The sequence below is a fragment of the Arachis hypogaea genome, chromosome 19 (assembly GCF_003086295.3).
Source record: "Arachis hypogaea cultivar Tifrunner chromosome 19, arahy.Tifrunner.gnm2.J5K5, whole genome shotgun sequence".
NCBI classification, from domain to species: Eukaryota; Viridiplantae; Streptophyta; class Magnoliopsida; order Fabales; family Fabaceae; genus Arachis; species Arachis hypogaea.
Window position 1 is genome coordinate 22,050,895 of NC_092054.1, and position 72,089 is coordinate 22,122,983.

Here is a 72,089-nt window from a genome sequence, read left to right on the forward strand (position 1 = left end):
ACCTAACCTATCTTGGACCGACAAAAGAGGCCGGACCTAACTTAGCTGGGACCAACAAAAGAAGTCGGACCTAACTTTGCTTGGACCGACAAAAGAAGTCGGACCAACGAAAGGATCACTACAAAAAAAGAGCGACAAGGACATCTCACAAAATGCTTTGCTGAAAGGTACAAAGTCTTGAAAAAAGACACTACTTAAAAAGCAAACGCATGAAGCCAAAAGAAAAGCTAAAAAGTCGTCCAACTACCTAAAAAGTTGGAACACGACTGAAAAGCTTAGACAAAGAGGTCGCGCAATCCAAAAAACAAACTGAGGCTCAAAAGACGTGTGCTAGAAGGGACATAACTTTGTCCAAGAAGACACGACTTCACGACAAGGCTATCAAAATTGTTCGGACTAACTAAAAAGGTTCCACGAGAACACTAAAAAGTTGTCGGACAAGATGGCCCCAAGGATCACATCGCCCAAACAGAAGATAAACAAAACAAATGATCAAAAAGAGGTCAGACAGCAAAGTACCAAAACTCTATAGATATCCACCAAAAGCTGCAAAAGGCATGAACAACATATCGGAGAATTATATCCGTCAAAATAAAACATTAAAAGACTCAAAAGGCCGCCTAAGTGGCAGTTTCAGAGTTTAAAAGTGTTTTATTTTTCCAAAATAAAGTTGCACACAAGCAACTAAAGTTAAGAGAAGTCTACCATATCAAAAGTTACAAAAAGCAGAGTTTAAAAATCCACAAGTCGAGCTATACAAATAAACAAGATATCATAAGGGGTTCAAAGTCTCCCCAGTAGTAGCATCTGTGGCTGAAGGAGGAGGAATGGTCTTCAAAGGAACGGCATCCGCAATCCCATCCTCCTGATTGAGAATTTGAACATCAGGGTCAGATTCGGGATGGTCGACCTCAGCCGCAGAAGTTGAAGAAGTTGTGGCGGCAGAAGCTTTGGCTGGTGGCGCAGGGGGAGGACCTTCTTCTTCATCATCCGGGGTAGGAACTATCTTGTCGTCCTCCACCACATTATCCAAGCTGAAGAGAGTCAGGTCGAGCTCAGGGGCAAGAACTCAGACCTGTGCCTTTAAATTTTCATAAGCACCCGTCACAGTATCTACCAGATGACCCTGGAGATCGGCGTAATCCGATTGGACAAAATCAAGCCTCTCCCTCAACTCCAACAGCTCGGCATAAGTGTGGGTATAACTCTCCTTGTGCTTTTTCGCCATCTCCTCTGCCAAGTTTGCAGCTGCTTCAGCCCTGGTAGCTCGGGACTTTTCCTTCTCCAGATCTAACTCCAGCTTAATTTGTAAGACCCACAATTTTAAAAAGTTATTAATAAATTATTTACGATCTATTATATTTATTTAATATTATATTTTTAGAAATTTTTATATATAAGTTAAATATATTCTTATTTATTATTTAGAATTTTTATATTTGAAAAATAGTGAATATTTTCTATGCCTTAATTTTAAATATTTAGATTTTTTATCTTGTTTTACAAATGAAGGAAAACTAATGTAATTATCATTAATTTTTGTTGAATTAGTATTTCAAAGATGATTAATATATATTTAATTTGAATTTAGATATTTACTCTATACTTATATTTTTATTTTAAATTACTACCTTATCTTAATCCCTAAAATTTTCTATTTCACTACATAACACAAATCCTAATTTATCTTCACTAACCTAACCCTACCCACACTAAACACACACACACGGTACCCTACCCTGCCCCCCCAACTTACAGTTACACACTCACACTCAACAAGCACATACACGCTGAAACAAAATGGAAGAAGAAAAAGAAAGAGGAAAAGGAAAGGCGGAAGAGGGAAGAGGGAGGTCCGAGAGGGGGAGAGCGCCGGGGATGAGTGGGCTGCGACAGGGGAGAAGGGAAGAGAAAAGAGAGGGGATCTGAGAAAGAGGAGAGAAGGATGCGCTGCTGCCGTCGACCAGAACCGCGATGAGGGGGAGTCGTGCCGCCCAGTCACGTCGCCGCCCGAGGAGCCACCACTGTCAGCCGCGTCATTGCTGTCATCGCCGGTTTCCATCACCGTCGAAGCTGGTTGCGGGCAGAAGAAGGAGAAGAGGCCTCCGTCGCTACTGAGCCAAATGCAGGAGAGAGAAGGAGCCCGCGGGAGGGGAGCTTGTTGCCGCCGCTGCCATGGCTTCCTCGCCGTCGCCGGGATTGGGTAGTCACCGGAGGGAGCCATCATTGTCAGCGCCGCCGTCGGGGTTACCGCCGCTTCTGCCGCCAGGGAACGCCACCGCCGTCTTCGACAATGCTGCCGGTAAGGGTTTGAGTTTGGTTTACATCCTTTTGAGATTCCAGGAGCTTTATTGTCATTGCATGTTGTTACAGCCACCGTCACCGGAGTTCTGATCGCTGTTGGAACTTGTCGGAGCCACTGCGGTTTCGTTCCCCCACTTAGCCTCAATTTCAGTAAGTTGCTTTACTCCGAAAACTAGTGTAGTCGCTGTTCTGTTATTTTATGCTGAAGTGTTGTGACGTTGTCTATGATAGGGTTGAGTATTGGTGCTTGCATGTCGTGCTCGGAGTTTTTGGCTACTTTGTTTTGCTATTTCAATTCGAGTTCTGAATATTGCATGTTGCATAAATGTTGTTGTGGTTGCTGAAAGAATGGTTTGAGCCGAGATTTGCGGCTTCTGTTGACCGCGGGCCGAGAGAAAAGACTTTTCTGTGATGCGTTGGGTATGGGATTCGACTTATCAAGGTAGGGGTGATTTTCTAAAACAGCTTATTTTATAATTTAGAATTGTTATAAATAGATATGGGTGTGACAAATACAATTTCTGGTGATTATATACGTCTTATGAATTGTCTGAATTGTCTTAGGTGGATATGGTTGACTGTTTGACTGAAATATTGTTTGATTTTGTTAAATTAGGGATTTTTGGTTGGTTGGATATTGAAATGATTTCCATATCTGAAAATCTGAATTCTGTTTATTGGAAATTGATTTGGGTTTGAACCCGTTGAAAAGGATTGATGAATGGTTCGGTTGGGACTCGAAGAGGGTGGCAAAGTCCAAGTTTTAGGGGAGATGCTGCCAAATTTTATAGAAAATATGAAACCATGTTGAAATGTTATTTGGAAAAGTTTAATTTTGAGGAATCGTATTGTTTGATTTATTAAGGAAATAGTTATGTTTTGAATTCATTTTATTTGACAAAAACATGTCTTAAGTTCGATTTATTCAGAATAGAATTACCTTACGATTTTAAAGATTTTAAAGCACTTAAGGAAAGTATTATATTTTAAAGTCGATTTTATATATATAAAAAGGGACTTTGATTGAGTGATGTCACTTTGTGATGTTTTTGGAAAAGGTTGAAAGAATTGGTTTCAAGAATAAAACTAAGATTGATTTTGGATTCGAATTTGATTCGGAACTTCTGATTTCTATGATTTGGTTTTAAATGGGTTTAGAAACTTCCTTTGTATAAATCAAATTAAGAAAACAATGATTTGTTTTAGAGTCCTTACGGAACATAGGAAAATGAGGCCGGTTGTTTTTCCCTAAAGTCTTGAGACCTTGCTGTAAAGTTCAATTAATAACTTTTGATTTTAAGGCAATTGAGCAAATGATTTGAAAATGAGTGATTTTGAGTCTTTCAAGAAGAGATTTTGAATTTGGCTTGGTTATGAAGTTGTTTGAAAGTTTTGAAAAGAAAATTACTTAAGAAAAGTGGTTCTTGGCAAGATGTGAACTAAATACGTTTGTGATTTGAAAGTGGGCCAATAATGATTTTTGAAATAAGATTTTGAGTCTGATTGACGGTGAATGAAATGATGTTTGATGATTGAAATGAGATGGAATGAATAATGATATCTGAGATACAAGTTTTCCTGGGTTAAAACTGTGGCTCGCCACCACGTGTTCCAGGTTGATTCTCGATACTATGTTGACCCTACGTCGTAAGGGTGATCGGGCACGTATAAATTTCCGGGTATGGATAACCCCCATTGAGTGATTATATGATGAATGTATGTGAACTCTATGCATAGACTCTTAGGGATGCGCGACGGAGGACAGTCTAAGGTTTTCGGACTTGTTGGGTTGGCTGGATAACCGACAGATGAGCTCCATCAGCCATAGTACAGGCATGCATCATATGCACTTGTATGCTTTGCTTGTGTTTGAATTTGTTTGGATTTTCCTAGTTGCTGAACTGTTATTAACTGTTATTTGAGCTATTTGCTGTAACTGCTATCTATACCTGTGTTTTCCTTGTATGTTTTGCCTGTGGTTGTTTCTGTTGTGGAATTTTTTGAGTCGCTGAGTTGAAGGCTGTGGTTGATCATTCTTAGGAAACTTTTAATTTTCTTTTATAGTAAAGACTAAGTTTGGAATTTCTGGATACTTAATCTCTGAGTTTGAAAAACAATTTACCTACGATATATCTTCTTATAACAATTTCTGAAAATTCGTGGTGAGACTATGCGGTTAGGTTCTCACCCCCTACAGGCTTCTCTTTTCAGGAAATAGACGAAGAAGCTTATGAAGAGTAGTTGAGTTTAGTTTATTATTCTTCCCTCGCCATTAATATTATTATTTTTGCAAGAGGGATAGGAGTTTTGATATGTGAAGTTTATATATTGGAATGATGTGTGTATATATATATATATATATATATATATATATATATATATATATATATATATATATATATATATATATATATATATATATATATATATATATATATTATTTGTAAGTATTATAGATTGTATTGAAAGGTATGGATGTATGTTTGAAAATTTGGTTTAGGATTTAAACAGGCTCATATTTTAGTATTAAATATAATTAAAAGCCATCGTAATACCCGAACTATCAGAGTGGCGCAGCCGAAAGCGTGACATTTGATAGTTAGGGTGTTACATAATTACCTTAGCGTCAAGCTCATCCTTCAGTCCCTTGATTCTATCAAATTCCGATTTAGCATCCTCTATAAAAGCCTTAGTCGCATGGACCGGGGAACCCTGGACGGTACGGAATAAGGCTGCACCCATATGGGCCATCCGAATACTATTACTGGTAATAAAATCCAAGTGGCGAAGGATGGAAACATCATCCATGGGAAGCTGGCCGTAGGGAGCAATCTGTTCATCAACAAATCCCACAGCATCAAAATCCTGGGCATCCAGGTTATAAGGACCAATAGTTTTTTGCCATTTTGGAGGAGGACCAGCAGTAGTGGGGGAGGAGGCAGCACCAAAAGATGGTCGAATTGGGTCAAGGGGAACAGTCCGAACCTGAGGAGCTGGAATAATCTTCCTCGGCCCAGAAGCACCTGATGTTGGTTTCTTTGGAGGCACCTGAGAAGACTCTCCTTCTACAGTCTTGGCCGAGATGTTTTGAGCAGCTGTTGCTTTCTTAGCCCTACGGAAGTGTTTCATGGAGTCCGTAGACTTCACCATCTTTGTAAAACAGAAACCAAGAAAAGAAGTCACAAACAGAAAAAGGAAAAATTCAACCACAAAGAAAAACTATAATAAAAGATGTCGGTCACTACCTAATTCGGTACGAAGAAGGGAAGGATCTCCTAGAAACTTCTTCGTGTCAAGATGAGGGGGCTCGCCCCAGTTCTCCTCTAATACATTCACAAAGGCCTGTCCGACCTCATCCAGACTCTCCCAAGAGTACTTAGTCACTACTACATTTTTTTGCCAACATAAGGGGAAGGCGGGCTCATTGTTTTCATCCAAGAAAAAAGGGTGAACATCCACAACAGCTCGGTCTCGAAAGCAGTGAAAGGGATGGTGATATTCAACTGACTAAAAAAGTAGTCATAAGCATAGAAAAAAGGCCGTTCCCCTTGAGTCAAAGAAGGAAAACAAACCCTCTCCTCAAGGTCAGGGGACACTAACTCATACTTCTTCTCCTCGTCCCTATCACTACAAATCCTATGGAATCTCCTAAGTTTTGCTCAATATGCGGGGTCAGCTACAGTCACACACATGAGAACTATCGAATCCAACCAATCAGCCATACCAGCAGGAACTCTTGAAGACATCTCGACAATATTCTTTCGTGAATACATAGGCCAACTATCCCTACAGTAAGAAAAATAAAAAAGAGGGGTCACTACCAAGCAACTCGGGCAATTAGGAAAATAACTCGGACAACAACAAAAGCAAGAAAACAAGTGTCAGAGGTGGCAGCAAAAAGGGAAACCCAAGGACTTACACTAAAATCCAGGGGCACCCTTTAGAGGCAACAACAGGACTAAGAACTCAGAAAAAGGGACAAACGCAAAGCCCTAAAACCACTAAAAAATGCAACCTAAGCACCAGCATCTCTTCATCCAAACAGTAAAAACCATCATCATCGAAGACCATGCCAAAAACATCAAAAAGCTACAACTGTTTCGAGCCAACAGTTCATCATCAAAGCTACAACCTTTTCTACCAAACAGTTCAAACAAAAACGATGTATAAAAAGAGATAGGAACAGCGGCAAAAGAAAAAACCCTTCAGAAAGCAAGATCCCCAAGAAGAATACATTTTCCTCAAACAAAAGCAGGTAAAGGGAATCACAGCATTGATCAAAAATAAAAAGATGCAATCTTTGGCAGAAAGGATCAAGCTTTTCAAAACAGACTTGGTAAAAACCAAATATTTCGTAGAACATGCAGTATAAAGGCTACCATCGAAATGAAAAATGAAGGAAGAAATACCAACCTGCAGAGGAGAAAGACGACAACTGCTTGAAGACGAAAAAACGATGCGCCAAACAATCACTCTCAAGCAAAGGAGTAAGAGAACGAAGCACCATGATGAGCAGAGAAGACGAAGAGAAAATTAGAGAAAGAAACTGTAAAATGAGTCCTTGAAAAATTCAAAATGAGGTACCAAAGAGGGAAAAAGGAAACGGCGAAGGGATATTAATAAGCTTTTAAACCCTCGCACGTTTTCAAGAAAAAGCGAAATGCAACTAAAGGGAGAAAGAAACGCTTCGCATTCAAAGAGCCCCAAGTCGAGTTATACGGGAGATCGACAACAAACAAAATGCTCGAGCACGGCTTCCCCAAAAGGGGACGAAGTATAAAAAAACACGACCTCAAAGGAAAGACCGAGCTCGAGCAGGGGCACTGTTCATATCCTGTGTCGAGTTATCCGACCCGGGCAGCGACCGACCTCTTCAGGATAGGTCACCTCGACCTCTTCTCAAAAGAGTTCGGCCAAATCGCCATGAGAGGCCCAAGCCGGCCCAAACGAAGGGACACAGCCCAATCTAAAGGCAGCCAAAGCCTATAAAGATAAAGGCGGTTCCCCTTAAAGATAAGATGACTTCACTCAAAGATAAGATAAGATAACTAACTTATCTCAAAGAGAGGTCACTCCACACTACTATAAATACACTGGAGCACCCAGGTATAACTCATACTCTGATTCTACTAAAAAACCTGCTTAAAACCCATGCTAACTTAAGCATCGGAGTCTCTTACAGGTACCACCACCCTCCGGTGATCAAGGATCAACAGCACCACCAGATCCAACAAGTCGGACACGACAGCTCCGGCTACCATAGCAGATCTCATCCGAGATCGACTTTCAGTTTTAGGTAACCCTCGGGACAAACAGCATTCTGCAGAATGAACCGAACACAGTACTCATGGTGAACCGAACACCGTACTCATGGTGAAACAATTGTATAGTACTGAGTGAACAAAACATAATCCATTATATAAAATCAAATTCAAATAACTCTGCCTATAATTTACATATTATCAATTCAATTCAGTACACCTCCGTCCATTTAATTCAATTTAAATTAGCAATTGCGTTCCATTCAATTCGATTCAAAATTGAATAATCCAAACTTTGTCATTTTGATTCGTTTCAGAAGAGTAATTCAAATCGCTCTCCTGATTTGAAGTTGAGTCATTTATTGTTTCGATTCAGAAGTGCATATCGAAGAAGAAAAGGAAGAAGAATAGGAAGAAGATAAATGCAACTAGATCGAAATAAGAAAACGAGAAGATGAACGCGACCAGAGGAGAACGACGAAGGCAATGTAGATCAATAAGGAAGAATGCGAGCAGAGAAGAAGAAGGAGGAGGAGGAGGAGAAGAAGAAGAAGAAGAAGGAGGTTTACGTTGCAGCAGAAGGTTTACGTTGAGCAAAACTTTAGGTTGCAACACGTTATATGTAGTGCGTGTATGACAAACGAGTGAGGGGTGAGGGACGTACGTGTGGAGGAAATTACTTAGTTACCAACCATGTAAAAAATACATGGATGCAGAGCTTTTCCGTTTTATAAAATATATGTTTTATTATTTTAATTTAAAAATATTTAATTTTTTATTTTATTATTTTACCAATTTTTTTGCTTTACATGATCTTCCATGTGTGGGCGCATTCTGTTGCTTGGATTCAGATAGTCAACATGTAACTATGAAAGTATATAAAAATAAATGATAATATAACGATTAAAATTGCAAGAATTTACAAATTTGCAACAAAGAGAGAAAAATCAGAGTTCAGCGTCCTTCAAATTGTCCTTATTGAGCATGTTAATAATCGAAAGCGATATAGCAGAAAGCAGAAAAGTGTCCTTGTTTCGTTTAGTTAACGGCGAAACGACACCGTTTCTTTGATTGAATCCATCTTCGCACGTCGTAGAGGCATCAATAACAGAGCTTAGCTTCACATTAGAATCAGCATAACGCTTAGCCTTGTAATCTTTAATGGCTTCTTTAATAGTTGCGATGGCATCAGAATAAACTTGAAGACAATCATCTAAGCACTCTTTGGCAAATGGATCCAACTTGTTCTTGTTCTTCTTGAGAATCTCTTTGATTTGAGCTCTAGTATCTGTCACGTTGTGCCTCACTAGCTTGATCGATGCGAGGCCGAGTTTTTCGAGGCTTTTGGCGCCGTGGCTTCGAGGATCTGATTCGAGAGAATTTATGCAGAATTTGTAGCTAACATTGGAATCAGTTTCTGAGATGTTCTTGCAGGTTTGTTGGATCAGATTATGGTTTGGCTTTGCTACAATGGAGTAGAAAGACAAGAGGATTATTATGAGAACGAGAATGGAAGTTTGAGGTCCCATTTTTTCACTTGCATCTTTTAACTTTGTAATTTATTCATATATTTATGGTGTAGAATGCTTACACGAGACTGAACGTTAATTGCTACCTGAAGCAACAAGGAATTACAAGCTAAGTTAATGATGAATCATTAGAAGGAAGAATTATGCAAAGCAAAAGGAAAAGGGGTCGACTATGATTTTTGGTATGTACGTGGAGGCAAGGCCACAATTTCTATGCATACCTTTCCTTTTAAACTATAGTTGAAGAAGGTGTGATTTTGGCTAATTGACGAGTACGGAGATTTACGAATTACGGACACTTTTTGTAGGGTTAACCACAAAAAATACTCCTGAATTATTTAAATGCGGACAAAAATAAATCATAATTTTACTATCGACAAAAATACCTTTAAATCGTTTAAAAATGCGACAAAAATGTTTAACAGTAAATATATATTTTCAAAAATGGTCTTACAGATTGAATTTTGATGTGATTTTTTGCAAGTATAATTAAAAAAAAATAAGATATTATTATTCTTAAAATTTGGTATTTTTTTTTAAGTATATACGTTGTTATGATTTTTTTAAAATATTATTAGTTGTTAGCAAAAAATTACAAAAAATATATACTTAATGAAAAATTACCAAATTTTAAGGATAATAATATCTCATTTTTTAAATTATTTTTGTAAAAAATTGTATCAAAATTCAATTTCTAATATATTTTTTGAGAAATACATATTTAATGTTAGATAATCTTGTAAAAAAAGCTAACATTAAATATGTATTTCTCAAAAAATACATTAGAGATTGAATTTTGATGCGATTTTTTGCAAGCATGATTACAAAAATGAGATATTATTATTCTTAAAATTTGGTGATTTTCTGTTAATTATATATTATTTTGTAATTTTTTAAAAGTATTATTGGTTGTTAACAAAAAAAATTATAAAAAAACATATACTTAACGAAAAATCACCAAATTTTAAGTATAATAATATCTTATTTTTATAATCATGATTGTAAAAAATTGCATCAAAATTCAATCTCTAAGATATTTTTTGAAAATATATATTTACTGTTGGGTATTTTTGTTGTGTTTTTAAATTATTTAAAGGCATTTTTGTCGATAATAAAATTCGAGTGTATTTTTGTTAGCGTTTAAATAATTTGAAAGCATTTTTGGTGGTTAACCCCTTTTTTTAATTTGTCGAGTTTACATGTTAAGACATATTTTGGATATGACACTTATTGATATGTATATTTTTTGTATTTAACGGTATCTTAATAAAAAAACAAAAAAAAATTTCAGACATGTTTGAACACACCTAAATATCATCACGTGTCTATATGTCTAATCTTATTCTTAATTTTTATTCTTGAAATGAGTTTAGAAATAGTATATATTATTAATTATTAAAATAAAAAATATTTTATATAATTAAAAATAACTAAAAATTTAATTTATATTTAATATCAATAAAATACTAAAATATTATTATAATTTATCTAAAAAATATTTTATATTTTATATATATGTCATCTCTTCGTGTCTTATAAAAATTTTAAATTTGTATATTTATATATCTCATATTGTATCGTATTTTGTGACTATATCACAGTATCTAGTATCTGTGCATAATAAATAGAAAATATATCCAATACACTAATTTTGTGAAAAATATCTTGTGTGTATGTGAGTTGAATCTTTTTTTTTTATCAACTTAATTTTGATGTTTTTTGACAACTTTTATTGAGAAAAAGTTAATTGCAGTAAATTTGTGTTAACAATTTTTGGGTGAGAAAAATAAATTTAAAACCATCTCAAAGTTAATGAATCTCATAAAGCAACGAAAGTCCAAATATCTAATATGAAAATAAAAAAAATTCTCACAGCCTAAAATCTTCCTTTTCACTAATCTTCGTTAATTAAGTGAGTTGTATTGTTGTTTTGTGCAAAAATAAAATAATTAGAGAAGGTAAAGTAAAGTAGGTTTTGATTAATTGAAGATATTAATATTTAAAATATTAAAATAAAAAGTGACCGTGTTTCATTAACTTCAGTTATAAATAGAGCATAAATTAAAGTAAGGCTTATTGCATCAAGTAATAAAACACAAAATAAGCAAAAACAAAGCATTTTATTTCTTTGATAGTTTTATTTGTGTTTTTTATTTTGTAAGTGAGTTTTCTTGTAAAGTAGTGAGTGTAATATTATAGAGAGTATGTGATAAAATTTTGAGAGTTGTGAATGATACATATTAGAATTAATTATACTTTTTAGTTTCTAGTACTCACTATATATTACTAATTGTAGTACAAGAATGTTTTACTGTAGCACACTATATTGTAACTATTTTTAATACAGTGGATATTTTTCGAAGTGTTGGCCTGTGATTTTTTGTCCGTTCATCAAGAAAATTGTTTCATGTTAAAATATCAGTATTACTCTTTTTCTTTTTTGATCTATTTTGTTGGCATATTAATTTTGTCACTTTTCAAGTAAAATTATTTGACTTGCTTTTGCTCAGACTCTAACTTATTCTTAACAAGGGTAGCAGAGCTACTTGGTTTTAGAAAAAAGGTTTAATTTTTTATATGTTCTATGATTGTAGTTTTGTCTGATCTTTCACATAAGAAAAAGTATTTTATTTTAATATAAGATGTTGGTCCAAAAAATTTGAAGCGAAAAATTTGACTATTTCAATGACTTCTAATTATGAAAATTAAAGATGCAAGCTTTGCTAGATCAGCAAGATATAGCGAAGGTGTTGGACGGAATAACAAATTGTCGAAGGCATTATCTAATGATAAAAAAGTTGATAACATGGCAAAAGCAAGAAGTACAATCTATTTATGTTTGGCAGACAACGTGTTACGAGAGGTAACGGATGAAAAAAACTGCTGATTTATTGTGGAAGGCCTTGGATAAAAAATATTCTATCAAGACCTTTCTAACAAGTTGAATCATAGGAGATAAATATATAAGAGTTCACATAGATGACTTTACTCTGATGATATTCGATTTTGATGCAGCTGGAATAAAAGTCAAAGATGTTGATCAAGCTATGATCTTGTTGACGTCATTACCTCCGACATATAATAATTTCTGTGATACCATGTTATATGGTAGATCTGAAATCACAGTATCAAATATTAAAGATGCACTGTTGACAAAAAAGTATCAGAAACTAGTATCTAAATTCACTGCAAACAATTCTGCCAATAGGTTATTTATAACGAGAGGTCACAGTAAAAAAAGAGGGTCCACAAACTCAAGCATGAATCGATCAAAGTCAAAGTCTTGAAAACACAAATCTATAAAGTATTTTTATTGTCACAAACGAGGACACATTAGAAGAAATTTTTCACAAAGAAAGGAGAAATAAAAAATTTTGCAAACATAATAATTGATAGTTCTAAAAGATAGTGATACTGGTTCTGCTCTAATCATATTCACTAGTAACTTTGGAGACGGGTGAATCTTGGATTCTAATTCATCATTTCACATGACGCCTAGTAAAGATATTTTTATTTCCTACAAAATTAGGGATGGAAGTGTCCAACTAGGAGATAACCGATTAATTCCAGCAGTAGGTGAAGGACAAGCTAGAATTAAATCAGATGATGGGACCAGTATATTGCCCCATGCATGGCACGTACCAGAAACTGGGCAGAAATCTAATCTCATTGAGCGCCATAGTTGAAAATGGTTACGAAGTTATATGCAAAGGATATTTCTTGAAGGTATTCAAATGTTTGATGGTGGTGATGAAAGGAAAGTTACACAGAGGATTTGCATATTACGAAAAAGTACAGTAAGTGAAATTGTTGTTGTTCTATTCCTTGAAAAGAATGATAATGATGCTACACGATTGTGGCACATGAGTCTTGGTCACATGAGTGAGAAAGGAATGTCCATACTTACTGACAGATACTTGTTAAAAGGCTTAAAGAATTGCAAACTAGTTTCTATGAAAACGGTGTCTTTGAAAAACAGAAACGAGTAGAGTTTAGCACTAGAAAGCACAATAGCAATGGAATATTAGAGTACATTCACTCAGAATAAAGTTTGGGTGGAGTTTGCTATTTTCTCACACTGATCGATGATTGATCCAGAAAAGTTTGGGTCTGTTTCCTGAAGAAAAAATATGAAGTGTTTGGAAGATACAATTAATGGAAAGCCATGGTCAAGAAGCTAACCGAGTGATCAGTCAAGCGACTGAGAACTGACAATAGCAAAGAATTTTGCAGTAAAAATTTTGTAGAGTTCTACAGAGATAATGGTATAATGAGGAACCATACTGTATCAGGAATACCACAACAAAACAGAGTTAAAGAACGAATAAACAGAACACTTATAGAGCATGCACGATGCATGCAAATCAATGATGGTCTTCCTAAATCATTTTGGGATGAGGCGGTCAATACAATTGCATACCTGATTAATCGATCTGCATCAACTGCAATTGATCTGAAAATTCCACAAGAGGTATGGTCCGGTTGACCCATTAATTATTCTAATCTAAAAATATTTGGTTGCCCTACATATTCCCATGTAAGTGATGGTAAACTTGAGGCGAGGGCAAGAAAGTGCATATAGGGATGGCGAAAAATCCGAACCTGCGGGAATTTTCGCGATGAGGAAAATAGAAACCTGCAAAATCCCCACAAATAAATAGAGACGAGGGCGAGGATTGAGGTACCCGCCCCATAGGGACCCGCTAAATCCTCGCTAGAGTGAAATTACATCAACACCCTTCAAACACACACACATATAAGATGCAAAAAATCTTAAGGCCTAATTCCCCGCTCTCTCAAACGGCACACATCCTCTCACTCTCTCCTCTACCCCTCTCTCCCAACCCCCACTCTCTAACCACGCCATGCTCTGGCTTTTCTAGTCTCCCCCTCCTTTTTGCCCCCTCCATCGCCGAGTCTAACCTTTTTATCGCCGAGTCCAACAAGTTGTTGCCGTCATCAACTTGCCATCCTCTGTCACTAAAATCTCAACTCTCTCGTGCAAGCTTCGTCAATGCTGACGGTCTCCCATCAACTAGTGCCATTGCCATCCATTCCTTTCGTGACGGAAGGTCTCGCATCGCTGTTGCTGAACCTCTCCTGTGGCTGTCACCGAAGTTTTCCCGTCTCCCTCACATCGTTAAACCTATTCCCATCTCCAGGTTCATCTTCCTCTTCTTCTGAAACTATTACTGCACCTTGTCTTATTATTATGTTGTTATGAATCTTAAATTTTATTTTCTAAGTGTTGTTGGTAGTTGGAGTTAATGTGAAAATCTGAGACTCTGGGTGCCGTTATTATGTTGTTGTTAATAGATCTTAGAATTTCTTTAATGATGATTGAGTTTGTTGTTTTTTATATATGGACTGTTTTATTCTGTTTCAGTTCTTATCATGTATAGCCATGAGAATATCAATGCTTAAGAACCTTCCATTCACAAGTGAAAGTGAAACACAAGGTGCAGTGGCATCGCTGCCAGCAATGGTCGAGTCTTAAAGGAAGCTAATGTTGGTTTAGAAGTACCAATACCAACTCAAGCAGCATAATCACAAACTGAATGCTCAACTCAACAATTTCCTGGTGATGGCTGTGGAAATAAAAGAAAACTAACTTCTGTTGTGTGGAATCATTTCAAAAGACAAAAAATTGATGGCAAGTAAAAAGCTATATGTAACTATTGCAAGTCAAATAATATTGTTATGTTGAAAATTTTTCTATTTTGTTTTATTTTAGTATTTGTTGGAGATTTAGTCAAATAATGAGTGAATTGGATTTGATAATGTTAAATGTGTTTGAATGTGTTTAATTTGATACATTTTAGTTGAAATGTATGAAATTTTATTATGGTTATATTTTTTTATTTTTAAAGTTTAATATCTACAGATATCCGCAGGTATTTGCCTCCCCTGTGGAGAAAAATAAATAGGGACCCGTGACGGGGATGGGGCAGAGACGGGGGAAATTTTCCTAAACGGGGACGAGGGCGGGGACCCTTACCTGTTGCCATCCCTATGTGCATATTTCTAGGGTATGCACGAGGAGTGAAAGGCTATAGACTGTGGTGTACAGAAAAGACAAGCTCTCCCCAAAATCATTGTCAGCAGATATGTCACTTTTGATAAGGCGACCATAATAAATCAAATGCAGAAATTTAAAATAGATAAGGCAGAAATAGATTATTGTGTCCAGAAGCAAGTGGAGCTAGAAGTTGACAGTGGAAAGATGAAGCAAGAAGAAGAAGAAATTCAGCCCAACACTTCAAAAACTACTCAACTTGAAGAAGAACAAGAAAATAAATCTGATGATAGAGTTACTGGTAAAGAAATCAGAAAAGTAGAACTATATAGTTTTGCTACTGGCAGAGAGAAGTGACAAGTTCAAAAGCCAAAAAGATATCAAGATTCAGCTTCTTGTGCATTTGACTCAGCGGAGGCACATCCTATAGCTTTTGCACTGGCTATGGTAGATGACGTGGTAGGAAATGAACCAAACTCCCATCATGAAGCAATTCACAACATGGAGTCAAAGTAGTGGCTAGCCACAAGGAAAGAGTAGATTGAGTCTTTTCATAAAAATCTGACATGAGAGCTAGTAGATCTTTCAAAAGGAAGAAGAGTGATTGGATGCAAATGTGTCTTCAAAAGAAAGGAAGGAATTCCTGGAGTTGATCACCCAAGGTTCAATGCAAGACTAGTAGTAAAGGGCTTTACTCAAAAGGAGGTATCAACTTCAACGAAGTATTCTCTCCTGTTGCAAAGCATAGCTCTATTCGAGTCCTATTAGCTACTGTAAGTATGTTTGACCTGGAGCTAGAGTGACTTGATGTAAAAACGATGTTGTTACATGGTGAGCTAGAGGAAACAATTTACATAAGTCAACCAGAAGAGTTCACTGATCTTGAGAAGAAAGACCATGTTTGTTTGTTGAAGAAGTCATTATATGGGTTGAAGCAATCTCAAAGATAGTGGAATAAGAGGTTTGATGAATTCATGATCAGTATTGGTTACAACAAAAAGCAATATGATAATTGCATATCTCTAAGGAGCTTCTAGATGGTTCAAGAATTTATCTGTTAATATATGTTGATGATATGCTAATAGCAGCTAATAATAAAGTTGAAATTAGCATGTTGATAACTCAGTTAGAAAAGGAATTTGAGATGAAAGACCTAGGTGTAGCAAGGAAAATTTTGGGAATGGAAATTCATAGGGAAAGGCATCGTAGCAGGCTATGGTTGATGCAACAAAATTATATTACAAAAGTAATACAACGCATCAATATGGATCAGGTTAAACCAGTTGGTACTCCGTTTAGCTGCTCACTTTAAGCTATCCTCCAAGGATTGTCCGAAAACCAAAAAGGACGTGGAGCACGTCTCATATACCATACTTAATGTTGTTGTCAGTCTTATGTATGCCATGTGTGCACTAAACCGGATATTTCACAAGCTGTAAGTGTTGTAAGCAGTTTTATGAGCAATTCTAAAAAGGTATATTAGGAAGTTGTCAAATGGAACATGCGGTACTTGAGAAGTTTCACTGATATATGTCTGGTGTTTGAAGGTAAGAGAAAATAAGGAGTTGTTGGCTATGTTGATTCTGATTATGCTGGTGACCTAGATAAAAGAAGGTCATTAACAGGTCATATCTTTACAGTCTTTGCATGTACTATTAGCTGGAAAGTAGTACTGTAATCTACAGTAGCATTATCGACAACTTAAACTAAGTATATGGCCTTGACTGAGGCTGCTAAAGAAAGTATTTGGATGCGAGGTCTTTTGGATAGTCTTGGGTTAAATTCAGATGTACTAATTGTATCTTGTGATAGTCAAAGTGCTATCTACTTGACTAAGAACCCAGTTTATCATGAAAGGACTAAGCACATTGACGTCCAACTTCACTTTGTCAGAGAAAGTATTAACAATTGTACTATTGCAATTCAGTAAATAGTTAAAATTGAGAATCCAACTGACATGACGACCAAATCATTGTCGATTGACAAGTTTAAGCATTGCTTGAACTTGGTTAATATTTGCAGAAATTAAAGACAAGTGACAAAGCAAGTCAAGGTGGAGTATTGTTAATGAAGTGACTTGCATTGTTATTTTATGTCGAAAGCAAAATGATTGGAACAGGTGATGTAAGACTCAGATTTTTTGAAGTTAGATTATGAACCAGCCTTGATCTATTTTATTCGATCAAGACTCAATTTTCAAAAATTATTTTATTAAATATAACTAAAGCAAGTTTTGATGAATTAAGTTTGAATTAAATTAAGGATTTTTTTTTAATCTAATTTTATAATTATTAGATAATTTTTATATTTGATATTTAAAGTTTTAGTAATTACAAAATAATAAAAATTTTATGTGATTCAAATTTGAATTTGGAGATTTTAAACCTAAGTTTTTAAACTAAAAATTAAATAGATTATTTCTAATTTTAAATTAAAGTACTTATTTGAAAAATCAATCGGAAAGTTGATAAATAAAATGGTATTCTTAAGGTAATCTTAAAGATAAAAAAAGTTGATTTTTAATTATTACCTATCCCCTAATTTTATTAAAACTATAAAATTACCCAAAATATTAACATAACACACTCACTCCTTACCCCCTCATACTCGCATAAAACAAAGAAAGAAAGAAAAGAGAAGAGATGCGCACAGAGAGGGAAGGAAGGAAGAAGAAGAGAAAAGAGAGAGAGGAAGACGGCACCGGTGGGGCTGGATGCCATCGTCACCATCGTCGTCGAGTTGGAGAGAGAGAGAGAGAGAGAGAGAGAGAGAGAGAGAGAGAGAGAGAGAGAGAGAGAGAGAGAGAGAGAGAGAGAGAGAGTCATCATGTCTGCTGCTGCAAGCTCGCCGTCATCGTCGGCCTTGCTGTCCAGAGCCACCAGCGCCGCTGCCGTTGCTGCTGCAATCACCGGCAAGTTGTACCGCGCATGGGGCCGCCGTTCCATCACTGTTTTTATTTGACATATGAGGAGGTGAAGAAAAAGGTTTTGTAATTAGTTTTATATAATCTAAGAATTAACATTCTGTAGTAAAAATCAATTAAAAATGAAATGAACCTCATTAATAAATCATTTAATACTATATTAGTACCATTTAATTTTATTGTTGGGTGAACGAGAAAAAACACTGCAGAGGTAACCATTAGACCATCTCCAGTAGGGAACTCATCCCAGTTCATGTTTATGGCCCACCTGTCACAAAAAGTAACTCCACATCAGCTTTTGTGTCATAAACAATAAATAGGAACTCAAAGCATCTCTCTATTCTCCATTAGGAGGAACTAACTTTAGTCTCTATTGTGGTCCCACTTAATTAATTAATTAAAATACTTAAAATTAATATAATTAATTTTTTTCAATAATATTATTTAAATTTATAAATTTAAAAATAATTCATTATTAAAAGATATTAATATTAAATAAATTCATATATAATAATAATACACAATATATAATTCGAGATTATACTAATTTATAGTTTTGTGTTTACAACTGCTAATTTTAATAATATCATTAGCATTTTAAATTTTAAAAATAAAAATAACCAACTCAACTAAAAATTATTTTATAAGGTATAAAAATTAAATTTATTTTTTAATGTAAGTAAATTTAATTAATTATAATTTAATATAATAATATAAATAATATTCAATATTAATTATAATATAAATAATTAATTAAATAAAAACTTAATTATTTAATCTAATTAATTATTTAATTAATTATTATTTAAATAATTAATATAAATTATTAATTAAATAAAAATATAATTTTTATTATAATTATTACTAATTTAATTATTATTTAATTATTTAATTATTTCAGATTTTATATTATTATTTTTTTATAATAACTTGCCAAATGGTAAATTGTTATTGGTTAATTTGAGTCCCTGCTTAGAGGGACTCCCTTACCTTGATCCTTGTGTGGGAACTCACTCCTTCTCTCCTCCAATGGTTAGAGTTCTTATATGTCAGAAAAAAGTCAAAGAGGAACTCACCATTGGAGGTACTCTTAGTAACTTCGGATTCTCCTTTTTAAGGGCCCTCAACAGACACTGCAAAACAATTTAATGTTTACATTAAAAGTTAATCTAAAAAGTAGTCAATTCATGGGAGAATAAAACCAACATCACATCAAGCAATAAAAAAAATAAAAAATTTGAAAAATATGAATAACATATGTTGATTGCGTCAATATTCTCAAAACCAAAGTTCTTTTACTCTGAATCAATCACAATTTCAAAGAATACAACAATTTTTGCTATATATATGTCAGTTCAAAGTCTTACATAGCAATATTAGATGAAACACTCATACATAAGAGACGCTTAATTTATTGAAATCTGATATAATAGCAAACAGGCCTTGAATCCTTTTTCCAATTCCTGAGCCAAACCTGTTCATATTCTTAGATCTATAAATATACCCACCAAAAAAATTGACACCACTATCTACAAAAATGTAGTGAGAATACTTCACAGTGGATTAAAATGAAACATTGGCATAAATAGAAGAGAAAATTTTCTTGATATAAAAAAAACCTGACCTGCTGATATCCTCCAGAAAAAAATAACCTGTGAACTAAGCATTTTTTCTTCTTTACTGTATTTTTAGCATGAAAATCTAAGTGATTTCGTTGACGTTCTATAACAACAGCATGAGAACAGTCTAAACCAAATATATCTACAGCTTAAAAATTGAACAACAAAGACTAAAGTTTGGAAATGATTCCACAATTACACCGAAAGTCCTAACTAAAGCAAAGTACTTTACTAAAAAATAATCTTCAACATATAAATGAATCATAACATCACACTCAACATTGTATTTACAGTATTCATATGCACAAATGACACTCCATCTATTCATAAAAACAATCATGAAAAAAAACTCAAAACAAAATAAAAAAAAAACAGGAAAGACTTGAAACCGAATAAATGGATCTATTCTCTTCTCCTTTTTTCCATAAGAATAAGCCCTAAATCATTGTATCACATATTTATCATATATAAGAGACTTAAAACTGAACAAATGAATAATAGGTATGGTAGTAAATCAAGAAAGAATGTTCAAAATAGAACTTTCTCAATCCACCTAAATCGTGGAAAAACCAAAAAATAAAAAGTAGTACAAAATTGTTAAAAAATGGCTAAAAAGCTTTCACTTACCAGCATAAGTTTTCTCCAGAACTTGCAATTCACAGTCTTCATTTTATACTTGATCTTGTTCTCACCCTCCACTGACTTCTCGTTCCTCTTATCTTTTATGAACCAACACTCTCAATACCCCGAAGATCAAAGCTTCCAATTGCACGAAATACTCAAAGCTAGAAACAAAGAACCACAGAAATCTTCCAAAATAAAAAAAAAAAAAGAACAAAACATCACAAATGATGTTGCAGTTTATTCCTTCAGCCAGAGAGTAGTAAAGATGGAGAGAGGATGAATCTGCATAATTAATTCTAATATATGATTTGATTAATCAGAAAATCAACGCATTGAACAAGAAGTGATCAAATTAAATACTGACATTGAAGAGTTGAAATGGATCTGTGAGATGGGACCTAATAGGTTTTGTTCAAACTTGTAATATATATTCCTGTCTCCTCTTCCCTTCTCTCTCGATCTAGCCTCCTTATCTGTTACCTCCACCTTTGTTCGCCACCCTCTTCTCCTTTTTCTGTCGTGTTTCCTTTCTTCACTCTCATGTTTTCTTCTTCTCTGTAACATTTTGTCTTTATTTCTCTCTCCTCTTATCGTTCTGTCTTTCTCTCTTTCTCACACCGTGAATCATATACCACTATAGTAAAATGATTTTGAATTTGAATTTTATCAAAAACTCTGCCGAATGCTTTTTTTATGGATCCCGCTAGGGAGACAATGGACTATTTGTACAATATGTATACTAGCGATAATAAACATCTTTTCAAAAGCTTAAACTGATTTTGGAGTACACCAAGGATCGAACTCTTGATCTTTCGGATCTAGCGTTCTAATACCATGCATGATACCACTCATCCCAAAAGCTTCAGCTGATGGGAAAGGGTAACACTAATGATTATATCTCTAATATTCCCCAAACCTCTATTGTACACATTGTATAAATATTTCATTGGCTCCTCGTACTTTCCCTTTTTTTTATTCACGGTCTCATGGAACTTTGGTTTTTTACCTTTTTATTTTTTATTTTTGTTTTGTTGCCACTTGTCACTCAATGAAAGCAAACACTTGTCGAGCAACTAACTCGCTATTATTCTCCTATTATATATTAATAGATAGATAAATAGATATTAAAGATATGTGAAATAATATAAATATAAAATAATTTATTTTGTAGTTGAATTTTAGTATATCGATAGCTATGAAGATGCATGAATATTGACACAGACACGGGACATAACACACGACACGTAGACACGCAAATTTAAAATTCTTATAAGACATAGGGCATGGCATATATATAAAATACAAAATATTTTTTAAATAAATTGTAATGATATTTTGATATTTTATTTATATTAAAATATAAATTAATTTTTTAATTATTTTTAATGTCTTTTTTTAATTATATAAAGTATTTAAAATATTTTTTATTTTAATAATTAATAATCTATTATATATTATCTATTATATCTATTATATCTATTATATATTACTAATCTTTAGGGGTGACAAAGCGGGCCGGCTCGCCCCAACCCGCCCCTGCCCAGGCCCGACCCATAAACGGGGTGAACCGGCCCGTCCCGCCAACTAAAATGGGTTAAAAATGCTAACCCGCCCCGCTTTATGGCGGATTGGCGGGTTGGCGGGCTAGCTCGCTTCTTTTTTTTTTTTTTAAATAAAATGCATTAAAATTAACCAAAAAATAATAATTAAAAAATCAAATACAAATAAAAAATAGTCAAATTATAATATAATTTTTTTACTATTTTTTATTTTTAACTTCAATAAAATTGTTCAAAATAATATTTGTCAATAGAATCATCTTTATTTTAAAAAATAAGTCACATAATTTGAGCATATATACGAAATTGTAAAATAAAATAAATAAAGTTAATAACTAAAAGAAGAATAAAAACAAAAAATGAAAAAAAAGTGTTTAAAAATTCTATAATTATTAATTTTATAATAGTAATTACTCTTTTATTTAATAAAAAAATAAAAAATAAAAATCTTTGGCCCAGTGGACAAGCCCGCCAAAACCCGCCAATTTGGCAGTGTGGGTTTGGCGGGTTCAAAATCCTAACCCGACCCGCCTTTTTTAGCGGGTTTAACGGATCGGCTCGACGGGCTCGACCCGTTTTGCTACCCCTACTAATCTTACAACCAAAATGTGTCACATGTCACTTTTTCATTGCAATTGAAATAAAATCTTTTCCTCTAAAACTAAGAAATTCTCCCATTCTCCTTACTAATTTTACAATCAAAATGTGTCACATGTCACTCTCTCATTGTAATTGAAATCAAATATTTTCCTCCAAAATTAAAGAATTTTTTAGTCTTCCTACTAATTTTACAACAAAAATGTGTCACATGTCACTCTCTCGTTGCAATTGAAATCAAATTTTTCCCTCCAAAATTAAAAAGTTCTCCCCTCCTTCCTCTTCTTTTTTCTATCTCTTTCATTTCTTCAACCACTCTATCTCTTTTATATATCATTATTTATGACTAATTACGAATTTGACAATCAAAATATGCAACATGACATTCTTTAATTGTATTAAAATTAAAATATATCTATATTATGTATCATATATTACTATCTAATTTAATAACCAAATGTGTCACATGACACTTTCTTCTTAAAATTGAGAGAAAATATTCTCTTCCAAAATTAATAAACTTCATTCCTAAATTCTCTCATCTATCTCTCTATTCTTCTATTTCTCTCTATTATTTTCATTCTATATATAATTTATATTTTATATTAGTAATTTGACAAATCAAAATATGTCATCTGATATTTTTTTATTACAATTAAAATAAAAATTTTTCTTCCAAAATTAACAAACTCTCACTCTCTTCATTTTTTTTCTCTTTTTTCTCTCATTCTCTATTTTTTCTTCCTTTTTGTTCTACAGAAAAAAATTAACAAAATAATATAATTCAAATAAAAAATATTAGTATTATTATATATATTTTTTAGTTTTTTATTTAGTTTTAAATTTTCAACGTTTATCTTTTTAATCTATATTTTTATTTCACTTCTTTCAAATATTTATTACATATAATTTGGAGAGAATACTAATGTTATAATTAAAAGTTAGAATCAAGATTTAATTATTTTAAAAAAATAATTTTTAGTTAATTTTATAACTATCAATATAATTTTTTTATGCTAATATCTAATTATATTTTTATATACATAGAGAAAAAAAATATTATTTTTAAATAATAAGTATAAAAATTAATTATTTCTATTTGTACAACAGACTTAACACCTAATTAAATATAAAAGTATACACGTTAAATTGTTTCAAATTTTAGATAGTGAATTAAAATTAATTATTATTAAAAAATTAGATTTTTTTCATATAAAAATAATAACTAAAAATCTTATTATTTGATTTTTTATCTAGAGACATTGGTCTTCTTAATCGAAAATTTTTGTCAACTTACGACTTTTTTTGTAAAAGTAGTTTGATTTTATAAATCTTTTGTGTCATGCATAATTTATACTGTCAGGACAAAGTGAACTGTAATTTAAAAAAAATGGTAAAATATATTTTTTGTCCCTAAAGTTTGATAAAAGTTTAAAAAATACCCTAAAGTTTTATTTTGTTTCAATTTTATCCCATAAGTTTTCGATTTGCATCAAATATACCGCTGACGGCTAATTTTTCAAAAAATTTAAGACCAATTCAACAACAATTTCATAAGAACAACCCTCAATACAAACAAATCAAGCATAATTTTCATGCATTATTATTAAATTGGTCTTAAATTTTTTGAAAATTTAGCCGTCGAGAGCATATTTGATGCAAATCAAAAACTTCTGGGACAAAATTGAAATAAAATAAAACTTAGGGGTATTTTTGAAACTTTTGCTAAACTTTAGGGGCAAAAAATATATTTTATCTTTAAAAAAATTATATTCTCGTAATATTATTATGGGTAAAAATATTAGTATATACTATTTTTAAACTCATTTTAAAATATATGTTAAGAATAAGGTTGGACATACTTAATGGTAATGGTATTTAGGTGAGATAATATTCAATTTGGTCCCTAAACTTACACGCGAGTCTTAATTTAGTCCCTGAGGTTTCAATTGTCTCTATTTAGTCCCCAAAATTTATAAACGTGCCTCATATTAGTCCCTGAGACCATTTTTAGTATAAAAACGTTAATAGAGTGCTGTTGTAGACTATCACATGTCACGTTAAAACTTGTAAAATGATGCAGTTTTGGTTTTGACATTTAAATAGCTCAAAAACGACATCGTATTACTTATTTTGTTAAGTAAAATTTTAATAAACACCATTTAGGATGTTGTTTTTAGGTTATTTGAGTGCCAAAACCAAAACGACATCATTTTACAAAGTTTAGTGTGGCATCCGGTTGTCACGACAGTGTTTCGTTAAGGTTTGTACGTTGAAAATTGTTTCAAGGACTAACATGAGTTATGTTTACAAAATTTAGAGACTAAATAGAGGCAATTGAAACTTTAGGGACTAAATTGAGACTCGCGTGTAATTTTAGAGACCAAATTGAGTATTATCTCGTATTTAGGTGTGTCTAAAAATGTCTACAAATTTTTTTTTATTTTTTATTAAAACACTATTAAATATAGAACGAATATTAAAGAGCGTTGTGTTCGAAATTTGTTCCATATATAAAGACAGCAAATGAAGAAAGTCAAGAAAGTGTCGTAACTTCATAGATTGATAGTATTTTCTATTTGAAAAAAATCCATTTATTGAATGAATTTATTTTTGTAATTTTTTATTTTGTCTCTTGATGCAAGTGAATTGTGGATAAGCAGGAGAAAGGTTAAACCCCAAAGACAAAACCCGCCTCAGCTCCAACTCGAAGCCTGCAGAGTTGTTACACTTTCCAATGGCGAAGTTAAGGACAGCCATTGACTCTGCATTCTTTGACTTGAACGTGGCATCCCCTCAAACATTCGATGGGTGTGCGAGGTCCATCCCTGGAGACCCCTTTCCCGTTGACGGTTCCGTTGCAAGCAGGCTCCTTCGCCCTCTTCAACTCTCCTTCATCCGTGCCAACTCCCCTCTTTGGGTTCTCCCTTCTTTCTCTCCCACTTCTCCTAGGGATTTGGGTTCTTTCTCTCTTCACTCTCTCCTCTTCAGATTTGCTTCTCCAACCTGGTAATTCTAACCGTATCTCTTATGTATTACGAGTCACTGCCATTTTCAGGTGGTGTAGTTAAGTTGAGTTTCCACATTGTCCATGCTTCAAGCCCATAGAGCTCTTGTGTGAGGTGTGTTGAGATATGCATCAGCTATTTAGTTTTTGCGAGATATGGTTCCCGACATTTTTAGAACAAGTAATTGACGTCCACACAGCAAGTAGATGGAAGTTTTGTATGTAGAGGGAGACAATAGAGAGACAGGTTAAAGAATTCACTTAGGTTGTTTCGGGACACAAGGGTCTGTTGAGTATCCCTTATAGTTGTTCTTTTTCTTTCTTTTTGGTTGTTACATTGTTACCCTAGATGATGTGTTGAGACTCAATGGCCATAATCTTTTTAGGCCTAGTTCTTTATGTATAGAATATTTATCCTAACACTTCAGTAGATTCATAGTTTCATTCAGATTTTACATAATTATTGTTGATGTAGGTGGCTGGGGGTGACTGGACAGTTTCGTCCTAGAAAGCTGATTGCTGAAATAAAAAATGAGATTTCTAATATTGATGAATTCGACATCTCCATAGTCAAGGATGTCACAAGGCATTTCATTAACAAGTCAATGTTTTCACTTGGGATACATTCAGAGTTTGCTTTAACTTCCTCAACGTCCGTATCGTTTTCTGCAGAGGCTCATGGTGAGAAAGGACGTCGCCAGAAATTGATGGTTTATCACAAGGTGCGGAATGTAAATACTTGTCATTGATTTTCATTTTTCTGATGTGAAGAGTTAATAAAACATGTTAAGAGTTTATTTATATTCTCAAAATGTTGAATATGATTTGTTTAGATTCCATCATGGACCTCTTTTCCTCCATTCTAAAACCAAAATATATGTTCAACTGCTAACATTGGAAGTTGGAATATGCAAACTATGTGGTAATTGTAAAGTAAATTATTTGTCTATGTATGTAAATTCTTCTGAGTGTTCGGTTGCGATTGCACTCTTTTTGTGTTATCATTTGCTTTGTTAATCCTATTATTCTGCTTTAGTGTATAACAAAACACCTCAAGTGACACTGTTCCATGCAGCTTCCTGAACATGATCTTACATTTGAGGCAGCATGGCCTCAATTGTTTGTTGACCACAAAGGAAAATATTGGGACGTCCCTGAGTCTATATCTGCTGATCTATCATCCCTTGTGTCTGAGTCGGGAATACGTTACCACATTGGGATACATAAAAATGGTGGTAATCCTAGTTCAGTCAATGCAACTGATGGCAGTCCACCACTTTCTCTACTGCCGGGGTTATGTGCAAAGGCTGCCGCTACTTATGAGATGAGCAGGGACTTTTGGAGGGAAAAGGCAGACTCGGAGGAAGATATCTGGGACAACAAGAAGAAGAGTACTCCATATGATTCTCGTCTTGCGGAACCTCATGCAGCAATATCTGGAACTATGGGTAATTTCTCTATACAGATGCTAACTTCGTTTCAGATAAGAATCTGTATGCGGATTTATCTTTCTTTCAACCAATATTTCGTGTTGCGATATGATTTATCAATTGATCTGAAACAATCTATTCTTGGGGACAAGACAATAGTCCCTAACATGCTCTCTCTCCTTTTCCCCTTGTCCTTGTCCCAAACATTCAGTGTCATCCATGACATCCCACTGCCATCTATCCTATTTTCAGAAGATAAATTTATGATATTCTAACAATAATTAGTAGATTTTCGTTCATATATATGTATCATTAATCTTCATAGACATGTATTTACTATTTTCATTGCTTCATTTATTTAGTATATTTGAATGTTTTCTTTGGAAATAGAGATGTATTAAATAATATTGATATATGGAATAAAGCTTTAGAAGCATATGACTTTCTTATAACTAGATGTATAATAGAGTGTATGAAGTGCTTTGTGCAACCAGTCAAACTGTGTAGCATCTTGGATATTTTGCACATCAAACCATAGTACTCGAGTTGGGTGGATGAAATAGGCAAATGCTTCAGGTGTTATGTTATATATTAGAAAGGTTCCTATCAAGATTAAAGGAAAACTTTACTGCATAGCCTTAAGAAATGTGGCGTTCTCATGGTAGTGAGCAAATAGAAGCACAATTGAAGTAGTTCAGAGAAGAGGATGGTATTAGTGGATGAGTGGACATAAATGACACTTAACACAAATAAATGCGATAGAGAGAAAATAGGGGTAGCAGCTATTGAAGGAAAGATTGTAGCATTTTTTTTGTCTTAGATGATTTGTCCCAATATATTAAGAGGGGCCAAAAAGTTTGTGTAACAACAGGTACCAAAAGCTAACAAAGAACACGAGGGAAATAAGAGAAAAACATGAAAATGAGAGTGAACCAGTGTGGTATCACTCCTTCCCTGTTGTAGTAAACTGAATCTTAATGGAGAAAATGGAGAATGGCAATGGCAAAAATTATAGGGTCAGCCTCCCTCCTAGTAAACTGAATCTTAATGAAGAAAATGGAGAATGGCAATGGCAAAAATTATAGGGTCAGCCTCCCTCCTAGTAAGAGCCTATCCTTACTTTTTTCCACCCTAACATTCTAGTTCTCGCTCTCCCCTATATGACCCATGCTATTCTCTTCTAACAGAATCATCATAGGATCTCACACCCTCCCACTACCTGTGCCATGTGGCATATCGGTTACAATATCAGTAGATCCCTAATTATTAGTTTTTCCTCCCATTTCTTTTTTTTTTCTTTCTGCTATAACTAAACGGTAGAGGTGGAATTCTCCTTAATTGTGGCTTGGGTCCCATCTTTGCTGCTTTCGAACCTTTACCTTGGCTCATCTTCTCAGGGTACATAACATTGTGCATAAGGTGCTTAGGCAGCACGAGTACTACCCAATACCTTTCTAAAAGTAAGCCATTGCTTCTTCATTGAGGTGAGTTTCTACTGTGCCTTTCAGGCAGTTTTTCTGTTATTAAAGGAAGTGTTGTTGATTGTGCCAAATAACACCAGGGCAATATCATATTGTTTTGCATGTTTATGTATTCTGTCAATTCTGTACATTACTTCCTTTTTATATTTTCTGAAATAGCAGACATTCTGCAATCCTTTGTCCCACTATAGTATTTTTGAGGTTGGCTACTCTGCATTGAGATTCACTATGAGTAAAGATACCCAGGACAAGCACATATTCTCATGTTTAATAACATAGGACATTAGGAAACAAAACACCAGCATAGGACAGTTGGCTTGCAAACAAATTCTTGTAACTATGTAATTCCTACAAATTCAAAACTCCAGCATTAAGAAACAAACAGGGCATTAATTAACATTCTCATTGAGGTCAAAAAGGCTAAATTATGCAATCACTTATCTATAAATTGAATCTTTGAGGACATTAATATGGAGTCACATTCATTCATGATGATAATGTCACTGGTTTTATAAATTTCCCTTGATTTGCTTATTCAAGCCAATAAATTTTTTCCATTTTCCATCGGTGACCAGTTGGTGGCTGACTGCTGAGAGTTTGCGGCAATTATTTTTGTTTTGTTAATATTTCCAACTACATTGTAGGTGGCTCCTGTGCTTCTTGGATTTGGAACCCGGAGAACATTGTTGGCACTGATTCAAGAGAAGTCAATAGATCTCGTTTTAGTGCGGATTTATTTGGTTCAGTTTGCTATTCTTATCAGCAAGGAAAATTCACAAAAGATTTTCGGGACTTTACCAAAGTAGATGCTCGTCTAGATATACCTTCAGCTTCTGCGTTTGCAAAGAAGGTTTTTAGTGGATTCAAGAGGGATGTTAATGAACAAGCAGCAGCCTCACCCCGTCTTAATTTAATCTTCCAACAGCAGGTACAATTTTATTTGCAGATGGTACAAATTCTTATTAGGAGTGAAAATTGGAGCCTATGTCATACTACAAGTTATGCGGTTTACATATGTGGACTGAAAATTAAACCAAAATGTAAACCATTTGATTCGAGCTAACTGCATGAAATGGAGTAGTACTTCAGGTGTTCTCCATTAACACAGATAGTAGTCATACAATATATGTTAGTTAATGTTGCAGGAGATGATAATATTTCACTTGATGATTGGACATACTAGACAATATACCATTAGAAATGAACGTGTTAGAAAGAATGTTAGGGTGGCATGTATTCTAGACAAGATTATAGAGAGTATTTACTCAGGTAGTTAGAGAATATGTGAAGATGTTTAAAAGATCAAATAAGGATAGTAGGCATGGAAACAGGGTAGTCCAACAAGTGGCAGAGGAGGCTAAGAAAAAGATATAGACAAAATTATTAATGTTTGGATTTGAGTACTTTGTCTAGAGTTATGGCTTGTTACTTAGGACCCTATCAGTTCATCTGCTCCTTGTAGTTAATTGTACCTACTAGGAATTTCAAAAAGGTTTGTCTGATGTTATATTACAAGATCAAGTGTATACGTGCCTACTTTAGTTTGAATATCTTCTATCCTCAAACTAGCTGTAATTACATAGCATTTTGCACGAGGATGAAGAGTAATAGGTGAGTTCCACCTTCTACAAATGCAAGTAGCTAAAAGCTAGACGCAGGATTATAGCTTGTTCTATTTTTGTGTGTAGATTGCAGGGCCGTTTGTCTTTCGTGCTGATTCCCGAGTTTCACTCATGTCTATGCTTGGGAAAGGTGGTCCAATAGAGGACTTCATCTGCAGCATAAATTACTCCTTCAAGTCTTTGCCATCGGGAAAGATCGTTGCTTGGTTTTCTCCAAAACGGAAAGAGGGAATGGTTGAGTTGCGTCTGCTTGAGTTTTAGGATAGTGTATCGCGGTTCTTTTTGGGTAGAAAAGCTGTTGCATGTATTCAACCTCTTTAATTTGATATTGCAAAATGTTGAATTGATTCATTCAATGCATTGTTTTTAATCTTCTTGCAAGTTTTGGGCTTGAACATGTTTAAGAAAGGTTGCTGCTGAATTTTGCTGAACAGTCCCACATACACCCTTATATTTTGACACAATTTTAACACCACTATAAACATGTGGATTCACTAAAATCGTATTTGTTAAACAACCGAATCCACTCTCTCCAAGCAACATTTTCAAATACTCAAGATAGGATGAGAGGAAGAAACCTGCAGCAAGAAATTACATGACACCTTTTTAGATTTATTTCAGTTTGTGTAGGGGTTTTGATTATTGGTTTTATTGAGTTTTAACAAGAGAGTGGATGTATGCTTTGATTTGTGGATTCTGTATTGACATTTTGTTGAGTTGCATTGTGCATATCACCTATTTGGCACTATTAGTTCCACGGATAGTTTGTGCTAATAACAAATACTTCAACTTGCATTGTATTATGGTATTTTTGTTTTAACTTTAATAAACAAAATGGCTAAAATGAATTTTTTCTAACATTAAAAGTACTCAATTATTTTATTACCATTTAATTTGTTGGCTTCATGTATCAACTAACATGGATTTGATTGTAAGTTTTTGAGCTTAATTGTTCTTAGTATTTAAGTGGGATTAATTAAATTTGATGCGGGATTTATTTGGGGTTTTAACTTTATAATAACTAAAATGCATTGTCCCAAAAATAAGAAGTATTCAAAACAGATGAACGTAAGACTACCAACAAAAAATATCAAATCTTATGAACATAACAAAAGTACTCAAAACGGATGAACATACAAATAAAAAATCTAATCTCTATGAAAATATTACTTGATATCTTCATTGATTGAAAGATTTCCATTAGAGATTGAAAGAGAAGATTATGAAAATTCAGATGAGTGTTTCATGTATGAGAAAGTTAATGAAGTAAATTATCAGAGAGATTGAGAGAGAGAACTAAAATAAGAATTAAGTTCGACTAGAAAATGGCAAGGGAGCACCCAGGCTGCACAGCAATACTTCATTTAGTTTTAAAAATAAAAATTGAAAATAGATACAATGATACAAAAGCTAGAAGGTGGGAACAGAACAGTGGAGCACAATGGTTTCTTATTATTTTGCAAACTAATTTATGAAAAAAATTGAAAAAATCCATTCTCGAAATAACACAGCATGAACATACATGAACTTTAGTTTAATTTTAAAATTTTCAAAAAGATTAAAACACAATTAATAATCATATTTTACAAAAAGAAATTACAAAATATATTTATTAACGTAAAAATGCCAAATTTCAAGGATGAAATAATGTTATTTTTCTAATCATATTTATAAAAATTTCATCAAAATCTAATTTTTAAAACCTTTTATCAATCTATCTTTAGCTATAAACTTTGAAACACTATTTTCGTAGTTTACTTATATGTAGCAAAAAACATCCAGATACTAGACAATTTATATCGTACAGGTAAAATTACCGCTAAGAATAGAGACTAGAGATTACAGAATGTTAACTCCAACCTATACCGGGCACCAAAGGCATTCATTATTAAAAATTTTTATTTTTACTCTCAAAAAATATCCCTAGTCAAATAATCACTGCAAATTATTATAAATAACAAAATTTAACAACTAAGAATTTGAAAAGTTAAACCATTCTAGGCAATACATTTCCCATAAATATTATGGCGGAAGGTTGCTCCTTCGTAGTAAGCTACTCAACCACGGCCAACAGGTCGCTTGCTTTACAGAAGCAGTGCTTTTCGTCAGTCCCCAAATCAACCTGACAGATAGTTACACCAACCAACAATATTCTATTAATAACTAGACCAACCAATATTCCATTGATGACAACAAATGCAATTGAAATGCTATCAATTTTCCTGTAGACCTAACCAACAACTACCACAAATTGCAATTACGCATATTTGAACTGCATGAGTTTGTTTCATCGATGCATCACTATAGCTGCGTTTGTTTACGGAGACAGAACACTGGGACAGGACACAGAGACACAAAATTGTGTTTGATAGAAGAGACACAGACAGAGACAATGTGTCCAAAGACACTGAATTAGTGTATTTTGTGTCCATCCTAACAGGAAAGACACCGAGACACTAACAAGGAAAACAACTTATTTTTTATTTTTCTTTCATTATTCTTGTTAATTTTTCATAATTATATTTTTTATTATTATATTTTTCATCTCAAATTTTTTGAATGAAAAAAATGAAAATAAATTGGATTTTCATAATTTGTTCTAGTTTATCACCAAACAGAATACAAGAACACAAAATTTTGTGTCTCTGTCCATCAGTATCTTGTCCTGTCCTGTTCTCAATGTCTTGTCCTGTCCTGGCCCGTTTTCAGAAGCAAACGCAGCCTATGGGCTTGTTTGGACGTCATTTTCAGAAAAGATCTTTTTTAATGATTTTTTTTAAAAAGATTTTTTATAAAAGTAAAAGTAATTTTATGTTTAGATATCTCATGTAAAAAGATCTCTTTGTTTATCAATTATGTTTGGATAAAATAAGATAAAAATACTTTTTTGTTCATTTATTATGTGAAAAACATCTTTTTTATTTTTAAGAAAAAAAAATCTTTTAAAAAAAAGATAAATTATAACTTCTCAAAAAAGATATTTTTTATTTTTCTAGTGTTTTACTTTTACTATTAGAAATTTGCCAAACACACTAAAAAATAAAAAAAGATCTTTTTTTTTTTGAAAAAAATATTTTTTTTTTATCGATTTAATGACGCCCAAATAAGCACTATGTACACTACTACTCACCAACTCAAAAGGAAGTAACCACAATGTGTCACTAATTTATAATAACTGGAAACAGGCACAAGATGATACACTAAACATATGATTCGACTATTCGTACAACCGGGAGAAACAACCCATCCCGACAGAGCACACACACACTCTATCGAACAAAATGTATATGGGCCGTTGGAACAGCGTTTCGGGATAAAATGGGCAAAGATGTTCTGTCCAGTGTACAAAAATCATCACCCAAGGCATGTTTCACTTGCAATAAAAATTGCATAGAAATCTTCATGGATAAGTGTGATGTGTAAATTCCTACAAAGCTAATCCATAAAAATTCCCACCTTATTTATATTCCCCCAATTGAACCTACCATACATTAAAAACCATTGTATAACAGTTCTATAATAATGTGAAAAAAAAAAATCAGAATTATATAAAGATAGTGAAAATACAGTTCTCTAATTTCCAGAACACAGTTTAATCATATATTTGACAACATTATCCTAATAATAAAGTGCAATTTTAAAACATTTTCCTGAAAACAGGAAGTTATGTCAATTATCCCAAGAATAGATAGCACTTGCACCCCTCATGACTGATCTACCTAAATCTGTGCTCTAAGCATACAGGTCAAATATAAACAAGCAATTAAGTCATCATCTGACAACTAATGTATAATTTTAAGAGCAAATATTTATGTGGCACATACCTCATAAGCATTCATGTCAGTAAACAAAACCTGCAAAAGAATAAAATTAGTTTATATTTGGAAGAATCCTAACAAGTTTAAACTAACACTTCTTTTCTTTCTTTTGCTATTATTCTTGTCTGAGAAAAAAGCAACAATATAGAAGTCAGATCTACTTTTGTCATAAACAATATTCCTATTCAGCTCTTTAGCCTGTTTCGGATTTATGGTAGGTAAGACAGTGGAGTAGAATGGGTTTAAACTTTAAAGGAGTGGAATAGACCCCATAAGAGTAAAGATATTATTCCACACGTTATTGTGGATAAAATGGGCTTCTACTCTAAGGCAACCAAATTGAAAAAAAAAAATGAAATATAGGTTTTCTGGAGGAACTCGAATACTTGATGGAATCTATTCTATCACAATCATAAAATAACCAATCCAAACAATGACAGCTTATTATATTCAATTGAGTCCCATTTCGCTCCACCGCAAACCACTAATTCAAGCATACCCTAAGTTACCTCGGAGCCCTATTACAGTCATAAGTTATGCAAATTAAATTATATGAATATCTAAAATCATACATGAAAACGAATCAGAAAACAGTCAACAATCATTTAACCATAACATTTAATTCAAGGTAAGTTATGGCAATATTTCCTTTTTTTCAGATTATCATTAGTAATACTAAATAAATTTGGGGTTCTTTTAAGTCAAATTATTATCTGAATAAAGAAATATCAAGGGTGTTTAGCTTATATCATTGGAATAGGATACTTTTATTTAGTACTAAAATTATTGAAATGAAATATCAAGAATTTATTGAGATATTTCATTTTCTCTTTTAGATATCTACAATTCTACATAATCTCTTTCACAGCAACTGATCATGTACCTTTGATCCAGCTTTTACTTCTTCTCCTGCCTCAGCACCAACAGAGAGGATCTGAAAGAGAAAAATTCAAAAAGAAAAAAGAAGTCTGATTTAGAACACAGAATTCTACAGTCATCATGTTTAGGGAGCTAAAACACCAAATGCATCTATCTCTACTTACTTCTCCCATCAGATATCGCTCGAATTTAACAGCGGACTTGGGCAACAAAACTCCACCAGCAGTTTTCTATACCAAAAAGACATGGTCACACATCAGACATGTAACATGGAAAATGTATCCTACACTTGTATACCTGTTAATTGCAGTATATATTCTTTATAGCAAACCAGTAGCAAAAAATGATATTTAACTAATTTAAAACTCAACAGAAACCTAGCAGCTTAGTTATAGTCTTTATTAAAATTGCTTTGTGTCACATCCTTCCAGCTGAATAAACATTAAACAGCCCTAATTTGCACTCAGACTGCTCATCCTTTATATTGTTATTCCAACAACATATTGAACAAACAATCATTGAAGTATACAAAATTAATGCTTCAAGAAGAAAAGGTCATTTAACTAATTATTTATCTAAAAGATAGACTTGCACAAGGGGAAAAGAATACAAAGACTGTCTCGGCAAATAACAGGAAATAAAGACCCCCAATCAAGTGAGCAATTAAAGGTGCAGGCTTTGCAAAAACTATAGCAACAATAAGAGAATAAAAAATAAAAACCCCTTCAAAAACAGGCAAAATCACAAAACTAAAAATACTGTACTGTCCTTTACTTGCATACTATATCATAGAGCAAAGATGAAACACCCTGCTGGTCCTTGCCCACTCTTTTAGCATCAAAGAGTGTAGAAACTATAAACTTCAACACTTGTCAGAGAGTAAATTCATGAATTGAATCTTGCACCGCCTGATGGCTTTATTTTTTTGGAACCCTAGTTTTGAATGTTCTTACTGGATAATAATAAACAATGTCACAGGTTAAAAAAAAAAGTTTGTAATGCAAGTTTAAAGCTTACATCTGGTAGTGCCTCCAAACGAATAAGGACTCTATCAGCCTGAGGCACAACCTGTAAAAGAAAATAAAAGAAAATAGAATAAATTTCACCAAAACTCAGATGGAAATGACTAAACTTTCGAAGTATATATATATAACAAAAACCTTAGTTGGTTCCCATTTGTTGGAAACTAGTGCATTGACTTTGAAAGAGTGCCTTTTCAAAACTGCAGAATCAGCAGATAGGGTTAACAAAATTGCGTAAGATGAAGAAATTGGGAAGCATAAATGAAGGTGTAGGAAAATAAAGTACCTGGGAATGTGTTGTTGGAGGAAGAGAATGAAGTGGTTCTGTGTAGGAAGGGGGTTGGCAAAGTGACAAATGTGGATGCCATGGATAAGTGAAAGTGAAAGAGAAAGAGAAAGAGAAAGAGAGAAAGAACTCGGTGTTTACTGTTTAGAGAGAAGAAGCAGAAAAGTGTGGATTAGGGATAAACCCTTTTAATTCTTGCCTACCACCACAAAAGCCAAAAGATTTCACACGATGTAACGATAGAAAGAGAATGCCAGAAGTGTTCTAAGCGTGAAACTCCTAGAATGTTCGTTTGAAAACTGTACTTGGCAGGTTTAGATGGGCTTTTTTCAAAAGTACTTATTTTTTTATTTTTTAAAATTTTTTTAAATAAATAAAAATTATTTTATAATTAGATAGATTCTTTTAAAAAAATTTTAAAATATTAAAAAAAAATTTTAAAGTAAAGTATTATTGGCTTTAAAAAAAGTAAATAATTTATTTTTTTAAAAATATTTTTAAAAGATGTATCTAAATATATTTAAAATTTAATACAAATATTTTATTTTTGATAAAAAATATTTTTCTCACTCAAATAAGGGGCAAAAAACCAGAATAAACCATGGGAAGTTGAAAATTACTTAAATGAGCCAAACTGAAATTCGTTTCTGCAATGAGCCAAACCCTATATTTATATAATTCGAACCAGTGTGGTTCGAACTCAATTCATTAGTAATTCGAACCAGAGTGGTTCGAATTATGAAGAGGGAAATTTGTTCAAGTAAATCGAACCAGGGTGGTTCGAATTACTTGGGAAGAAAACATATCACATAATTCGAACCACACTGGTTCGAATTATATAGGGAGAAGCTGCATCAAGTAATTCGAACCAGGCTAGTTCGAATTACACAATTTGAATTCGAACCAGTCCGGTTCGAATTAGTGGTAGACAGTGCAGTATATATATGGTTCTAAACGTGAGTTGCTCTCATAGAGGGTGTAATATGGCTAGTGAGGAGAGTTTTGGGGTTTTGGTTCACCATAGAGGATCCATTAAGAGAAAAACTCGCTCCGGTGTGAAGTTCACAGATAAGGATCCTCTCTGTATCGTGGTGAAACCAACGACGAGCTATGATGATCTTGTTAGATCCGTGCTGATGAAACTCGGTCTGGAAGGTGCGAAGCGAGTGAAGAAGTTTTTCTATCGCATTCCAATCACTGTCTTGCAGGATACGGTGAAGTATGATTGCTTCACGATTGGTAGTGATGAGGACCTGCAAGTCATGTTTCTATGTCGGAGGCAGTTTCCCGAGGTTAGGACACCAGAGTTGTTGGCAAAGTTGGTTGATGTGGTATCCAGCTCAGGGGGTTCGAACCGGAATGCCACCACTGAAGCAGCGGCAGCCGGTTCGAGTTCAAGGCCTGCCGTTGCTTCTTCGTCCGTCCCTGTGTACGAGCCAGCGGTCGAAGCAGTCGCCTCCCCGTCTTTTGCTGTTGATCTGAATGATGGAGTAGGCGATGTGGTAGGATCAGTTGATATACTGCCGAACGCTTTACAGGGAGTTCCACCGGTTGGCGTCGGTGACGGAGTGTTGGGTGATGTAGAGGAGGACGACGTCGAGCCGGATATGATTGAGGATGACAGCGGCGACGAGGTTGGAGCGACTGAGGCTGCATTGGTAGTCGGTGGTTCTAGTTCTGGCACACAGCAGTATCCACCACATTTTTCCTCTTTGGACCTAGATGCCATGAGGCAAGAGGGTGTATCAGGGCACTCTGTTGGATTCGGAGCTAGAGATGCTGAAGGGACTGCTGGTTTGACAGAATTCCAGGTTGGTCAGCAGTTTCAGGATAAAGACGAGGCCCTATTAAGTGTGAAGACTTACAGCATCCGGCGAGGGGTACAGTACAAGGTTGTGGAGTCTGATCATCGCCGTTATGTGGGCAAGTGTTCTGAGTTTGGGAATGGGTGCACATGGTTGATTCGACTGAGCCTGCGGAAGCGCAAGGGCATTTGGGAGGTGAAGCGGTACAATGGACCTCACACTTGTCTTGCGACCTCCATCTCGAGTGACCACAGGAGCTTGGATTATCATGTGATTTCCGCGTTCGTTATGCCAATGGTTAGGGCCGATGCATCCGTCAGCATCAAGGTGCTCCTAAATGCGACGGCAGCACACTTCGGGTTTAGGCCGACTTACAGGAGGGTCTGGATGGCGAAGCAGAAGGCAATTGCCCTCGTATATGGTGACTGGGATGAGTCATACAACGAGCTCCCCAGGTGGGTTTTGGGAGTCCAAATGACGATGCCCGGTACTGTTGCAATCCTACGGACGAGCCCCGTTCGAGTTAGTGGACAAGTAGACGAGTCTCAAGCTTTTTTTCACAGACTTTTCTGGACGTTTCCACCGCTCATCCAGGCATTTCGCCATTGCAAGCCTTTAGTTAGCATTGATGGGACCCATCTGTATGGGAAGTACGGGGGTACTTTGCTCATCGCGATTGCACAGGACGGGAACTCCAACATTCTACCCGTTGCATTCGCACTGGTAGAAGGTGAGAATGCAGAGTCTTGGTCATTCTTTCTCTCCCACCTTAGACAGCACGTGACACCGCAGCCCGGTCTTCTGGTTATATCGGACAGGCATAACGGCATAAAGGCTGCGCTTGAGGCTCCGGACGGGGGTTGGTTACCTCCATCTGCATACCGTGCATTCTGCATTCGACACGTAGCGGCTAATTTTGCCCTTACCTTCAAGGGCAAGGATGCACGTAGGCTTCTAGTGAATGCCGCATATGCCAAGACCGAGGTTGAGTTTGATTACTGGTTTGATATTCTTCGGTCTGAAGACCCGGCGATGTGTGAGTGGGCGAACCGGATTGATTATTCCTTATGGACTCAGCATCGTGACGACGGACGGAGATTCGGTCACATGACGACGAATATCTCGGAGTGTGTGAACTCAATCCTAAAGGGTGTAAGAAACCTCCCTGTTTGCTCTTTGGTGAAGGCAACATATGGAAGGCTTGCGGAACTCTTTGTTCGCAAGGGTAGAGAGGCTGAGGCCCAGATGGGAACCGGACAGCAATTCAGTCAGTACTTGGTGAAGTGTATAGAGGCCAACTTGAAGAATTCGAGGTGCTTCACGGTGACTTTGTATGACCGGGATAACTCCGAGTTCACCGTAGCCGAGACCACCCCGACGGGCTCTTTCTCATTGGGTACCTACAGAGTATCGCTTGCCTCCAGGACCTGTGACTGCGGGTACTTCCAGGCACTTCATTTCCCGTGCCAGCACGCACTTGCATGTTGCGCCTACTCACGGGTTACCTGGTCCTCTTATGTTCACAGCGTGTATCAGATTAGTTCAGTGTTCCGTGTGTACCAGATGGGATTCACACCGCCGATACCGGAGGGATTCTGGCCACCTTACAACGGGCCAACCGTGATCCCGGACCCTGCCAAGAGGCGGGCAAGAGAGGGTCGTCCGAGATCCACTAGGATACGGACGAACATGGACGAGGCAGATCCGAACCGGCCAAAGAGGTGTGGCCTTTGTCGCCAACCCGGACACACCCGCAGGAGTTGCCCACAGCTTGGAGGACCGTCTCACACGGGGGGCCAGTAGTAGCGATCTTGTTATTGTTAGTGTTTATTGATTTTATTTTTCATGTTACTTGTTATTTAAGATAATTTGTGTTATCTGTTTATCCTTTTACCTTCTAGTAATGAAAAAGTTGCATCTGAATTTGAATTTGGTTAGAAATCCCATGACTGCAAAAGTTGATAATTATAGTCTCGTATGATTCAATGATGATACATAGTCACTAATCCACTAGGTAAATAACAGATTTTTAAGTACAATAAAATGAGCATACAACAAGGAAAAATAGAACTAAAGTAAATAATCTAAAATACATGAGTGAACCCTAACGTCCAAAATACATGAAATGTAAATCATCTAAACAAGTGGGAGCCTGTCCCACAACGACGGGGAACCCGTGGCCTCTGACCTCTGCGGATGAACGGCTCCTCATCCTCTATCTCATCTGCGTCCTCATGAGGGGTAGGCTGAGCAGGTGGCGTAAAATGGAGTGGTGCGACAGACGGCCCGGCGATAGACTGTGATGCAGCGGTGTAAGCGGAATGTGGGGTACCTCCCAAAGCAAACTGGTCACCAACAGGAGTCGTAGCAGGCTCGTTCAGATCAACATCTAAGGGTGCCTGCGTGGCAGGGGTCTGAGGACGCCTCCTGCCCGGCTCGTCCTCCTGCATGATAGCCGAAATCTCCGCCAGAAACCGTGGACTGCCGAAGTCCGGATCGAGCGTATCTGCCCCAAGGAAGTCCTGCCACTGTGATCCGGGAATAACCCATGGAGTACCGTCCTGCTGAGGCTGGTCGTCGGTGGGTACTCCAACAAAGTAATGTCCAAAAGGACCGGACCCAAGTCCAGCGTCACTAGGCTCAGCCCCGTCACCCATCCCGGACCCATACCACTCACCTCCGTGAACCCCATCCTGGGTACTACCACCAGCAACTGAGGCCGCCCCTGCATCATCCCCGCCCTCAGGCCCATGCTGATCATCGTCATCGTCCTGAGGGTCAGGTGCAGCGGCATGAACCGCAGCACGCCCTCTACCTCTGCCAGGATGATGTCGTCGTCGACCCCTAGCGGGGCCGGCCTCTTCGCCAGCCTCCATAGCACGCTCAAGCCAACCCCAGTCACGCTGGCTACGACGTGTGCCCACGCGAGCTCTCCTATCAACCCGCCTCCTATCCGGCACGTCGTCAGGCCGATCCATCTCAGGTACTTGCCCAGCTCCCCGCTGTGAGGCCTCAACAGGAATAGCAGCGGCTCTCGGATCGCCCAACTGCGGATCCGGAGACAAAAACCTCTTCCCGTGCTGCCTCCACCAATCCAAGAACAGATGCGACGGACCAGGGTCAGCGACAACATCGAATCTCAGCACGCTCTGCGTACGGTCCTCCCAATACTGATGCCACTTCTGCAAATGGGACGGGAACCATCGATCGCCGCCTCTGCCGTCCTTCGACATCAGAAAGTCGATGTTCAGGGCGGCCTGTGGACGGGGCTGCACCCCTCCAAACTGGGGAAGAACTCTGTCTACCTGATGCCACTCTATGACGGCAAAGTAGATAAGCGATGTAACAGACCGCCACAACACCATATGTCGAGGCTCCAAAACCTCGGGATGCAGGACCTGAAGTACGTCAGGGCTACTATACGGCATCCAGATAAACTGCACGCAGAACGATACAATGTCAGGGCAACTCGTGATGCCAACTCGTAAATTGTGGTTAAAGAAAAAAACTTATTAAGTTACATACTGACCTCTCTATCCTGCAACCGGTCTATCCATAGCCTCCAAGTCTGAACTCTAGGGCCCTTCTCGCTACTGGAAGGGATGTAACCTGACCACCTGCAACATGCACATGTGTTACCGCTACTTATATGTGTGCTTAGGGTATCCAATAGTAAATTGAAATAGACAAAGATTAGGGAAGTACCTCGAGGCCAGTGGCCAGCTAAACGTCTCAAATCCTGCAGGCCTAAACCGAGGAAATCGCCAGAAAATCCATGACTGAAGTAGCTGAAGTGGGCCTGCTAGCTTGATAACATTTCTGTTCGCCACACGGCACATGCACCGGTACAACCATGCCAGTGCTGCAGAACCCCAGCTGTAGCTCCCCATCTCCTCCAGCCTAGCTACAAACGGAAGCCATCTGATGTGAACGCGGTTACCCGACTTGTCCGCAAAAAGCTGCGTGCCCAACAACATCATGATGTACGCACGGGCATAACGACGCACCGTATCCTCATCAGCTCCCTCCGGGCACTCACCAAACGTCTCCTGAAACCAGCTGCAGTTGACCGCGTACTTCTGAACCTGGCTAGGAGGAGGTACCACTCCAAACAACTCCTCGAACCAAACCCAGGCTGGACGGCCACCCTCGATGTATATATGGAACTCTGATAGGCAGCCGCTGACGTAATGCCCGTCCACTGGCAAACCCAGCTGGTATGCCACGTCCTGCAGTGTGATAGTGCACTCTCCGAACAGCATGTGAAACGTGTGAGTCTCCGGACGCCATCGCTCAACAAACACACTCACAAGGGCCTCGTCCAACCGGAACCATCTATCGTTCAACCTTGCAAGATGGTAAAGACCAGCCATCTGCAGGTACGGAACGTATCTGTCATCCAGGACCATGCCCTGCTGCCGCCGCATGCTCCTGATGCATCGCTGAGGCTGCGGAAGAAATGAGCCGCATTCTTAGAACCAGCTTAATTACCGGTGACAAACATAACCAACACGATAATTGATAAACCAAAAAATCTTACTATGTATAGACGCTTAAAAATACCAAGAACGAGAACAATTTGCATAAGAAACTTAAATTAGAAACCCCCATAGGCTACTGACATGAAAGATCTAACATTATAAAACCACAACTAAACTGCCTACATAAACCACTACTAGAAACCCTTAACGTAAACCGTTAACGTAAACCGCTTACATAAACCACATACATAAACCAGTAACATAATCCACTAACATAAAACACTAACATAAACCACTAAGATAAACCACCAACATAAACCACTAACAAAAACCACTAACGTAAACCGTTAACGTAAACCGCTTACATAAACCACATACATAAACCACATACATAAACCACTAACATAAACCACTAACATAAACCACTAACATAAACCACTAACATAAACCACTAAGATAAACCGCTAACATAAACCACCAACATAAACCGCTAACAAAAACCACAAACGTAAACCGTTAACGTAAACCGCTAACATAAACCACATACCTAAACCACTAAGATAAACCACTAAGATAAACTACTAAGATAAACCACCAACATAAATCACTTACAAAAACCACTAACATAAACCATTTACAGAAATCACTAACATAAACCACTAAAATAAACCACCAACTAAACCAATATCTTACTCGCATGCCAAACCACAAACTCACATGTACCGGTAAAACAAAGTTATTTCCGTACTAACCTCTTCGTTGATGACCCCAGCTATATGGGCGACTCCGTCCAAGCGATATAACCGCGCCGGATCGTCTTCCATGAGCAGAATATTGCGTTCAGGTCTTTCGCGCACAGAATCTGGGTCGTTTTCTCTGAGATTTGGTGGGGCAGGGGAAGGTGAGAATGGTTCGAATGAGCCTGATTCGAACTCCTTATATAGCCAATTCCCTAGTAATTCGAACCAGGGTGGTTCGAATTACTACCAACCTTGCTTAAGCGTAATTCGAACCAGGGTGGTTCGAATTACATGAAGAACACATTTCCCCCTAATTCGAACTGGAGTGGTTCGAATTACTTGCATAGGTAGTTCGAACCAGTCTGGTTCGATTTACATTCAATTTTTTCTTCGAAATTCGAACTGGTCTGGTTCGAATTATTTGAGAATGAAGTTCGAACTACCCTAGTTCGAATTACATAAAAATATGATATGGCTCATTGCTGTATCGATTTTCAGTTTGGCTCATATAGGTAAATTTGGATTGATGTTGGCTTATTGTAGTGTTTTGCCCTCAAATAAGCCAATTCAAACTAACATTTGGTCATTGAATCTAAAATTTCAGAAGTTCAAACATTCTTCTAAGTTTAACTAAGATCGAATTGAATATAATAAACAAAAATTTTAGGTAATTAAAAATTTTTAGAATTAAATTCACAATCAAATTTTATTATATTTTAATAAACATTTAATATATTTTAACTTTTATCTTATTTAAAACATTAATTCATATACATATTTATCTAAATAATTTTTATTATATTAATAAATTATTAAATTAATTTGATTGAATTTGATTAAAAAAAACTTCATCATATAACATTACTTTATAATAAAGTAATATATTTATGTATAGAACATATATTTTTTTTAAAAAAATTTTGATTTTGTTAATTCATTGTTTTAAATTGATTAATTACTAAAACAATAAAAAAATATTATTTGTATATTAATTTCAACCACTAATTTTAGTCATTATATACAAATAAAGTAAAATAGTGCATACGGATACGAATACAATAAATACACAACGCGCTAAAATAGAACCAACCCAATTTTTTCATCACGTCATTCCTCTTCTTTTCTTTAATCGCACGATTTCTTCTTTTCTCGGCGCAACGCTTCACTATCCTCTTGTTCAATCGCACCATTACTCCTCACTTCTCACTTTCTTCTCTTCACTGCATAACGCTTCACTCTCCTTTTCTTGGCGTCACTAACTTCTCTCTTTTCAGTGAATTATTTTAAATACATTACGTTTATTTATTTTGGTTTTTCTTATTTTAGAGATTTGATTATATTTTTATTGGTCAAATTAAAAAAGTTGTTACTTGTTGAAATAAAATCAAAATTCAATAGAATTTAAATTTTAAATAATGAAATTTAATTTCTGATTTAATTTTATTTGTTATTTTTTATTTGTTAATTATGAGATTTTTTTATTTTTTATCCTGTTGTCAGTAATTAAATACCTTTCAACTTGTTTTTAACAGTAAATTGAGAGTGATGATGTTACTTTGACCTCATTCTCAACTCTCAAGAAACTGGTATTAGAAGCTGTTGCTTTTGGATCTTTTCTTTGGGAGACATAAGACTATATCGATAATTATATAAGTTTATGAATGATTAAGTAGGGTAATGCAAAGGCTGCAAATAAATTTTTTATTTGTTGGGCGAATTCTACTTGTTGTTGTGATAAGTGTTAGGTGGATGTCCATTTTTTTATGTTACTCAAGATATCAAGAGAGATTACAATTAATTAAATTTGAAAAGGTGACCCCTTATATATATATATATATATATATATATAATAGGATAGCGTAGTTGAAACAGAATACATACAATCAATAATAACAATAATTCTCTCTCTTTATATTGTCAATAATAATCTCTCTCTTTTTTATATATACAACAAATAAATTCGTATCTTTCATATATATTAGTCATCTCTATTAAGATTATAATATTAGTAAACACTAATACTAGAGTTATCTATGTATACCTTTTATTTTATATTTATTCATCTTTCTTATTTATTTATTTTAAAACACGTCATCAGCACGAGACTCTAATCAAATTTTTAGGAAAACTTAAGTAACAAATTTTTATTATGTCGAACCTCTCTCATCTTAAATTTAATGCTCTTGATATATCTAGAAACAACTGCTTATCATGGATACTAGATGCTGAAATCCATCTTAATTCAATGGATCTTGGAGATACCATTAAGGCAGAAAATAATGCATCCCAAAAGGATAAATCCAAAGACATGATATTTCTTCGTCGTCATCTTGATGAAGGATTGAAAAATGAATATCTCACATTAAAAGATCCTGTAGATTTGTGAAAAGACCTTGAAAAAAGGTATAACCATCAAAAGACGGTGATACTTCCTCAAGTCTGATATGAGTGGACGCATTTACGTCTCCAAGATTTTAAATCCATAAATGAATACAATTCAACAATGTTTCGAATCACCTCATGAATGAAATTATGTGGGAAAAAGATTACTGATAATGATATGTTAGAGAAAACTTTCTCAACTTTCTATGTCTCGAATATCCTCCTGCAGCAGCAATATCAAGAAAAAGGATTTAAAAAATATTTTGAATTAATTTCTTGCCTTCTTGTTGCTGAACGCAAGAATGAGTTGCTCTTAAAAAATCATGAAGTGCGCATAGCTGACGCCGCCCCATTTCCTGAAGCAAATACAGCAAATCATTACCACAAAAGAGGTAAATGGCAATGTTTTGGTAACAAAAAATTATAGAAGGAAGAAAAATTATGTTCACAAGAAAAGATCTCATCAGAAGTGGGATAAAGAAAGAAACAATGGACAAAATAAATCAACAGAGGATAAATATTTCCGTTGTGGTGGAAAGGGCCATTGGTCACGAACCTGTCGTACCTCAAGGCACCTAGTCAATCTTTATGAAGTATCTTTGAAAAAGGGCGACAAAGGAAAGGAAACGAATTTTGTTTCAAATGATGCTAAAAATTACACCACTCATTATGTTGTATCTGATTTCTTTGAGGATCCTGAAGGTAATATTGGTCATTTGATCAATGATGAAATAGTTTAATATGTGGGTTTGTTAAGTATTCATGTAAATAAATCATGTAAAATTTTTTGTTAAGTTTTATTTTCTATGCATTTGAATTTCAAGTACGATATATATAAATAATAATAAAATCTTTATGAATTCTAAAATTACTGAATGTGCCAAGATAATAATAAAATTTTTAGTATATACTATACTTCTTAAAAAAAATATTTTCAGTCAAGAAAATAATTTTACTGTGCAAATATTTCTACTCATTTTATTATTATTTGTCTTTGAAGAAAATGGCAAGGACATATAGTAAAGATGTTTGCCTTATGGATAGTGCAAACACCATTCTTAAAAATGATATATATTTTATTCATCTTGTACTAAAAGAATACTATGTTAATACTATTATTGGCTCAGGAAATATGATAGAAGGTTCCAGAAGAGTTATAATTTTGTTTTCTGGAGGAATAAAATTCATAATAAATAATGCACTATTATCTACCAAGTCTCTAAGGAACTTGTTAAGTTTCAAAGATATTCGCCGAAATAGATATCATATTGAAACAATGAATGAGGGAAATCATGAGTACTTATATATCACAACTCATGATTCAAATAAAAAGGTTATATTAGAAAAGTTACCCTCACTTTCATCTGGGTTATATTATACCAAAATTAGTGCAATTGAATCACATGCCATTATAAACAAGAAGTTTACTAACCCAAATGAATTCATAACTTGTCATGATCGATTGGGTCATCCAGGAACAAACATGATGCAGAGAATTATTGAAAACTCCTATGGACATTCACTAAAAAACAGAAGATTCTTAAATCTAGTGAATTTTGTTGTGCTGCATGTTCTCAAGGAAAGCTAATTTTAAGGCTATTACCATTAAAGATTGGATTTGAGTCTCCTGAATTCCTAGAAAGGATTCAAGTCGATATGTGGACCTATTAATCCACCATATGGATCTTTTAGATATTTTATGGTCATAATAGACGTATCTTCGAGATGGTCACATGTGTGCTTATTGTCTTCTCACAACATGGCGTTTGCGAGATTACTTGCTCAAATTATTTGATTAAAAGAACGGTTTCTAGAAAATCCAATCAAAGCAATTCGTCTTCATAATGCTGGTGAATTTACTTCCCAGGCCTTTGATGCTTATTGTATGGCTAACGGAATAAGCGCTGAACATCCAATAGCTCATGTTCACACACAAAATGAGTTAGCAAAATCACTTATTAAATGCCTCCAATTAATTGCTAGACCCTTACTTATGAGAACAAATCTTCCAACATCGGCTTGGGGGCATGCTATTTTACATGCCGCAGCACTTATTCGTTTGAAGCCAACAAGTTACCATCGGTTCTCTCCTATGCAATTAGCTTTTGGCCAGCAACTAAATGTTTTCCATTTAAGAATATTCGGGTGTGCGATATATGTTCCCATTGAACCACCTAATCGCACCAAAATGGCACTCCAAAGAAAATTGGGGATATATGTTGGATAGGATTCTTCCTTTATAGTGAGGTATCTTGAGATACAAGCTAGAGATATATTTAAAGCCCGATTTGCAGACTGTCATTTTGATAAATTAAAATTTCCAATATTAAGGGGAGAGAATAAGCTTCCTAAAAAGAAACTTAATTGGAATGCATCATCCTTAATGCATTTAGATCATCGATCAGCGCAATATGAACTAGAAGTTCAAAAGATTATACATTTGCAAAGAATAGCAAATAAATTGCCTGATGCATTTTTTGATATGAAAAGGATAACTAAATCGTATATACCAGCTGAAAATGCTCTAATTCGAATTGATATTCCAATCGGACAAATAGCCACCGAAACAAATTCATGCCAGAAGCGTAGAAGACCTGTCAGTTCCAAAGACAAAAATTCTTGAAAAAGAAAAGAGATAAATGCTATTCCTGTTGAAAAAGACATAGTAAAAACACCTGTAGTTGTCCAAAATTCTAATATAATTTTAACGTCAGAAGACATTCAGGTGCCTGAAAATTTTAAAAATGATCAGATCTCGATAAATTATGTTTTTATAGGAGGAAAAATAGGACCGAAATAAGACAATTGTCAATGAAATATTTGCATATAATGTGGCATTAAATATCACACATGAAAGTAAGGATCTTGAGCCAAGAATAGTCGAAGAATGTCAACAAAAGAATGATTGGCCAAAATGGAAAGAAGCTATGAAGGCTGAGTTAGACTCACTTGCAAAATGTGAAGTCTTTAGACCTATAGTCCGTACACCAGAAGATGTAAAACTTGTTGGATACAGATGGGTATTTGTGAGAAAACAAAATGAGAAAAATGAAATTGTACCCTACAAAACTCGACTAGTGGCACAAGGTTTTTCACAAAGGTTTGGTATAGATTATGAAGAAACATATTTCCTTGTAGTGAATGCAATAACATTGTGTTATTTGGTCAGTTTATCCGCATATCATAAACTACACGTGCATTTAATGAATGTGGTAACAACCTATTTATACGGATCATTAGATCGTGATATCTATATGAAAGTCCTTGAAGGACTAAAGATGTCTAAATAATCTAATGAATATTTGCAGGGGTTATACTCAGTTAAATTACAAAGATCTTTATATGGTCTAAAGCAATTTAGACGAATATGGTATAATCGTCTTACTGAGTATCTGGCCAAAAACATATTCAAGAATGATAATATCTATCCATGTATTTTCATAAAGAAATCTGCATCTGGATTCATTATAATTGATGTGTACGTTGATGATTTAAATATCATTGGAACTCTTGAAGAAATTTCAATAATTATAAAAACTCTAAAAGAAGAGTTTGAGATAAAAAATATTGAAAAGACTAAATTTTGTCTCGACCTGCAGATCGAGCATACAAAAAATGAGATCTTCATTCATCAAACAACATACACAGAAAAGATCTTGAAGAGATTTTATATGGATAAGTCACATCCATTAAGTACCCCAATGATCGTAAAGTCTTTGGATGTGAAAAATGATCAATTCCGTCCTAAAGAAAAAAAATGAAGATATCCTTGGTTCTGAAGTACCATATCTTAGTGACATTAGAGCGCTAATGTATCTTGCTAATAATACATGACCTGATATATCATTTGCCATGAATTTACTAGCAATGTATAGTTCCTCTTCAACCAGAAGGCATTGGAATAGAATCAAACAAATCTTTCGATATCTTCAAGCAACAGTTGATATGGGTTTGTTTTATTCATATGAATCCAAGTCACAATTAGTTGGCTATGCATATGCTGGATACTTATCTGATCCATATAAAGGGAGATCTCAAACAGGATACCTATTCACATATGGTGGTACAGCTATATCATGGAAGTCCACGAAACAGACGATAGCGGCAGCATCCTCTAATCATGCCGAAATACTAGTGATTCATGAAGCAATTCGCGAGTGTTTTTGGCTCAGGAGTTTGATCCAATATATTTTGTCATCATGTGGACTAATTGATCATAAGATAGCTCCAACTGTCCTATTTGAAGATAATACAGTATGCATTGCTCAACTTAAAGGTGGATACATCAAAGGTGATAGAACAAAGCATATTTCTCCCAAATTCTTCTTCACTTATGATCTTTAAAATCAAGGGACAATTGATGTTCAACAAATCCGCTCAAGTGATAATCTGGCAGATTTATTTACAAAGTCACTCCCAAAATCATCCTTTGAAAAATTCATACATCAAATTGGGATGCACCGATTTTGAGATATTAGATGATGGCGATAAGAGGGGGAGATTGTACTCTTTTTCCCTTGGTCAAGTTTTTTTTCATTGAATTTTTCTTGACAAGGTTTTTAATGAGCCAATCTCCATCACTAAAGGATTTTGTACTATTTTTCCTTCACTAAAATTTTTTTCATTGAGTTTTTCTTTAGTAAGGTTTAACGATGTATAATTTTAAATGGTCATCTAAGGGGAGTGTTGTGATAAGTGTGAGGTGGATATGAGGTGGATGCCCATTTCTTTATGTTACTTAGGATATTAAGAGTGATTACAATTAATTAAGTTTGAAAAAGGTGACCCTTATATGTATATAAATAGGGTAGCGTAGTTGAGACAGAATATACATAATCAATAATAACAATAATTTTCTCTATTTATATTGTCAATACTAATCTTTCTCTTTTTAATATATGCAATAAATAAATTTGTATCTTTCATATATATTAGTCATCTCTATTAAGATTATAATATTACTAAACATTAATACTAGAATTATTTATTTATACCTTTTATTTTATATTTATTCTTTTTTTTAATTTATTTATTTTATAACACTTGTGTATATAGTGAGATTTTTGTTGTTAGCTTTTGAGTGTTTTGGTTTATGTATTGTAAAGAAATAGTATATGTTTACTCTATATATTGTAGTTTTTAATGCTATAGCTTCTGAGAGTAAATCCCCCTAAAATGGTCCCTTAGATTGAGCCCGTGCACCAATGTTATTCCTGACTTTCAAAATGCTCTATTTACACCCTTCAGATTGAGCTCCGTGCGAAATCCTGGTCCCTCCACCCAATTCCGGCGTGACTCAGCAGCCGGAGCGCTGAGCTGGCGGTTTATGGTCCACGTAGACACCCTTAAATGATGCCGTTTTGCTTGGAGGGTGTTAATGAATCAGGACGACGTCGTTTTCTAATGGAGGGGAATTGAAAGGTTGCTTGGGGAGAGAGTTGATCACTCGTTAGTCTTTCTCCTACTTCTCTTCAAACTTTTCTTCTCTGTTTCGTCCAGAGAATGCTGTGACATTAGGGCACCTTCTGCTTAGTGCTTGACTGAGTTCATTGGAAGGCGAAGGAAGGACACTACAGGTACGAAGTTGTTGAAGCAGAGGGTATCGTCATCGTCAGCTACAACAAGGTTAGAAATACAGTGTGTAGTTGAAGTTTAAATTTTTTCTTTTTGTGTTTTCATTGATGGCTCTTCACGTGATGTGTTGATGAAGGAGATTTCATCTTCGTTTGGTGTTTTGTTTAGATTTCTATGTTGTTAGATTTTTTGTGGTTACGATGTTAGCATGGGGTTTGGGTTGCTCTGTTTTTTTTATGTATCCAAGAAGGGCTGCTTCCTCTAATGATACGGTTCTCTACTTATGGTCAGAAGTTAGTGTTGCATGTGTTTAATTTATTTGTTTACTTATATCGCAGGTGGATGAAGTACTAGAGGAAGTTTTGAAAATGGTGTGGATGGAAAGATTGGTTACTGTCTGGACAACAGAAACTGCCTTGGTGATGTTGAGGTGGATAGGCTGGATGTATTTTACCTGAGAAACTATTATAAGGATCTAGGTTATGATAGAATGAAGGAAGTTTGGTGGCTTGTACCTGGAAAGAGCATAGGGGAGGGATTGAGGAAGTTAAACAGTGATGCAGACCTAAGAGAGATGTGTGAGATGGGTTCATAGAATGCGGTTCTTGTTGATATCTACATTGAACATGAGGTTTCGTCACCTGAACTAATAGAAGGGAAGGAGGTTATGGTATACATTGATGATCAAGTAAGGGACCTTGGGACGCAAGCTAAGGAAAATGTTGCAACTGCCCCACACGATGGTGCTAGGCCAAATGATGAAAAGAATCCTACTACTAATGTGAGTCGACCTAGGGAGGAAGGGGTTAAAGCATTTGTTAAGGTGCTGATTGAACAAAAACTTAAAAAGAAGGCCAAGAACACCCAGAAACCAAGGCTGCTGCTCAGAATGTCACTGCAACTGCCTCTGCGTCAGCTACAACATCTACTTCTAATGCACCTCAAACTGCAAGTGCCTCTGCTACTGCTACAGGCTCTGGAACTGCAACAACGTCTGCTACTGCATCTGCCCCTGCTCCTGCCACTCTTGTGGAAGTGGATGTCTAGCAGGTTGAGATTGATTTGTCTCAACCCTCATACTCTGAAGCCGAAAACTCCCAAAAGGTATTTTGTTTAATAATGCTTCATGTAATGTGTTTTTATTATTTGACAACCATCTTATTTTCTAGGCCTTATTACTGTCTGCATTGCAGGAGCATGAACAAAAGAGGAATACACCTACAAGACTTGGGAAACTGCCACTTAAAAGAAGTTCACCTACTCCAACTGCCCCTGCATCATTCAATCCAATGGAGGGAGCTAGTGAGGCAACTGCAGCACGACTGGCCAACTTCCTCAAGTTTGTGCCCACCCCAGGGTTCAAACCACTAAGAAAAAAGTGATTATGTTCATAGCTTTAGGTTGAAATTCTGATAGTTTGTGATATTTTGTGAAACAATTATCTTTGTCTTTTTTGTTTGGTCATAGTGATTGTGACTCATAGACACCTCTGCAACTTCTAAATACTAACTAAGTTGCTGGAATCTAGCTGTAACAATGCTCAGTATTTTTTTGCTTGTTATTGTGATCAATGCATTATTGCAGAATTTTATATGAACTAGTGTTATTGTCATTCAGTTATGAATTATGCCTTATGTAAGCTTTCGCTATTCTTGCTTATCCATAAGATAATTGAGTGTTCAATTATGTTTACAAAAACAAGACCAAGTACTCATTCAATATATCAAAAACAATCTAATGTCAATTACATTGTTCATAAATTGGATTACACTGGTTCTGGATTTCAGTTCTGAGCCTAATCAAACCTTTAACAGTAACATCAACACAAACACAAATAACACGAATACCCCTAAACTAAGTACTTGGACCATCAATTTTACATTTCTCAGATCTGCTTCTAGTTTGCCCACCTTCCATGCAATGTTCATCTTCATCCCACCATGCTCATCATCTTCATCAGACTTCAGCGGCACCTCATCCTGTACAGAATCTGCCTAAACAAATAACCCACACCAATTCTTTCCACTGGTTTGCAAATATGCATCAACCTTATCAAACAACTACCTCAACTAACCAACACTAGAAATTTCAGCGAGTAAATGCACTCACGTTATAATTTGGACACCCGAAGAACGGCTTATTAGGATGACTCTCCATCCCTGACCACCGAAGGACAGGCCTGCACCCACAACCACATCACTCTGGAACTGCTAAACGCCGGCTACGCACATTGTTCCCCTTCCAGTTTTCGGTTGCAGATGAGCAATTCGACCTTCGAGAAGCGTGACTGTCACTTATGGCGGGAGAGGACGAAGAAATAATTCACAGAGAAAAAGGGAAATCGAACAACATTCAGACCCAGCACAGGGTAGAAGCCGAAGAGCTTGACCTGGACGATGAACTAATTCACAGAGGAAGAGGAAAGAACAAATTTAGGGTTTCTAATTGCTACCAGGGACTAATTCGGGGAATTCGGGGATTCTTTGATTGATACTCCACATCAGCTAGCCGTTAAAGGCTGCCTACGTGGACCATAAACCGCCAGCTCAGTGCTCCGGCTGCTGAGTCACGTCGGAATTGGGTGGAGGGACCAGGATTTTATACGGAGCTCAATCTGAAGGGTGTAAATAGAGCATTTTGAAAGTCAGGGGTAACATTGGTGCACGGGCTCAATCTGAGGGACCATTTTGGAGATTTACTCTAGCTTCTGAAGTTTATGTAAGTTGATAGAGATTTTAAATAAAGATAAAATTATTCACTATATATGCATCTACCGTTGAATATTTTTCAAGTTCCTTATATGATGTCTATGATGATATCCTTATAGAAAGGGTGCTTTTTTTTATAGACTTTATAAAAATTTTTTTTGAGTTATTTGCACATAATAGGAATTTAGCTAAAAGAGTCAATAAATTGGTCATGGGAGTTAGTTACAACTGGAATAGATTTATTTTAGAAGAATAGGAGTTTTATTTCTTTTGTAATAGATTTGTTATACGTCGCAATGCAGCTCTTGTATTTTTTTTTTTAATTTTGATTTTATATGTGGTTAGTGCTTTTATATTCAATATTTTTTTACATATGAAATTATTGTTTTTATAGTAAAATATATTTTTAGTCTCTGAAATTTATTAAAAATTTTAAAAATACTCCTATATTTTATTGTATTTTAATTTTGTCCTCAATTTTTTATTTGCATCAAATATACTCTAACAATTAAATTTTTAAAAAATTTAGGATTAAGCCAGCAATAATACATGATAACTATGTCTAAATTGCATGTGTTAAAAGTTATTTTTGTAAAATTGTTGTTAAATTAATTCTAAATTTTTTAAAAAATTAACTACCGAAAATATATTTGATGCAAATAAAAATTTTTTAGAATAAAATTAAAATAAAATAAATTGGGTGACCTTCCCTCTCTCTCCAAGTTAGAACAAAATTAATAATAAATTGCTTTTGCTAAAAAGAATGCTGTTGTCGGAGTTATTCAACTGAAGGGGGTCAATGAATTGGGTGACCTTCCCCTCTCTCCAAGTCGGACTTAGGTCCTTCTTTATCAGTTAAGACACTTCTAGATTCTACTCCTCCTCTTCTTACTCTTCCTACCGACTCTGGTAACCAAACAATTTTCCTCGCGCCTCCTTTTTCCCGAGCTGAAGTCTAAGAAACGTAAGACTTCCAAATTAGGAAGTGTGTATGATCAAGGCTTTGATGCTGTGGCTTTTTGTGAGAAGTATGTTTTTTCCCACAGTTTTATAAATATGGACAATACTTCCATAACAACTCATATTTTAGTATAATGCAGGACTCTAAGATATAAACTCATATTGTGCTAATATTTTTAGTTAGAAATAATATTACCAATAATATTTTAGGAGTCAGAGATCAGGTCAGTGGACTTATACAAAAATAATAGTGAGTGAAATAGAAGGACTAAATTATAAATAAGAAAAATGAACAGAATAAACAAAATAATTTCAAGAAGATACCTCGATCACAAAAATGTAAAAAGCAAAATAAGTACATAAGACATGGAGAATATGCTAGATGGTGCAAAACCACTTTTCTGTGCTCCACTGCATGGAGCACTACTTCCACTATAGCACCCACTCCTTTGCTTGATACCTTCACCACGATTTTCAAGCACAAATGTAGAGTTTGTCTGTCCATTGCTAAATAAAACACACCAAAAGAAAGGTCCTTTATGGACTCCAACCAGCCCCACTCCAACCTCAGTGTGTGATTTGTTCTTCAAAATAGACAAAGAACTCTTATCTTTCACAAGAACTTGGGAAAATGCTATTGATGGCTCAACATACTTCTTTTGACAACCAATTACGTGTCCGGTTATGGTGCCGAAAGTTGGCAGCTCTACGCCACAATTGGGGGCGAAGACTTCGGTGAAGTCATCTTCCGAAGGCTTGCAGTTCACTACATTGTTGCCAGTGCAATTTCCTTTGCATAATTCAATGTATTGTAAGGCCATGCACCCTAGACCAGGACTGTCATTCAGGTGAGGAAGCTTTTGATCTGTACGGTTCTTGTTTATAATGTCGACAATATCGTTCGCCGGATTTCCTGCATGTAAGTGAAAACAATTAGCTGATTTCAGATATGAGATCGGGGTTCTATAATTCAAAGTGCATACAGAGAGAGATGTTTATATCTGCATGATTAAGTCCTGAGCTTCAATGCAGTATAATACTATAACAGCAAATAACTTAGAAAACAACTTAATGTTTCAGCAAATTGTGCAAAATAATACTATAACAGCAAATAACCAAACTTATTTCTAATATAAACATCATTGTTTTCTCACCTTATCTCAGTGTATGCCATTATTTTGTTCATGTGTTAAGAGTTCAAATTTAATTACTAAGAGCCATATTGCTGAATAAGATGCCATGATTAATTTATCAGTTAGATTGCTAGAGGGATTAGCTAGTCTTGATAAAATTAGTTTCTGGTTAGTTACTGCAGTGTTAGAGTAGTTATTTTCTGTTAGAGCTCTCACGCTAACTAACAATTCCAGAGGATTTTGGCGATAAGGCTAGTTACAGAAGGAAAATGAATAAATAGGAAGTGAATTAGTTAGAGAGTTATTGACCATTTTGTAAAAGACTTGAGAGAGCTGAAGAGCCTTAACTCTTCCTCATTGTACCTACAAGATTTTCACACACATTCTTCCCCAATTTTTTTAAGGTTCCTCAGCACATTGCTCAGGAATTCCCAACCAATAAAGCACATTCCCTACATATTCCTTTGTTCTTGATACCAGTCCTTGAAGCAGATGCAATGATAATTGATATCATTTGCAATTTTAAGGACTTATTGATCTTTCTAGCTGAAGCCTGATATTTATCAATTAATTAGCACTTGGGAAATATAGAAATGATCAATATTACTAATCCTCTTGTTAAAGAACTTTTTCTTCCCTTGTGTTGAAGTATACTTTAGGATATTACCAACCCTCTTGTTGGATAGAAGAAAATTTTCATAAAATTATTCAGAATTTAAATGACCTACTTCTTCAAGAAGCAATAAAAGATGGAAATGGCTAATATATTAAACACGAGATATGTAACAACTTGGCATTGGTTTAATTTTTATGCCTTTCAAATATAAACAACCAGGAAGGCACTGAATCTTTGAAGATACAGATGGATTATTAATAAAACGGTGATGCTACATGACCAAATTATTTTGGTAATCGAATTCAACCAAGTTAGTCCAATAGCTTATTGGCACGTTAAAAACTAGTTGAAGAAGGAGGGCATGCATAAGAAAAAGAAGAAATAAGATTTGGTTAAACTAAGTTACAAAAATAACTTTTTCACTTAGGATTTCTCTTGATAAAAAAAAAATTTAATTACTCTATTGGTCCTATATTTTTTTTTTCTTTTAATTGAGTCATTGCACCATATTTTTTTTTTTAAATTGGGTCTCTATACCTTTCTTTGCTTTTATTTGGATTCTTGCACCAAATTTTTTTTAGTTGGGTCCTTATATAATTAAAAACCAATTACTGTTAACAGGGACCTAATTGAAAAAAAAATTTGGTGCAGGGACCAAATTAAAAGGAAAAAAAAATATAGAAACCTAATTGAAAATTTTGCGAAACTATAGGGATTAGAGTAATTAAACCTAAAAAAAATAGCATAAACATAAAAGTTTACGCCAACATAGGATGCTCTAACCAATGAGTTATAGCTCAAATGGTAGTCTCCCCATACTCATTTAAGAGGTTGCGGAAGTCTCCTATCTTTGGTAAACAAAAAAAACATAGGATGCTCTAGTTCAACAATATAAAGCTAAATTTCCAATGTCCGAAATTGAGAAGCAAAGAACGTCATTTTCTCTGTTTCTTCCTTGTACATGCTACAAAAAACATGATATTAAACCCTCACTTGGAATCCTCATTAATAGCTAGCATCAGAAACAAGCACTTAAATGTGGCAAACCTATTTGAACAAGAGCAAGTTTCTGAGTAAAGGAATGCAATTAAGATCTAACTGAACTCATAATGCCACTTATGCAAAACATCACTGAATTCCCTCAACAACATGGCCTTATGATCCAGGATAATAAACAGATCAACACTTTCCAGAGATATGGGAGGTACTAATCAGAACACCAAAACCATAGAAAAGAAGCTCATTAAATGCACATTGACGAAACATTACCATGGTTGTGGGCGTGGGAGAAAACCAGAGAAGCCGCAAGAAGATAACACAAGAAGTGGAAGTGGCAGCAACTGAGCTTGATCTCCATCATTTCGCAAAGCCCTAGCTAAGGAGAAAGGGAAAGAGAAAAAGAGGGTGTAAATGGAGAAGATAGAGAGGGCAGTGAAGGCACACAAGTTGATGAGTAGAAGGTGGTCCCCATATAGCCGTTTTCTACTCTGTCACTTTGCACATTTTTTCAGGAAATGCCATCCACTTTCAACAAGCAAATGGAATTTAGTCCGCTGGGTCCAACTTTACTAGATTATTGCTGTGATTATGCAGGCAACCACTAAACCAACTTCATTTGCTCTAACAATCAATTCATATTATGAATTCGAATTCTCTTTCATGTATATAGTAATTTATTGATTATAGTAAATTTTTAAATATAATTTAAATTTATAATAAATTAATATTTGATCTATTAAATTAAAAAATACTTTAAAAGAAATAAAAACAAACATTTTAGAGTTGAAAGTTAGGTTTAAGAATATTTAAATAAAAATTTTTATTCAAAAAAAAAAGCATTTTTAGTGTATCAACTGCATTAACTGTTAGAAGATGAGAGGGATTGAAAAATTGGAAAAAAAATTAATTGTATTGAGTCAAATTCTTGCTGGTGGTATATATACAAGCACAAAACAGTAAGTGGATTCTAATTAAATATAATTATTGTAATTAACTGTAGTGAATAACTTAGTTTGTGCTAATATCTCCCTTCAAGGTGGAGCATAGATATCATGTAGGCCCAGTTTGGCCATTAAAAATCTAAACTGAGCTTGGCCATTAAAAATCTAAACTGAGGTGGAGAAAGTGTCTTTGTTAAAATATCTGCTACTTTGTGCTTGCTGGAGATGTGCACGAGCTTCACTGTACCGGATGCTACCTTTCACGAATGAAATGGCAATCCATTTTGATATGCTTAGACCGCTCATGTAGAGCAGGGTTAGTGGCCATGTGAATCGCTGAAATATTATCACAGAAAAGTATGGCTGAATCGAGATCGATGTGAAAAAGCCTGAGCAATCCAAGCAGCCACACAATTTCACAAGATGCATTCGCAATAGCCTTGTATTCAGCTTCCGTGGAACTTCTGGAGACTACTGCTTGTTGTTGCTCTTCCAGGACACTAAAGAATCACCAAAGAAGGTACAGTAACTAGTTGTGGAATGCCTTGTATCAAGGCAGCTTCCCCAATCAGCATCAGCGTAAACAGACAGATTAAACTTGTTTGTTGCTGGAAATAAAATGCCTTATGCCGGAACCGACTTAAGGTACCAAAGAATTTGGTGAACTTCATTAAGATGAGGGACACGAGGGTTAGACATGAGCTGTGCTAGTTTGGTGACAGCAAAGGCTACGTCCGGTCAGGAGATTGTTAGGTACATCAATTTGCCAATGAGTTTGTGATAAGCAGACGGGTCAGCCAAGGTCTCCCCTTCACCTACGCAAAGCTTCAAATTTGTATCCATGGGAGAGGAAGTAGGTTTGCAACCTAAGAAATTAGTGTCCTTTAGTAGTGAAATGGTGTATTTACACTGGGACAAAAAAATTTCCTTGCTGGATTTTGCCAACTCCAAACCAAGGAAGAATTTTAAGTCATTGAGAACTTTGAGCTTGAAGACTGCCTTCAGTTTCGCTTCAACTCTTTTGATGCTGTCATTGTCGGGTCCAACTATGATGATGTCATCGACATAGACCAAGAGAAAAATGGTTGACGGAGCGTTACCAAATGAAAACAGGGAGTAATCACTTTTACACTGTGTGAATCCATGCTGGAATAGTGTTGTACAGAATTTAGTGAACCATTGACGTGAGGCTTGCCTCAAACCATAGAGTGATTTGGTTAATTTGCATACTAAACCCTGATTTCTCTGTGGATGCCCAAGCGGGACTTCCATGTAAACCTCTTCGAATAATTCTCCATTAAGAAAAGCGTTGTTTATGTCCAGTTGCAGAAGATTCCAATTCTTGGCGGCTGCTATGCTCAAGAGAATCCTGACTGTGGTGATTTTCTCCACCGAGTTAAAGGTGTGTTTGAAATCGATCCCTGCCTATTGTGTATAGCCTTTTGCAACCAAACGGGCCTTATACCTATCGAGAGTGCCATCAGCTTTTAATTTTACCTTGTATACCCATTTGCAGCCGATAGTGTGTTTATTGGGTGGTAGAGGGACTAGTTGCCAAGGTTCAGGTATTTTGGTCACAGCCTGTCTACACTGCTCATGTCTCACGGCCTGGTGATAGAAATGTGGTTCAGGTATTTTGGTCACATTGGCAATGGTGACTTGATAAGCATGGTTAAGTCTGTGGTGGCTGAGTTAGTTGGAAGTTGGATATGGAGTGTTGGTGTGATGGACATAGTCTCGAAGATAGTGAGGGTTTGATGGGGTTTGGTGGACCTTCTAAGAGGTTGGGGGGCTCAGGTATGGTACTATTTTGGCACGGAGGTGGTAAGGTTTCAGTAGCTGTATTATCGAGGAGTGGTTGCACATAAGGGGTGGGGTCTGGATCCGGAGTAGGTCTTGGGAGTACTGTGTTATTGAATAGATTAGAATCAATGTCAGGGTTTAATTTGTTGGTGAATGGAAGAATGGATTCATGGAAAATGTCTGTAGATACGAAAAATTGCTTTGATTTCAAATTGTACAGTTTGTATCCCTTATAACCTATTGGGTAGCTAATGAACACTGATGGATCAGCTCGAGCATTAAATTTCGGTCTTCCAATTGAATTAGTAGCTACATATGCCAGGCAGCCAAAGACTCTTAACCTCTCATATGCCGGTTGTTTGTTGAACAAGATCTCAAATGGTGACTTGAAGTTGAGCAGTTTCGATGGTGTCCTATTAATCAGAAATACTGCCGTGGCGACACACTCTCCCCACAGCCAGATAGGGACCTTGGATTGGAAATAGAGTGCTCTAGCTACATTAAGGATGTGCTGGTGCTTTCTTTCAATCACTACGTTCTGCTGAAGCCTGTATGGGCAGGAAAACTGGTGGAGGACTCCCTTTTCATACAAGAAGCCAGTAATGGCCAACTCTTTTGCATTGTGTGATCGAATGCATTTGATTTTGGTATTGAATTGGGTTTCAATTAATGCATAAAACTGTATGAAGTAACTTGCATTTCACTTTTGTTATACAAAAAATAAATCCGACAAAATCTGGTGCAGTCATCAATAATACTAAAAAAATATTTGTAACCATTATATGTTGGCACATGGTAAGGTCTCCAAACATCACAATGAACTAAATCAAATGCATTCGGATACATGTTGTTATGTGACTCAAAAGGAAGCTTTTTGAATTTTTCTAAGGGACAAGCTGAACAAACAGAATTGGAAAAGGATTTATTGAACAAGGATAAACTTTGTAAGATTTTATTAGATGCATGGCCTAATTTAAAATGCCAAAGCTCAGATTGACAGAAGTTGACTTTAACAATGTCAGGTATTGGAACCAAAACTAGTGCAGTGATCTTGGAAGGTGGCTCAGGCTTCAAGATGTAAAGTCCATTGCTTAAGTCGCCCTTCCCAATCTTCCTCAGTGAACTGGGGTCCTGAATGTCAAAGAAGTTATGGCCAAATGTGATTGTGATTTGTGTGTTTCTTAGAAAAGAGAAAATCGATAGTAGATTAACATCAAATTCAGGTACATATAGAACATTATTCAATGTGATTTCAGGACTGATAATCATGGTACCTACATAATTTGCTGTGAAAACATAATTATTTGGGAGGGTTACTGAAAAATGTTTAGAGGTATGAAAATTGGAAAAGAGGTTCAAGTCACAAGTTATGTGAATTGTCGCTCCACTGTCAAGGATCCAACAATTTTGAGGCATTTGATTTCTTGAAAGTGATAAGTTGAGGACTATACCTGTAGGTATGGCCACATTAGTGGAATCAGCTGCTGGTAAATCTTGGATCTACTGATTGTTGAGTAACGTAATCAATTGCTGTATCTGGTTCTAGTCCAGGTTTAGGGTGGACTGTACCTCTGAGGCTGCAACATGATGAACCGATGGCTTGGTTCCACGTCCTCTGCCATACCCAGGAGGGAAGCCATGGATCTTGTAGTATTTTTCCACTGTGTGGCCAAGAAATCCACAGTGGGAGCACATAGGTCTGTCCTTCTTCTGCTGTCCTCTGCCTCGTCCATGGAGCAGTTGTTGAGGTTGATTATTCTTTGCCAAGAAAGCTACCTGATTTGAGGAGGAGGAAACGTCAATTGACATGTGCCTCTCTTCTTGAACTACAAGAGAGAGAACCTTGTTGATGGCTGGTAGGGGTTCCATAAGCATAATTTGAGCACAAATTTGTGCAAAAGATTCATCAAGACCCATGAGAAAATAGTGTACGTATTTAGATTGAAGAAAGTCGTGCATTGAGTGGGAATCACCGCAATTACATGGCATTGGACGATAGGAACTGAGCTCTTCCCACAACATTTTGATCCTGGTGAAATACTGAGACACAGTCATGGCACCTTGCTTTAGGTTCGTGAGTTCCCTTTTTAGCTCAAAAATTCTAGGTCCATTACCATGTTCGAACCTTTCTTTGAGATCATGGCAGAGTTCCTTAGCAGAATCTACATAAACTAGTGAGGTTGCAATTTCCTTCGAAACTAAATTGAGGATCCAAGTGCTCACTATATCATTGACACATTGCCAATTTTCAAATTGATCAGGATCTGCAACTGGATCTGGCCTTGGAATTGTGCTGCTGATAAATCCAAGCTTTCTCTTGGCATTTAGGGCTTTCTTCATGGCGCGACTCTAAGAGTGGTAGTTTTTTTCAGTGAGTTGCTGAGTGACAAGGATCAAACCCAGTTGATCTGCCGCGGAGAGTGCAAATGAATCTGCCATTGTAGGATCAATGAATCTTAGGGTAGAAAGATTCAGAACGTCTTCTTTAAACTCGTTGATCGAAGCTTCTTGCTTTCTCTGTAGACAATCACAAATCGGTGAAGTAATCAGGCTCTCATCAAACTCTGTTGTGTGAGTTTATGAGAAGAGAAAAGAAAGAAGAAGGAGAAGGAAAGTTCCAGAAGAGAATAAAATTTGCGGAAGAATATAGAAGGAAATGTCTTCTGATACCATGTTAGAAGATGAGAGGGATTGAAAAATTGGGAAAAGAAAATGAATTAATTGTATTGAGTCAAATTCTTGCTAGTGGTATATATACAAGCACAAAAAAGTAAGTGGATTCTAATTAAATATAATTACTCTAATTAACTGTAGTGAATAACCTAGCTTATGCTAATATTAACATTAGTTATTTAAATAAAAAAAACTTTAATTTATTTATTTATTCTTAAAAAGTGTTTTAATATTTACTATTATTATTATCAATTTTATAGTATTTTATTAGAATTGTCTAGATAGAGTAAATTCTTCCGATTTTCAAATTAGATCCTAGTACTTATCAAGTAATAGTGCTTTGTTTAACAGAATTATGGCTAGAAATAATTTTGGTGATGTTCATGATTATAAAAAATAGTGAAAGGGAGGATGATAATAGAGTAAAATTTTTTTTAGGAAAAATTTGTTGAGGAATGTTTACAAGCGTGTACAAAGAGCCTTATTGAAAGAATACTAACACACTGGTCATTATGTCAAAATGATTGAAGGAGCCATGAGATCAATCTAACCATAACCAGATAGAAGGATTTAAAGTTCTAGATTTAGGAGCTAATTTGTTTCAATTTTTCTTTTCCAAAGAGGTTTATCTAGTGCAAATTGAGAAATGTGTTATAAGACTAAAGAACTAGAAAAGAAGATAGAGAAAATATTGAATGATTTTGAATATGGACTTTTTTTTACTATAAAGGGTGGGGAGAGTCACATCATTAAAGTCTAGATTCTAATGAATGCTACTAAGCCTCTGAGAACACTGAAAAGTGAAAATTGTTGGGCCAAACAAGAAAGTGTTCAAATTATCTACAAAGTATGAATGAATTGGATGCATTTGCAAATACTGAAGACATATTGGACATGAGAAGAGGACCCGTAACTTATATTTGGAAGATTAGGTGAAAAGGAAGATATGGGAAAGCTGGTTGAAGGCAAAACAAATTAGTTAGCGGATAGAGGAAGAGAAGAAAAATATTAACCCAAACATATGCCAAAGATAGAAGTAAGCCTAAGAGAGAAACCACACAATTCATTACTTGTGAATCTATTCAAAGGCTTTATAATTTTACAAGTTTAGGACTCTAGTGAAAAGAATGATCAAGAGGAACAAAAATCGACAGAAGAAGTTGAAGAAAGAGGGAGAAATACCACACATTGACCTCTATAGAAGAGATAAACTATAAGATCAAAATAGTTAAAAAAAAAAAACATAAATAGTTAGTGCTGGTGAAAGGGTGGAGAAATGATTGGAGGGAGTGAAAGTAATCACCAATGCTAGTTTTAATTTCAGTCAAAACCTTAATTCTGAAAAATACAATCATAGAAAAAATTGTGAAAATGAAACAACTGACCAAGAGAATGAAAAAAATGACAGTAGGTATAATAGAAAAAAAAGAGAACTATGGAGAGAAAACAGGACCCTCTACTAAAGAAACAATGTATTAATAATAAGAGCTTGCAGACAAGGGAGAAAGTGCCAGCCTAGAATTGGCACCCTAAGATCCATGAAGATGTTGACATAAAATTGACGAACTTTGCAAAATCTCTAACAGTTTACAACGTACAATAGATCAATATATTTAATTCTCTCGAAGTAATGTTTCTCTATGAAACCAAAAGCAATTTTTTGTTAATAACAACACAAGGTCATAAACTAGGGTATACCATAAAATGTATAAATCCATAGAGACTTCAGGTGGATTGGTATTGGCATAGAGAGCTAATGTGCCAAAAATGATGGAACATTATAGTGAGTTCTTTATTCACTTTAAATGGAAAGATCAAATTTAGAAAAGGAAGTGGGAAATGATTGCAGGTCGTCTACATAATGAAGAAAGATAATAAAACCCATAATATGAGACAATATTAAACATCTTAGCTTCAATGGAAAACCATTACCTGGTGTGAAGAGATTTTAATGCAACATTGATATACCACAAAAAAAAAAAGGAGGAAGAATGAAGTATGCATCATCCATAGACAACTTTAATATTTTTATCAACTTAGGAAGATTGATGGATTTGGAATATAAAAGTAAAGAGTTCACGTGGAGTAATAGATAGTCAGATTAGAGATAGCTTGATAAGAAAACAGATAGATTGGTGCTTAGTCTCAAACATTTAAATAACGACATACTCAACACTTGGTATAGCTTACGATGTTTTTGAAAGTCTTTTGCCAGAACTAACAAGAAATTCGATTAATAACTAGCCTTTTGATCCTTTGGACCAACTTGATCAATTTAGTACATCTTTTTATGTCTTTCCTCAGCCATAACTTTTATTAGAAAATACCTCCACAATACACACTTTAAAAGTGCAACAGTTGTACATGTTGAGTAGCATTTGTGAGAGATAAAAGAAATTAGTCTCACAACAAGAAATGTGCTGAATACTGTCAGATTTAGCGACGAACGATACCGATGAATTGAGCAGTAAATTTTTCGACAGCTACGAGTAAAAATTTGTCCCTCGAATAAGTTACCGTTTGTTGCTAAATCTGACGGTAAATAGAGGTGCAAAAATTAATTTTATTAGCACCAATTTTACCGTAAAAAAATTTTGGCAGTAACAGGATTTAGTAAAATGCGTCGTTTAGGCAACGACGAACACCTTACCGTCGGATTTTTCCGCCGGTAAATCTGACAGTAAATTTGGAATAAAATTCAAACAAGAAACCCGTCTCCTTCACTTCTGTAAACTCTCTTTATCTCCCTATCTTTCTCTTCTCTTCTTCTCTCTTGTCTCTCTCATCTCTCTTATCTCTTTCCTTTTGGTCCATTGAAGAAGGGTGCTCCGCCACCACTTGGAGTTGCCGTCGCCATTGGTAAGCCACATTGTCGTCACAGATCAGCACGTCGTCATCACTATTTGTTCCGAGGGTTACTTGAAACTGAAGGTCGATCTTGGATGAGATCTTTGGGTGTGATCAGAGCTGCTGGGTCCGACTTGCTGAATCTTGAGATGCTGCTGATCCTTGATCACCGGAGGATAGTGGTACCTGCAAGAGACTCCGATGCTTAAGTTAGCATGGGCTTTAGGCAGGTTTTTTGTGTAGAATCAGAGTGAGTGTTATACCTAGGTGCTCTAGTGTATTTATAGTAGTGTGGAGTGACCTCCCTTGAGATAAGTTAGTTATCTTATCTTTTGTGGGTGAGTCCCCCTATCTTTGGCCAGCCGCCTTTAGGTGGGCTGTGATCTTCTGCTTTGGGCTTGCTTGGGCCCTTATAGCAATTTAGCCGAGCTCTTTGGGAAGAGGTCGGTGACGACCAACCTTTATAAGAGGTCGGTCGTTATTGTCTTCGTCCAACCCGGATTGCCTAGCTCGACCCAGCGTATGAACAGTGCCCCTGCTTGAGGTCATGTTTTTTAGACTTCGACCCCTTTGAGGAAGTCGTGCTCGAGCATTGCTTTAGTTGGTTATGAGTAGCTCCTCTTTGGGCGAATCTAGGTTTGCTTCTGCTTTAATGCGAAGCGTTTCTAGTCTTTTAATTGCGTTGTGTTTTTGGGATGCGTTTAGCTTCCTTGGAATGTGCAAGCGCTTTAATAGCCCATTAATAGGGTTTTTAATTTTCTTTTGCCGTTTCCTTCCCACCTTTCAATTTTGAATTTAGAGACGTTTTCTTTTCTTCCTTCTGCTTTCTTGTTTGCGAAAGACTTTTGTTCATCTGGCTCCTCCTTCTTTGCTTTCGGTTTGCCCCCAGCTTTTCTTTCTTTGGAGTTCAAAAGAGTCTGTTGGACCGTTCGTGCTCTTTGCTGCGCATCCGTTGTTATCTTCTTGTTCCTCTTTTTAGGTTGGTATTTTTCTTCATACCTTTTCTTTTTTTATGCTTTTTAATAACTGCTGCATGCTATCTTTTTGCGCAAAGTTTCGATCTTTATTGGGTTTCTTTTGAAAAAGTTTGAACCTTTCTGGGAAGACTACATGTCCTCGTCTTGATCAAAGTTGTGTTCTTTTTGTTTTGTTATCTTTGTGAAGAAGTGTTGCTGTCTGGATTTATGTTTGCCTCTTCGTAGTTTCTTTTGCTTGAGCGGGCTAGGGTGAGTATTTTTTGCGTCATTTCTTTTTCTGCATCCTGCTCCGTTGCTTCCAAAGGGTGCCTCTGGGATTTGATGTTAGTGAGTGATGAGCGGATAATTTATACCCTTTTTGGCATTGTTTTTACATAGTTTTTAGTATGATTTAATTACTTTTTACTATATTTTTTATTAGTTTTTATTCAAAAATCATATTTCTGGACTTTACTATGAGTTTGTGTGTTTTTCTGTAATTTCAGGTATTTTTTGGCTGAAATTGAGGAACTTGAGCAAAAATCTGATTCAGAAGCTGAAAAAGGACTGCAGATGCTATTGGATTCTGATCCTCCTTCACTCGAAGTAGATTTTCTGGAGCTACAGAGACCCAATTGGCACGCTCTCAATTGCGTTGGAAAGTAGACATCTTGGGATTTCTAGTAATATATAATAGTCTATACTTTGCTCGAGATTTGATGGCTCAAATTGACGTTCAAAGCCAGCTTAAAACTTTCTGGCGTAAAACGCCAGAATTGGCATAATTCTTGGCGTTAAACACCCATTTTGGCACCCAGGGTGGCGTTTAACTCCAACCTTGGGTATATGCACGTGAAAGCTTGAAAGCTCAGCCCAGACACGCACCAAGTGGGTCCCGGAAGTGGATTTCTGCACTATCTGCACTTAGTTACTCATTTTCTGTAAACCTAAGTTACTAGTTTAGTATAAAAACTACTTTTAAAGATTCATTTTGTAACTTATGACATTTTACACTTCATATTGTATTTCCTATGGCATGAGTCTCTAAACCTCATAGGTGGGGGTAAGGAGCTCTGCTGTGTTTCAATGGATTAATGCACTTACTACTGTTTTCTATTCAATCACGCTTGATTCTATTCTAAGATACTCATTCGTATTTCAATCTAGAGAATGATATGATCCGTGACACCCATCATTATTCTCAATTCTATGAACGTGTGCCTGACAACTACTTCCGTTCTATCTGAGCTCAACGTAGTCATTGGGCGACAACTTGAGTGCGTATCTCTTGGGTTTCTAATCCACGGACCGAGTCCGGAGGTTAGAACCTTCGTGGTATAGGCTAGAACCAATTGGCAGCATTCCTGGGATCCGAAAAGTCTAAACCTTGTCTGTGGTATTCCGAGTAGGATCTGGGAAGAGATGCCTGTGACGAGCTTCAAACCTGTGAATGTTGGGCACAGTGACAGTGTGCAAAAGGACAAGGGTCCTATTCCGACGCTAGTGGGAACCGACAGATGATTAGCCGTGCGGTAGCTGTACATGGTATTTTTCATCCGAGATGAGAAATCCGATAGTTGATTAGCCGTGCAGAGATCGTACCTGGTATTTTTCATCCGAGAGGATCATAAAGCTTGCCATTGAAGGAAGCCATGCGTGTTTGGAGAAGAAGACAGTAGGAAAGCAGAGATTCAGACGACAGAGCATCTCCGGAACCTCAGCCTGTTTCTCATTACTGAATCACGAGTACTTTTTATTTCATGTTATTTATTTTTCATAGTTACAATAACTCTCATCATTAATCTCCTGACTAAGATTTACAAAATAACCATAGCTTGCTTCAAGCCGACAATTTCCGTGGGATCGACCCTTACTCACGTAAGGTATTACTTGGACGACCCAGTGCACTTGCTGGTTAGTTGTGCGGAGTTATGAAAAGTGTAATCACAATTTCGTGCACCAAGTTTTTGGCGCTGTTGTCGGGGATTGTTCGAGTTTGGACAACTGACGGTTTATTTTGTTGCTTAGATTAGGAAAAATTTATCTTTTTGGTTTAGAGTCACTAAAATTGAGTCTTCTATTATTGTTTTTGGTTAAAATTTTAAAATCCTTATTTTTTTTCTAAATTATTTTCGAAAATTAAAAAAAACCAATAACCTCATAATTTAGTCTTCTGTTTGAGTTTTGTTTCATATTTTAAGTTTCGTGTCAATTGCATGATTTCATTTTTCTTTCAATTTTTCGAATTATATGTTCTTAGTTCTTTCTTAATCTTCAAGTTGTTCTTGTTTATTTTCCTTGTTTGATCTTTAGTTCTTCTTGTTTTGTGTCTTTTCTTGTTTGTCTTGTACATTTTTGAATTATTAGTGTCCAAAGTATAAATTTTTTTTAGTTTGGTGTCCTTTGTGTTTTTATTTTCTTAAAAATTTCCAAAATTTGCTCTTGGTGTTCATCTTGATCTTCAAAGTGTTCTTGGTGTTCATCTTGACATTCAAAGTTTTCTTGTTTGCTTTCTTTGTTTTGATCTAAAAATTCTAAGTTTGGTGTCATTTTATTATTTTTCTCTTTCCGCATTAAATTCAAAAATTCAATAAAATATCTTTTCCTTTATTTACTTATCATTTTCGAATTACCTAGGTTGATTTAGTCAAAATTTTTTAAAATTTGGTAGTTTCTTGTTTGTCAAGTTAGAATTTCAATTTTAAAATTTATCTTTTTAAATCTTTTTCAATTCTCTTTTTTTTTATATATTTTTTCGAAAATCCTTTATAAATTTTTTCAAAATCTTTTTCTTTTCCTATTCATAATTTTTGAATTACTTATACTATTTTATTATTTTGATTGAAAAATTTTAAGTTTGGTGTTTCCTTGTTGAGAAAGTTTCAATCTTCAAGTTTTAAAATCATGTCTTTTTCAAATCTTTTCTTTTATTTGTTTATTTTTACAAGTATCTTTAATTTTAAGACATATCTTTTTTAAAACTCCCTAACCACTTTCTCTCTCTCCAATTTTCGAAAATCATATAAAAAATTTTTCAAATCTTTTTAATTAACTAGCCATTTTAGTATTCAAATTTTTTTATTTATTTCAATCTATTTATTTTATTTTTTTCTTTTGAATTCGGTTATCCTTAATTAAATAAAATAAAAACAAAAATATTTTATTTTCTCCATCATGGACCTAAGTAGAAATGAACAGTCCAGAAGGACTCTGGGGTCATATGCTAACCCCACTAATGCTTCCTATGGGAGTAGTATTTGTATACTTTCCATCAGAGCAAGCAGTTTTGAGCTAAATCCTCAGCTCATTATCATGGTGCAGTAAAATTGCCAGTATTCCGGTCTTCCACAGGAAGAACCTATTGAGTTTCTGGCACAGTTCTTACAAATTGCTAACACAGTACATGATAAGGAAGTAGATCAGGATGTCTACAGATTATTATGTTTCCATTTGCTGTAAAAGATCAAGCTAGGAGGTGGTTAAACAACCAACCTACAGCAAGCATAAAAACATGGAAACAGTTATCAGACTAATTTCTGAATCAATATTTCCCTCCAAAAAGGATGACACAGCTAAGGCTGGACATCCAAGGCTTTAAACAAGAGGATAATGAATCCTTTTATAATGCCTGGGAGAGGTACAGAGGGATGCTAAGGAAATGCCCCTCTGAAATATTTTTAGAATGGGTACAGTTAGACATCTTTTACTATGGGCTTACAGAAAAGGCCCAAATGTCTCTAGACCACTCAGCTGGTGGATCTATACATATGAGAAAGACAATTGAAGAGGCTCAAGAGCTCAATGATACAGTTGCTAGAAATCAATATCTATACTTAAGTAGTGGGTCCTCCATGAAAGAAGAAGCTAATGCAGTATCCACTGAACTTAGTCCTCAAGAACAAGTTGCTGAACTCAATCAACAATTGCTTATTATAACAAAACAGTTAGTAGAATTTAAAGAGATGCTGCAAGAAACCAAAGATGCTAATGAGAATATGGAAAAACACTTGAATCAGACAAGACAACAGCTATCTAAACAGATAATAGAAGAATGCCAAGCTGTTCAATTAAGGAGTGGAAAGACATTGAATGCCTTAATTCAAAGCAGCAGGAAGCCAAAAAAAGGAACAACTAACAGAAAATGACCAAGCCACTGCTTAAAATCCCTCTGAGCAGTAAGAGCCCAGAAAGGAATGATTCTGGCGTTCAAACGCCAGAAAGGGGTGAAGAATTGGCGTTAAACGCCCAAAGGATAGCCAATTTTGGCGTTCAAACGCCAGAAATGGGTTGCAACCTGGCGTTAAGCACCCAAAAAGCACCCAATTTTGGCGTTCAAACGCCAATAAGGAATCAGATACCTGCAAGTGCTGATAACAACCCCCTTAAGCAGGCTTCTCCAACCACTTCTGTAGAAAATAAACCTGCAGCAACTAAGGTTGAAGAATACAAAGCCAAGATGCCTTATCCTCAGAAACTCCGCCAAGCGGAACAGGATAAACAATTTGTCCGCTTTGCAGACAATCTCAGGACTCTTAAAATAAAGATTTCGTTTGTAAAGACACTTGAGCAAATACCCTCTTATGCTAAGTTCATGAAAGAGATCTTAAGTCATAAGAAGGATTGGAGAGAAACTGAAAAACTTTTCCTCACTAAAGAATGCAGCGCAGTCATTCTGAAAAGCTTACCAGAAAAGTTTAAAGATCCCGGAAGCTTTATGATACCATGCACATTAGAAGGTGCTTGTACCAAGACAGCTCTATGTGATCTTGGGGTAAGTATCAACCTAATACCTGCATCCACTATCAAAAAGCTTGGTTTGACTGATGAAGTTAAACCAACCCGGATATGCCTTCAACTTGCTGATGTCTCCATTAAGATTTCATCAGGCGTAATTGAGGACATGATTGTCAAGGTTGGGCCATTTGCCTTTTCCACTGACTTTGTAGTGCTAGAAATGGAGGAGCACAAGAGTGCAACTCTCATTCTAGGAAGACCATTCCTAGCAACTGGACGAACCCTCATTGACGTCTAAAAAGGGGAGATAACTCTGAGAGTCAATAAAGATGAGTTCAAGTTGAATGCTGTCAAAGCTATGCAGCATCCAGACACATCAAAAGACTGCATGAGCACTGACATTATTGACTCCCTGGTAGAAGAAGTCAATATGACTGAGAGTCTTGAATCAGAGCTAGAGGACATTTTTAAAGATGTTCAGCCTGATCTGGAGGAACCAGAAAAAATAGAAGAACCTCTGAAAACTCTTCAGGAAGAGGAGAAGCCTCCTAAACCTGAGCTCAAACCACTACCACCATCCCTGAAATATGTATTTCTGGGAGAAGATGACACTTTTCTAGTAATCATAAGCTCTACTTTAGAACCAAAGGAAGAGAAAGCACTAATTCAGGTGCTAAGGACACACAAGACAGCTCTTGGGTGGTTCATAAGTGATCTTAAGGGCATTAGCCCAGCCAGATGCATGCACAAGATCCTATTG

At 35.6% G+C, this 72,089-nt stretch overlaps 5 protein-coding genes across 5 annotated transcripts; 1 reads left to right on the forward strand and 4 right to left on the reverse strand.

Annotated features, from left to right (window-relative positions):
* Window positions 1-8,442: 8,442 nt before the first annotated feature.
* On the reverse strand, window positions 8,443-9,126 carry LOC112780102 (putative invertase inhibitor). The gene has a single exon (XM_025824442.3). The coding sequence runs from the start codon at window positions 9,092-9,094 to the stop codon at window positions 8,513-8,515; it is 582 nt and encodes a 193-aa protein (XP_025680227.1). The 5' UTR covers window positions 9,095-9,126; the 3' UTR covers window positions 8,443-8,512.
* Window positions 9,127-24,959: 15,833 nt separating this feature from the next.
* On the forward strand, window positions 24,960-30,353 carry LOC112777002 (protein TRIGALACTOSYLDIACYLGLYCEROL 4, chloroplastic). The gene is made up of 5 exons (XM_025821285.3): window positions 24,960-25,441; window positions 25,915-26,161; window positions 26,515-26,887; window positions 28,995-29,278; window positions 30,039-30,353. The coding sequence occupies exons 1-5, from the start codon at window positions 25,170-25,172 to the stop codon at window positions 30,231-30,233; spliced, it is 1,371 nt and encodes a 456-aa protein (XP_025677070.1). The 5' UTR covers window positions 24,960-25,169; the 3' UTR covers window positions 30,234-30,353.
* A 1,482-nt stretch (window positions 30,354-31,835) lies between these two features.
* Window positions 31,836-36,301, reverse strand: LOC112776996 (10 kDa chaperonin 1, chloroplastic). Its single transcript, XM_025821281.2, has 7 exons — window positions 35,978-36,301; window positions 35,830-35,891; window positions 35,687-35,737; window positions 34,834-34,899; window positions 34,674-34,724; window positions 33,797-33,826; window positions 31,836-32,094 (listed from the first exon to the last, which is right to left on the reverse strand). The coding sequence occupies exons 1-7, from the start codon at window positions 36,057-36,059 to the stop codon at window positions 32,026-32,028; spliced, it is 411 nt and encodes a 136-aa protein (XP_025677066.1). The 5' UTR covers window positions 36,060-36,301; the 3' UTR covers window positions 31,836-32,025.
* Window positions 36,302-54,789: 18,488 nt separating this feature from the next.
* LOC112779588 (uncharacterized) lies at window positions 54,790-57,877 on the reverse strand. The gene is made up of 2 exons (XM_025823901.3): window positions 57,646-57,877; window positions 54,790-55,540 (listed from the first exon to the last, which is right to left on the reverse strand). Exons 1-2 carry the CDS (start codon window positions 57,734-57,736, stop codon window positions 54,957-54,959), a joined length of 675 nt encoding a protein of 224 aa, XP_025679686.1. The 5' UTR covers window positions 57,737-57,877; the 3' UTR covers window positions 54,790-54,956.
* Window positions 57,878-58,569: 692 nt separating this feature from the next.
* On the reverse strand, window positions 58,570-62,459 carry LOC140182190 (uncharacterized). Its single transcript, XM_072228322.1, has 5 exons — window positions 61,689-62,459; window positions 61,128-61,250; window positions 60,181-60,798; window positions 59,074-59,462; window positions 58,570-58,816 (listed from the first exon to the last, which is right to left on the reverse strand). The coding sequence occupies exons 1-5, from the start codon at window positions 62,457-62,459 to the stop codon at window positions 58,570-58,572; spliced, it is 2,148 nt and encodes a 715-aa protein (XP_072084423.1).
* Between the last annotated feature and the right edge of the window lie 9,630 nt (window positions 62,460-72,089).

Excerpts from the sequence above, each read along its gene's own strand:
- LOC112780102 (XM_025824442.3), bottom strand. The coding sequence starts at position 9,094 with ATGGGACCTCAAACTTCCATTCTCGTTCTCATAATAATCCTCTTGTCT.
- LOC112777002 (XM_025821285.3), top strand. The coding sequence starts at position 25,170 with ATGGCGAAGTTAAGGACAGCCATTGACTCTGCATTCTTTGACTTGAAC. Across the intron at positions 26,162-26,514 it reads AATTGATGGTTTATCACAAG|CTTCCTGAACATGATCTTAC; the intron begins GTGCGGAATGTA and ends TGTTCCATGCAG. Across the intron at positions 29,279-30,038 it reads ATTTAATCTTCCAACAGCAG|ATTGCAGGGCCGTTTGTCTT; the intron begins GTACAATTTTAT and ends TTTTGTGTGTAG.
- LOC112776996 (XM_025821281.2), bottom strand. The coding sequence starts at position 36,059 with ATGGCATCCACATTTGTCACTTTGCCAACCCCCTTCCTACACAGAACC. Across the intron at positions 34,725-34,833 it reads AGCGATATCTGATGGGAGAA|ATCCTCTCTGTTGGTGCTGA; the intron begins GTAAGTAGAGAT and ends TTTCTCTTTCAG. Across the intron at positions 33,827-34,673 it reads AAGTAAAAGCTGGATCAAAG|GTTTTGTTTACTGACATGAA; the intron begins GTACATGATCAG and ends ATTCTTTTGCAG.
- LOC112779588 (XM_025823901.3), bottom strand. The coding sequence starts at position 57,736 with ATGATGGAGATCAAGCTCAGTTGCTGCCACTTCCACTTCTTGTGTTAT. Across the intron at positions 55,541-57,645 it reads CTCCCACGCCCACAACCATG|GAAATCCGGCGAACGATATT; the intron begins GTAATGTTTCGT and ends ACTTACATGCAG.
- LOC140182190 (XM_072228322.1), bottom strand. The coding sequence starts at position 62,459 with ATGAAGAAAGCCCTAAATGCCAAGAGAAAGCTTGGATTTATCAGCAGC. Across the intron at positions 61,251-61,688 it reads ATCATGTTGCAGCCTCAGAG|GACCCCAGTTCACTGAGGAA; the intron begins GTACAGTCCACC and ends TTTGACATTCAG. Across the intron at positions 60,799-61,127 it reads CAATACCTGACATTGTTAAA|TTTTATGCATTAATTGAAAC; the intron begins GTCAACTTCTGT and ends TACTTCATACAG.